Source organism: Gorilla gorilla, chromosome 1, assembly GCF_029281585.2.
Source record: "Gorilla gorilla gorilla isolate KB3781 chromosome 1, NHGRI_mGorGor1-v2.1_pri, whole genome shotgun sequence".
In the NCBI taxonomy this organism is placed as follows: Eukaryota; Metazoa; Chordata; class Mammalia; order Primates; family Hominidae; genus Gorilla; species Gorilla gorilla.
Window position 1 is genome coordinate 40,450,927 of NC_073224.2, and position 72,089 is coordinate 40,523,015.

At 43.7% G+C, this 72,089-nt stretch overlaps 1 protein-coding gene and 2 pseudogenes across 1 annotated transcript; 2 read left to right on the forward strand and 1 right to left on the reverse strand.

Moving 5' to 3' along the window:
- Positions 1-1,536: 1,536 nt before the first annotated feature.
- LOC134758333 (uncharacterized) lies at positions 1,537-25,727 on the forward strand. Its single transcript, XM_063705357.1, has 4 exons — positions 1,537-1,687; positions 3,513-3,610; positions 17,744-17,873; positions 25,345-25,727. Exons 1-4 carry the CDS (start codon positions 1,672-1,674, stop codon positions 25,458-25,460), a joined length of 360 nt encoding a protein of 119 aa, XP_063561427.1. The 5' UTR covers positions 1,537-1,671; the 3' UTR covers positions 25,461-25,727.
- LOC101143659 (nuclear ubiquitous casein and cyclin-dependent kinase substrate 1-like) lies at positions 17,964-19,547 on the reverse strand (annotated as a pseudogene).
- A 12,870-nt stretch (positions 25,728-38,597) lies between the features above and the next one.
- Positions 38,598-39,117, forward strand: LOC101140320 (small ribosomal subunit protein uS13-like; annotated as a pseudogene).
- Positions 39,118-72,089: the final 32,972 nt, after the last annotated feature.

Sequence of the window (72,089 nt, forward strand, 5' to 3'; positions counted from 1 at the left end):
CAAGAACATGGGAGTTAAAATGAAATGTAGATCGTATGTGGAATGTGGAGCCCCTTGTTAAAAAGCAGACAGAAAAATAGTGCATAAAATACCAGCTCAGCAGGTTTGTCGATCTTTATCTCTGGAGCGAACATGAATATACATAGAGAAATATTTGCATTTTGCAGCTGTACCAAAGCATCTGTCAGTAGATCCATTATCATTTTCTTGTGTATATATTTTCATATCCACATAGAAACATTTGAGTAGGTAAAAATATATGCTCTGTGTGTTCAAATATACTAAAATATTTACTTAATGGTTAGCATTAAAAGTTCCTAGTAATTGTTTTTCTAACCCCACAGCTTCCTACTAGCTAAGGGCACATTTCTTAGTTCTTCCTTTTTTTCTCTAAAATCCTGAAAATAAGATCCAATATAGCCAGGTGCAGTGGCTCATGCCTGTAATCCCAGCACTTTGGGAGGGTGAGGCGGACGGATCACCTGAGGTCAGGGGTTTGAGACTAGCCTGGCCAACATGGTGAAACTCCATTTCTACTAAAACTGCAAAAATTAGCCAGGCATGGCGGGTGCCTGTAATTCCAGCTACATGGGAGGCTGAGGCAGGAGAATCGCTTGAACCCGGGAGGCAGAGGTTGCAGTTAGCCGAGATCACGCCACTGCATTCCAGCCTGGGTGACAGAGTGAGACTCTGTCTCAAAAAAAAAAAAAAAAAAATCCAATATAGCTAAGAGAAGACACATAGCTATTATAAATAGAGATATGTGATCACCTACCCATCCAAGTTTTAAAAATAGTCTTAAGTGCTATTCCCTCGAAGATATGTAGAATTTGCTTTAAAAATAAATATGGGTTGGGCATGATGGCTCACATCCGTAATCCCAGAACTTTGAGAGGCTGAGGTGGAAGGATGGCTTGAGGTCAGGAGTTCAAGACCAGCCTGGGCAACATAGTAAGACCCGCCCCCCACCCCATCTCTCCAAAAACATTTTTAAAAAATTGACCAGGCACGCTAGTACATGCCTGTAGTTTCAGCTCCTTGGGAGACTGAGGCAGGCAGATTGCTTGAGCCTGGGAGTTCGAGGCTTCAGTGAGTTATGATGGCACCACTGCACCCAGCCTGGGCAACAGAATGAGACTCCATCTCCAAAAATAATAAATAAATAAATAAATATTCTTTTTTATAGTGCAATGATCTGTGATTTTATAAATGTGTGGGTGCAATTGTGTCTCTTTATGATTCCTAATATAGTTTATTTTGTTTCTTTATCAGTCTTATTAAAGATTGGGTAATCAAACTGGATTTTTTTCTTAAAACTAACTTTCATTTGTATTTATTTACTCTATTTTATGACTTTGGTTTCTATTTCAGCCTTTTCTGCCCTTATTTTTACTGATGCCTCCTTCTGTTATGGGTCAAATTGTGCCCCCTGCCCAAAGATAGGTTTAAGTTTCAATCTCCAGTACTTCAGAATGTGACTTTATTTGGCAACAGGGTCATTGCACATGCAATTAGCTAAGCTCAGATGAGGTCATAGTGGAGTAGGGTGGGCCTCTAATCCAACAAGACTGGTGTCCTTAAAAGAAGAGGGAAATATGGACACAGACATAGACACAGAGGAAGATGATGTGAAGACACACAGGGAAAACATCATGTAAAGACAGCCTTGGAATGGTGCACCTACAAGGCGAGGAACATCTGAAGCTGCCAGAAGTTGTGAGAGAGGCATGGAGTAATTCCTTTCCTAGCACCTTCAGAGGGAGCGTGGCCCTGCCTATACTGATAACGATGGTTCAACTTACAATTTTGCAACTATACAATGCTTTAAAAGCAATTCAGTAGAAACTATACTTCAAGTAACCATGCAACCATTCAATTTTTCACTTTCAGTACAGTATTCAATAAATTACATGAGATATTGAAAAATAGGCTTGTATTAGATGGTTTTGTCCAATGGTAGGCTAATGTATGTGTTCTGAGCACATTTAATTTAGGCTAGGCTAAGCTGTGATGTTTGGTAAGTTAGGTGTATTCAATGCATTTTTTTTTTTTTTTTTTTTTTGAGGTGGCGTTTCACTCGTGTCTCCCAGGCTGGAGTGCAATGGCACAATCTCGGCTCACTGCAACCTCCGCCTCCTGGGTTCATGTGATTCTCATGCCTCAGCCTCCTGAGTAGCTGGGACCACAGGCATATGCCACCACATCCAGCTGATTTTTGTATTTTTAGTAGAGATGGAGTTTCAACATGTTGACCAGGCTGGTCTCTGGTCTTGAACTCCTGACCTCTGGTGATGTGCCCACTTTGTCCTCCCAAAGTGTTGGGATTACAGGTGTTAGCCACCACGCCTGGCCTGATTTGGGGTTTTAAAAAATTCATTCTCACTTGGGAGGCCAAGGTGGGTGAATCACTTGAGGTCAGGAGTTTGAGACCAGCCTGACCAACATAGTGAAACCCCGTCTGTACTGAAAATACAAAAATTAGCCAGGTGTGGTGGCGTGTGCCTGTAATCTCAGCTACTTGGGAGGCTGAGGCAGAAGAATCACTTGCTCCTGATGGACTGGAGGTTGCAGTGAGCCTAGATCATGCCATTGCACTCCAACCTGTGTGACAGAGCGAGACTCTGTCTGGAAAAAAAAAATCATTCTGATAATCTCTTTTCGAAAGTCAATGTTTAACACGTTTATGGTTGCTGAGGCTAATGATAATGTTTCAAATTATTTTTAATTTTCTTATTTTTTCATCTTATGTTTATCATTCTTTGCTTATTTTTTCCTTTTTCCTTCCTTCTCTTGTGTTGAAAACATTTTCTATAGTCATTTTTTCTTCTGCTGTTACTTTAGGAGCCAGACATGGTACCTTACTTATTTTAGTAGTTGTCCTCATAGTGTTAACTTGCATACTTAACAATTCCATATTCTAAGAACATCTAAATTATGAAATATTCCTCTTCTTTTTCCTTTCTAGAGTAGGAGAAGCCTGCCTTGCCTCTGGCTTCAAGTAGTGATAATTCAATTAATATTCAATCAATATTCAATTAATATTTCAATTAATATTTTTTGGGGGGACAGAGTCTCACTCTGTTGCCAGGCTTGAGGGCAGTGGCGTGATCTTGAGTTTAAACAATTCTCCTGCCTCAGCCTCTTGAGTAGCTGAGATTACAGGCGTGCGCCACCACGCCCAACTAATTTTTGTATTTTCAGTAGAGACGGTGTTTTGCCATGTTGGCAAGGCTGGTCTCGAACTCCTGGCCTCAAGTGATCTGCCTGCCTTGGCCTCCCAAAGTGCTGAGATTACAGGCATGAGCCACTGTGCCCAGCCACAGTTAATTTTTTTATCTACTTTTTTTTTTTATGAAATAGTAAACATTTTTCAAAAATAAAAAAGATGTGGAAAATATCATTTCTTAGCCCCTGGATTCTGGAATTTTCTAATGATTATTTTTACCAAGTAAATAAGCCCAGGAGTAAATGAAATGTGGTTTACTGCTTGTGCTTCCTGGAATTTCTTGCAGCCAACACAGAATCACAGCATCTCAGAGTTGGAAGGAATTCTTCATATGACCACATTGATTTTTTTTTTTTCCTGTTGGTCGGCATCAGATTTGTGAAGGTTAGTGACTAAAAGGCTAAGACTTTAGAGAGTCCAGTGGCAAAGGTAGAAGTCCACTTCAAAGGAAGTTCAGACACCCAGCTGGTTCCTCTGAGGATAATTTATTTTCATGAAAACTTTCTGATGAGACCAGAGAGCAGAGAAGGCCATTTCCCTTTTCAGCTTATTACAAATGGAGTCATATTGTCAGTGGCATGCTGTTACATGTTTACAACCAGCTCTCCAAAAACAAAACAAAACAAACAAACAAACAAAAAAACCATAGAAGTGGTTGCTAACTTCCATAGTGGAAATACTCCCACCATGGCTACCAATGTGTCATCACTAAACACAGAATTGGGAAAAGATGCCCACATAGATTCTCTGCACTGATGGGAGTCAGTTTCAGCACACTACTACAACAATACCAAATACAGTAGATACATTCCCAACCTCAACTTAACCTCTCAGAAGCATTAGGCATAGTTGCTTGCACCGTTATTGAAACACTCTCCCCTTGGTCTTTTTGTCACCATGCTGTCCTCTCCTTTCTCCTATGTCCAGGCTAATCCAAGTCTCACAGCTAACCCTATCTCCTCTCCTCCGCCTCTATGTATTAGAGACCACTTGGCACTCCTTATGGACCCTGTTTCTTTCTTCTCTCTACACTTTCCCCCAAGTAATCTTATTCAGTCCTGTAGCTTTATTTTTATTTCATTTTATGTTATTTTATTTTTCGAGACAGTCTCACTCTGTCACCCAGGCTGGAGTGCAGTGGTGTGATCTTGGCTCACTGCAACCTCCACCTCCTGGGTTCAAGCGATTCTCCTGCCTCAGCCTCCCGAGTAGCTGGGATTACAGGCACGAGCCACCATGCCCAGCTAATTTTTGTATTTTTAGTAGAGACGGAGTTTTTCCGTGTTGGCTAGGCTGGTCTTGAACTTCTGACCACAAGTAATCCGCCCATCTCCGCCTCCCAAAGTGTTGGGATTACAGGAGTGAGTCACTGTGCCCGGCCCAGTTCTGTGGGTTTAAATATTACCAAAATGCTGTTAACACCCACATTTTAATCTCCAGTCCAGGCCTTTTTTTCTGACCTCCAGGCTTGTGTAGCCAACTGCCTACTCACATATCTCAGAGGCAACTCAAATTTAACTTGTCCAAACCTGAACTCTTGATCTTCCTCCTCCCATCTTCCTTATCTAAATATATGTTACTACCATCTGTTCACTTGCTAAAGCCACAAACCTAGGAGTCATCTTTTCAAATGCCCTCTCCTTTGCTTATAACCGCCAGCCCATTACCAAATACTACTGATTCCACTTTCAAAATATTTCTCAAGTCTTTTCCTATTTCTCCATCTCCAAGTCCTTATTCCCTCTCAAATGGACTACTGCAACTCAATTGCTATGCACCATCCCACCCTCTTTTCCTGCCCCTCCCTCTTATGCTCACTATGGTGGCCAGAGAGATCTTTGAAACATAGTTTAAGCCTTGATAAGGATCCTTATATGGTTAGTGACTAAAAGGATCAGACTTCTGAGAGTCCTGTGGCAACGGCAAAAGCCTACTTCAAAGGAAGTTCAGATACCCACCTGGTTCCTCTGAAGAGAATTTCTTTTCGTGAAAAATGTTCTGAAAACTTTCTGGTGGGACCAGAGAGTGGAGAAGCCCATTTCCCTCCTCTCATATAAGGAGAAGTCCTTATATGGACTGCAAGCATCTGCATGATCAGATTTAAGTTTAAATCTCCAACCTCATCTCCTACCACGCTCCTCACTTACTACACTCTAGCCACATTAAGTTGTTTTCAGTTCTTAACCATGCAAACACCATCTTATCTTGGATCTTTCACGTATGCAGTTCATTTTCCTGAAATGCTGCGTGTGCCCCACCCTATAACCTTCCACCTAAACCTCGCCTTTCTGACACTTACTCATCCTGATGCTCTCGGCTCATCATTTTTTCAAAGAGGCCTTTCTTGGTCTCCCAATCAAAATCCAGTCCTCTCTTGTAGTCTCTCATGGTTTTCCATTTATTTTCCTCATAGCGCTTAATATGGCTTATAATTCTAAGTACTGATTGTGCTTGTTTAAAGTCTATCTTCCTCCCTTAGACTACAGGCTCCATGGCTGCAAGGATCATGTCTGTTATATTCATTGTATACCCAAGGCCTATCTTACAATAAGTGCTCAATAAACATTTGCTGAATGAAGTAATACATAAACAAATGAATGAAACTTCAGATTTTCACATAAGTCCTTTTAGGTTATACATTTGGGACATGTATAAAGGGGAGGTTGGAGTGGCTGTTGGCATCGAAGCTTTAGAATGCTGTGATAGAAAAAAAATTATAGTTCCTTTAATGAGAGGACTGTTATAGCACTATAAAGTGGAATGATTTGTTCTGAAAAGGAATCCTAGAAAACAAACCAAAGAAAACATGAACTTTTCTGAGGACTAGAATTCAAAACAAATGATCACGTAATAATATAATCACCAAGTAGATTCATTTTATGAAAAGAAGTGCTGAAGGAGAACTCTAGCATAGAAGTCAGACAATATGCTCTGGAGTTAGAGTTCATTCTGTCACTTAAATAGCTGTGTGAACTTGAACAAATTCCTTAGTCTCTCATTTCCTTCCTCTCTAAATCAGGGACATTAATATCACTGATTTCTTGGGGTTTTTGTGAGATAATGCATCAAAAACACATTTTACCCCTGAAGTCTCTCTACCTTTAGTTAATTTCTCTGAGCTCCAGTATTTTCATTTATAAAACAATGGATTTGTGCTTGACTTCTCTTAAGAGCCTCCAGTGCAAAGACCCTTTTTATTCTATGTAGTTGGATGCTCTCAAAGCCATCCCTACTCTCAGTTAACTAGATGAAGGGCACTGCACTGTAAGGGTCCCCTGTGGTACACCTGGGCAGGAACAGGGTGTATTGGGCACTGTTTTGTAAGGAGACTGCTTGTCCGGTGTGCCCTTACCCAGTACAATGAGTTTTAGAATCAACTTTTAAAAAGGTTTTAAAAATATGTATGGATTTTTTTTCTTTTCAAGAATAGTACATACTAGTAAGTATACTCCATTAGGGCAGGGGCTATACCATCTCCCTTTTCTCTTTCATTTAGTTAATTTTCTTAAATAGACTTTATTTTTTAGAGCAGTTTAGGTTCATAGCAAAAATGAGTGGAGGCCAGGCGCGGTGGCTCACGCTTGTAATCCCAGCACTTTAGGAGGCCGGAGCAGGTGGATTGCTGGACACTAGGAATTTGAGACTAGCCTAGGCAACATAGCAAGATCTTGTCTCTACTAAACATCAAAAAAATTAGCTGGGCATGGTGGCACTTGCCTGTAATCCCAGCTACTTGGGAGGCTGAGGTTGGAGGATCACTTGAGCCCAGGAGGTCGAGGCTGCAATGAGCTGTGATTGAGCCACTGCACTTCAGCCTGAGTGACAGAGTGAGATCCTATCTCAAAAAAAAAAAAAATACTGGCATAGACGCAGAGTTCCCATATATCTTCTATCCCTGCACATGCATAGCCTTCCCTACTATCAACATCTTCCACCAGATTGGTACATTTCTTACAACTGATGAATCTACATTGACACATCACTATGACACAAAGTCCAGAGTTTACATTAGGGTGCACTCTTGGTATCTTACGTTCTATGGGTTTGAAAAAAATGTATGATGACATCCACCATTATAGTGTCATACAGAGCAGTTTCACTGCCCTAAAAATCCTCCGCTTTCTGTGTCTTATCCCTCCCTCCCCGACAATGATCAATGATTTTTTACTGTCCCCATAGTTTTGCCTTTTCCAAAATGTCATGTCATTAGAATTATACAGCCTATAGCCATTCAGATTGGCTTCTTTCACTTAGTAACATGCACTTAACTTTCCTCCATGTCTTTTCCTGGTTTGTTAGCTCATTTCCTTCTAGTACTGAGTAATACCCCATTGTCCGGATGTACCAGTTTATTTATCCATTCACCTACCAAATGACATTTGGTTGCCTCTGAATTTTGGCAACTATGAATAAATCAACACCTGTGTGCAGGTTTTGTGTGGACATAATTTTTTTAACTCACTTGGGTAAATACCAAGGAGTGTGAGTGCTGGACTGTACGTGAAGAATATGTTGTGTTTTGTAAGAAACTGCCAAACTGTCTTCCAAAGTGGCTGAAACATTTTGCATTCCCACCAGCAGAGTGAGCCTTTCTGTTGCTCCACATCCTCATCAACATTTGGTGTTGTCAGTGTTCTGGGTTTTGGCCATTCTAATAGGTGTGTAGTGGTGCCTCTTTGTTTAAATTTGCATTTCCCTGATGAGGTATAATGTTGAGCATCTTTTCATATGCTTATTTGTCATCTGTGTATCTTCTATGGTGAGGTGCCTGTTAAGATCTTTGGTTCATGGCCGGGTGCGGTGGCTCACGCCTGTAATCCCAGCACTTTGGGAGGCTGGGGCGGGAGGATCATGAAGTCAGGAGATCCAGACCATCCTGGCTAACACGGTGAAACCCTGTCTCTACTAAAAATACAAAAAAAAAAAAAAAAATTAGCCGGACGTGGTGGCGGGCTCCTGTAGTCCCAGCTGTTTGGGAGGCTGAGGCAGGAGAATGGTGTGAACCTGGGAGGCGGAGCTTGCAGTGAGCCAAGATTGCGCCACTGCACTCCAGCCTGGGTGACAGAGCGAGACTCTGTCTCAAAAAAAAAAAAAAGATCTTTGGTTCTTTTTTTTTTTTTTTTTGAGACGGAGTTTTGCTCTTGTTGCCCAGGATGGAATGCAATTGCATGATCTTGGCTCACTTCAACCTCCACCTCCCGGGTTCAAGCGATTCTCCTGCCTCAGCCTCCTGAGTAGCTGGGATTATAGGCATGTGCCACCATGCCCAGGTAATTTTTTTTTTTTTTTTTTAGTAGAGGCAGGGTTTCACCATGCTGGTGAGGCTGGTCTCAAACTCCTGACCTCCGGTGATCCACCTGCCTTGGCCTCCCAAATTGCTGGGATTACAGGCGTGAGCCACCGCACCCAGGCCTTTGGCTCATTTTTTGATGGGGTTTAGCATTTTCTTATTTTAAAAACATCAATTGTTTAATTTAATCTTTTTTGCTATATTCAGAGTTTTGCACCCATCGACCCCCCACAATCAATTTCATAATTTTTTTATCTCCAAAAGGAAACCCATACTCATCAGAAGAAACTCATCATTCTCCCCTCTCCCAGCCCCAGGCAACCATTAATCTACAGTTGACCCTGGAGCAACATGAGGCTTGAGGGCACTGACCCCTTGTGAAGCCACAAATCTATGTATAACTTTGGACTGCCCCCAAATTTAACTACTAATAGCCTACTGTTGACTGGAAGGCTTACTGATAACAAACAATCGATTAACATATACATATTATATACTATATTCTTACAGTAATTAGAGAAAATAAAATTTTATTAAGAAAATCATAAGGAAGATAAAATATATTTACGATTCATTAAGTGGAAGTGAATCAAAATAAAGGGATCATCATGGCAAGTGGGAGGCAGAACTAGATTGCAGCTCTGACTTGGATGGACAGAGCAGCATGCAGAGGCTAGCGTCGTGAATTTTAGCTCCAGAACAACTGCAGGAATAAACCAGGAATCCCAAGAGGACCCACAGACCCTCTGAAGGAAGTGGACTGCTCCTGCAGGACCCAGGAGACACCCCAAATATTGTGTGTCCAAAGTGTGGAAGTGGGAAAGGGAGATCTTCCACCCCTGAGGCACATACCCCCTCTGGGGAAACTGAAGGTCTTGTTTGCGGGAGAAGTTTCTGACCTTACCTGAAGCTGAGTCAATTTAGAGAGTCATGCAAAATACAGAGGTAGAGGAAGCAGCAGGAAAGGCCCTGGGAGCTTGCTGGGTCCCCAAGCAGCACATTCCTGCCTGGCACCACAGGGATCTTTGGGAGGGTGGCCAGAGGTGGGGGGAAAACACCGCAGGGAGAAGAAAGTCTCCAGCTGAACTTTGTAACAATTTGAAGCAGGTGAGAAGCCTCCTGGCCAGAACTTTGGGTGGGGATGGGGGGCGTGAATCTAGCGTGCAGACTCCACAGGTAGGGGAAGAACTAAAGACTTTTTCTTTCACAGCCAGGAGGCGGGTAGCCTGGGGCAAGTTCTCAGCCCTGCTTGCCCACTGCCTAGAAACAGACTTGGTGCTGTTAGCGGGGACACAGTAGGAGTGAGACCAGCCCTTCAGATTGTGTGGGAGCTGGGTGAGGCCTGTGACTGCCAGCTTTCCCTCACTTCCCTATCAACCTGCATGATTCAGAAGAGGCAGCCATAATCCTCCCAGGCACACAACTCCAGTGACCTGGGAACCTCACCCCCATCTCCCACAGCAGTCACAGCAAGACCCGCCCAAGGAGAGTCTGAACTCAGACACGCCTAGCCCCTTCCCCGACCTGATGGTCCTTCTCTACCCACCCTGGTAGCTGAAAACAAAGGGCATATACACTTGGGAGTTCTAGGGCCCTACCCACAACCAGTTCCTCTCCATACTACCACAGCTGATGCTCTCTGGAAAGCACCACCTCCTGGCAGGAGGCCAACCAGCACAATAACAGCGCATTAAACCACCAAAGCTAAGAACTCTTACAGAGTCCATTTCATTCCCTGGCACCCTCCACCTCCACCAGAACAGGCGCTGGTATCCACAGCTGAGAGACCCATAGATGGTTCACATTACAGCACTCTGTGCAGACAAACTCCAGTACCAGCCCAAAGCCTGGTAGACTTGCTGGGTGGCTAGACCCAGAAAAGAGATAACAATCACTGCAGCTCTGATCTCAGGAAGTCACATCCATAGGAAAAGGGGGAGAGTACTACATCAAGGGAACGCCTCATGGGACAAAAGAATCTGAACGGGCCGGGCGCGGTGGCTCACGCCTGTAATCCCAGCACTTTGGGAGGCCGAGGTGGGCGGATCACAAGGTCAGGAGATCAAGACTATCTTGGCTAACATGGTGAAACCTCGTCTCTACTAAAAAATACAAAAAATTAGCTGGGCGTGGTGGTGGGCACCTGTAGTCCCAGCTACTCGGGAGGCTGAGGCAGGAGAATGGCGTGAACCTGGGAGGCGGAGCTTGCAGTGAGCAGAGATCGCACCACTGTACTCCAGCCTGGGAGACAGGGCGAGACTCCATCTCAAAAAAAAAAAAAGAATCTGAACGACAGCCTTCAGCCCTAGCCCTTCCCTCTGACAGAGCCTACCCAAATGAGAAGGAACCGGAAAACCAACTCTGGTAATATGACAAGATATTACCTAAATGCCCCACTTAAATGATACAGAACTGCAGAATGGATAAGAACTCACCAAACATCTGCTGCCTTCAAGAGACTCGCCTAACCCATAAAGACTCACATAAAGTAAAGAGGTGGAAAAAGGCATTTCATGCAAATGGACACCAAAAGTGAGCAGGGGTAGCTGTTCTTATATAAGACAAAACAAACTTTAAAGCAACAGCAGTTAAAAAAGACAAAGAGGGACATTATACAATGGTAAAAGGCCTTGTCCAACAGGAAAATATCACAATCCTAAAAATATATGCACCTAACACTGGAGCTCCCAAATTTATAAAACTGTTACTACTAGACATAAGAAATGAGATAGACAGCAACACAATAATAGTGGGGGACTTCAATACTCCACTGACAGCACTAGACAGGTCATCAAGACAGAAAGTCAACAAAGAAACAATGGATTTAAACTATACCTTGGAACAAATGGACTTCACAGATATATAGGAACATTTCATCCAACAACCACAGAACACACATTCTATTCAACAGCACATGGAACTTTCTCCAAGATACATCATATGATAGGCCACAAAATGAGCCTCAATAAATTTAAGAAAATTGAAATTATATCAAGCATTCTCTCAGACCACAGTGGAATAAAACTGGAAACCAATTTCAAAATGAACCTTCGAAACCATGCAAATACATGGAAATTAAATAAGCTGCTCCTGAATGAGCACTGGGTCAAAAACGAAATCAAGAGGGAAATTTTAAAAAGTCTTTGAACTGAATGACAAAAATGACACAACCTATCAAAACCCCTGGGATACAGCAAAGGTGGTGCTAAGAGGAAACTTCATAGCCCTAAACACTTATATCAAAAAGACTGAAAGAGCACAAACTGACATTCTAAGGTCATACCTCAAGGAACTAGAGAAACAAGAACAAAGCAAACCCAAACCCAGCAGAAGAAAGGAAATAACCAAGATCAGAGCAGAACCTAATGAAATTGAAACAAACAAAATGCAAACAAACAAACAAAAAAATGAAACAAAAAGCTGGTTCTTTGAAAAGATAAATAACATTGGTAGACCATAGCAAGATTAACCAAGAAAAGAAGAGAGAAAATCCAAATAACCTCAATAAGAAATGAAATGGAAGATATTACAGCTGACACCACTTAAATACAAAAGATCATTCAAGGCTACTATGAACACCTTTATGCACATAAACTAGAAAACCTAGAAGAGGCTGGACGCGGTGGCTCACATCTGTAATCCCAGCACTTTGGGAGGCTGAGGTGGGTGGATCACGAGGTCAGGAGTTCAAGACCAGCCTGGCTAATATGGTAAAACCCCATCTCTACTAAAAATACAAAAGTTAGCCAGGCGTAGTGGTACATGCCTGTAGTCCCAGCTACGCAGGAGGCTGAGGCAGGAGAATCGCTTGAACCCAGGAGGTGGAAGTTGCAGTGAGCTGAGATTGTGCCACTGCACTCCAGTCTGGGTGACAGAATGAGACTCCATCTCGAAAAAAAAAAAAAAAAGAAAGAAAGAAAGAAAGAAAGAAAATAAAAAGAATAAGAAATCCTAGAAGAGGTGGATGAATTTCTGGAAAAATACAACCCTCCTAGCTTAAATCAGGAAGAATTAGATACCCTGAACAGACCAATAACAGGCAGCAAGACTGAAATGGTAATTTAAAAATTACCAACAAAAAAAAGCCCAGGACCAGATGGATTTTCAATAGAATTCTACCAGACATTCAAAGAGGAATTGGTACCAGTCCTTTTGACACTATTCCACAAGATAGGGAAAGAAGGAACCCTCCCTAATTCATTCTATGCAGCCAGCATCACCCTAATTCCAAAACCAAGAAAGGACACAACCAAAAAAGAAAACTACAGACTGATACCCCTGATGAACATAGATGCTAGAATCCTTAACAAAATACTAGCTAATTGAATCCAGCAACATATCAAAAAGGTAATCCACCATGACCAAGTGGGTTTTATACCAGGGATGCAGGGCAGGGGTGGTTTAACATATGCAAGTCAATAAATGTGATATACCACATAAACAGAATTAAAAACAAAAATCACATGATCATCTCAATAGGTAGAGAAGAAGCATTCGACAAAATCCAAGCATCCCTTTATGATTAAAACTCTCAGCAAAATTGACGTACAAGGGACATACCTAAATTTAATAAAAGCTATCTATGACAAACCCACAGCCAACATAATACTGAATGGGGAAAAGTTGAAAGCATTCCTCTGGGAACTGGAAAAAGACAAGGATGCCCACTTTCACCACTCCTCTTCAACGTAGTACTGGAAGTCCTAGCCAGAGCAATCAGACAAGAAAGAAATAAAGGGCATCCAAATCACTAAAGAGAGGAAGTCAAACTGTCACTGTTTGCTGACGCTATGATCACTTAACTCGGAAACCCTAAAGACTCCTTCAGAAAGCTCCTAGAACTGATAAAAGAATTCAACAAAGTTTCTGGATTGAAGATTAATGTACACAAATCAGTAGCTCTTCTATACACCAACAGTGACCAAACAGAGAATCAAATCAAGAACTCAACACCCTTTATAATAGCTGTGAAAAAATTAAAATACTTAGAAATATACCTAATCAAGGATGCAAAAGACCTCTGCAAGAAAAACTACAAAACACTGCTGAAAGAAATCATAGATGTCACAAACAAATACAAACACATCCCATGCTCATGGATGGGTATAATCAATATTGTGAAAATGACCATATTGCCAAAAGCAGTCTACAAATGCAACACAATCCCTATCAAAATACCACCACCATTCTTCATAGAATTAGAAAAAACAACTCTAAAATTCATATGGAACCAAAAAAGAACCTGCATAGCTAAAGCAAGACTAAACAAAAAGAACAAATCTAGAGGCATCATACTACCTGATTTCAAACTATACTGTAAGGCCATAATCACCAAAACAGCATGCTACTAGTATAAAAATAGGCACACAGATCAATGGAACAGAATAGAGAACCCAGAAATAAACCCAAAAACCTACAGCCAACTGATCTTTGACAAAGCAAACAAAAACATAAAGTGAGGAGGCCAGGCGTGGTGGCTCACGCCTGTAATCCCAGAACTTTGGGAGGCCAAGGTGGGTGGATCATGAGGTCAGGAGATCGAGACTATCCTGGCTAACACGGTGAAACCCTCTCTCTACTAAATATACAAAAAATTATCCGGGAGTCGTGGCGGGCGCCTGTAGTCCCAGCTACTCAGGAGGCTGAGGCAGGAGAATGGCGTGAACCTGGGAGGTGGAGCTTGCAGTGAGCTGAGATCGCGCCACTGCACTCCAGCCTGGGTGACAGAGCGAGACTCCATCTCAAAACAAACAAAAACAACAACAACAACAACAAAAACCACCACCACCAAAAACAACAAAAAACATAAAGGACACCCTTTTCAACAAATGGTGCTGGGATAATTGGCTAGCCACATGTAGGAGAATGAAACTGGATCCTCATCTCTCAGCTTATACAAAAATCAACTCAAGATGGATTAAGGACTTAAATCTAAGACCTGAAACTATAAAAATTCTAGAAGATAACATTGGAAAAACTCTTCTAGATATTGGTTTAGGCAAGGACTTGATGACCAAGAACCCAAAAGCAAATGCAATAAAAACAAAGATAAATAGCTGAGACCTAATTAAACTAAAGAGGTTTTGTATGGCAAAAGGAACAGCCAGCAGAGTAAACAGACAACCCACAGAGTGGGAGAAAATCTTCACAATCTGTACATCTGACAAAGGACTAATATCCAGAATCTACAATGAACTCAATGAAATCAGCAAGAAAAAAATAATCCCATGAAAAAGTGGGCTAAGGACATGAATAGATAATTCTCAAAAGAAGATATATAAATGGCCAACAAACATATGAAAAAATGCTCAACATCACTAATGATCAGGGAAATGCAAATTAAAACCACAATGCAATACCACCTTACTCCTGCAAGAATGGCCATAATCAAAAAAATAAAAAAACAGTAGATGTTGGTGTGGATGCGGTGATCAGACAACACTTCTACTCTGCTGGTGGGAATGAAAACTAGTACAGCCACTATGGAAAACAGTGTGGAGATTCCTTAAAGAACTAAAAGTAGAACTACCGCTTGATCCAGCAGTCCCACTACTGGATATCTACCCAGAGGAAAAGGATTCATTACACGAAAAAGATACTTGTACATGCATGTTTATAGCAGCACAATTCGCAATTGCAAAATCATGGAACCAACCCAAATGCCCATCAATTGAGTGGATAAAGAAACTGTAATATATATATATACAATGGAATACTACTCAGCCATAAAAAGGAATGAATTAACAGCATTCACAGTGACCTGGATGAGCTTGGAGACTATTAGTCTAAGTGAAGTAACTCAGAAATGGAAAACCAAACACCGTATGTTTTCACTGATATGTGGGAACTAAGATATGAGGACGCAAAGGCATAAGAATAATACAATAGACTTTGGGGACTTGTGGGGAAGGGTGGGATGGGGAAGAGGGATAAAAGACTACAAATAGGGTGCAGTGTATACTGCTTGGGTGATGGGTGCACCAAAATCTCACAAATCACCAGTAAAGAACTTGCTCATGTAACCAAACACCACCTGTACCCCAATAGCCTATGGAAAAAAAATAAACAAAATGCAAGTGAATAATCATAAAGGTATTCATCCTCATTGTCTTCTCACTGAGAAGGCTGAGGAGGAAAAGAAAGAGGAGGGGTTGAGTTTTATTGTCCCAGGGTGATAGAGGCAGAAGAAAATCCACATATAGGTGGATTCATGTAGTTCAAATCTATGTTGTTCAAGAGTCAACTGTTCTTTCTGTCTCTATGAATCTGTCTATTCTGGGCATTTCATATAAATAGAATAATGCCATATGTTGTCTTTTGTGACTGGCTTCTTTCACTTAGCATAATGTTTTCAAGGTTCATACATATTGTAACATGAATCAGAACTTTTTTATTGCTGAACAGTATTCCATTGTATAGAATCAGCCTGTTGTGGGGCTTCTTAGCGTCCATAATCACGTGAGCCAATCTTCATAATAAATCCCCTCTCATCTACCTATCTATCTACCCTATTTTCATTCATTCATTCATTCATTCATTCATCTAACAGCTTTTTAACTAGACTTTCCTCTTATCTGCTAATCTTCACTCACCTTCAACCTCACTTTAAAAAGAACCTCGTTATCAGTTCCTAAGACTTTGGGAGTTCTTCAGTGTAAGTTGGACTCTTCGCAGCTTCCCAACCACTGCTATACAATTTAACACCCTCAGGTCTTCTAATTCAGTTGTCACTTGTCTGAGTGCTTTCCACCATCCAAAATTTTGTTTTTGCTTTCTCCTCTCCTCTTTGTCCCTGTGGTTTATGTCTTTTTTGTGTTTCAAAATCTGTTTAATTACTCTTTAGAATAACTTGAGAATAAGAGTTAATGCATGCATTTTACCTGCATCTTTAACTAAAATTTCTAGTATCAATCTCTAATAATAAGAGATGGCTTTAACCTGATTTTATAAAATCAATACAAATAGTGTAAAATTACTGTGCCAACATCACAGAAAACCATAAACAGTTAACTTAGACAGATACATGCATACATGAAGCTATAAATGATACACAGTGTGGCTCTGGTTTTCATTTTAGGCAAGCATGATGGACAGAAATCTCTCTTGGTCCTTCTTGATCCTTCCATTGCCATTGGTTCATTGTCATCTACTGATCTTTTTCTGTCACACACATTGCCTATATCCCACACCTTCCTCTATCAGTAAGTCCTCTTTCTGGTATTAAGAATTTTATATAGGCATACTTCAGAGATATTTCAGGTTCGGTTCCAGACCACTGCAATGAGGCTAATATCGCAATAAAGTGATTCATATGAACGTTTTTGTTCCCCAGTGCATATAAAAGTTATGTTTATACTATACTGCAGTCTATTAAGTGTGCAATAGCATTATGTCTAAAAAATGTACATACTTTAAAAACACTTTATTGCTAAAAAATGTTAATGATAGGCTGGGTGCGGTGGCTCATGCCTGTAATCCCAGCACTTTGGGAGGCCTAGGCAGGCAGATCACGAGGTCAGGAGATTCGAGACCATCCTGTCTAACACGGTGAAAGCCGGTCTGTGCTAAAAATACAAAAAATTAGCCGGGTGTGGTGGCACTCACCTATAGTCCCAGCTACTTGGAGGCCAAGGGAGGGGAATCGCTTGAACCTGGGAGGCGGAGGTTGCAGTGAGATGAGATTGTGCCACTGCACTCCAGCCTGGGCGACAGAGTGAGACTCTCTCTCAAAAAGAAAAATTGCTAATGATAATCAAGTCTTCAACAAGTTATAATCTTGCTGGTGAAGGGTCTTGACATTGATGGCTGCTGATTGATCAGGGTGGTTGTTGCTGGGGGTTAGCATGTATATTCGTTGGGGTTCTTCAAAGAGATAGAACCAATAGGGTAGATAGATAGGTAGATGAGAGGGTGTTTATTAGGAAGATTGACTCATGTGATTATGGACGCTAAGAAGCCCCACAGCAGGCTGACTGCAAGCTGGAGACTCTGAGATACTGGTAGCATGGCTCAGTCCAAGTCTAAAGACCTCAGAACCAGGGAAGCGGGTGGTGTAACTCTCAGTGTGAAGACAGAGGACTGAGAACAGGGGAAGCCATTGGTTTTAGTCCTGGAGTCCAAAGACTGGAAAGCCTGAAGTTGTTGTCCAAGGATAGGAGAGGAAGAGTGTATTCATGCTCCAACAGACAGCACAACATAACTGCCTTTTTCTGTTTTGTTTTCTCCAGGCCCCTGGAGGATTGGATGGTGCCTGCCTATACGGAGGGCGGATCTTCCCCTCCTCATCCACTCAGACTCACATGCAAGTCTCCTCTAGAAACACCCTTGCAGACACACCCCAAAATAACACTTTTAGAGGTTTGTATGTTTCCTTAAACTAGTCAAGTTGACACTTGAAATTAACCATCATCACAGGGTGGCTGTGACCATTTCTTTTTTTTAACCAGTTCAGAATTCATCTTTATCTTCTACCTGCCTCATCAGTGTAAGTTTAAAGTCATGTTTTTTTAGACATTTATACTTGTGTACATAGACAAATAAACTCATATTGGATGACAACTGATTTTTTTAAAGTCCAGGTAGAGAAAGAAGCAATCATTTTGAACTAAAATCTGTCTACGTTTTTTTAGTTACTATTCAACTTGCTATTGTTTAGCAAGAAGCAAAGTTTCCATAGTGTTCATCTCAAATCTTACTGCTTTACAACTGTGGTACACCTTCCATTAAAAATAAAAAGATGAAGCCATCAATCCAGTGATTAATTTGACATAGCTTTCATTGGGAAAGGGCAGCTGGGGGTGGGTGGGGGCATTGGCAAAGAGACCAATAGACAAAAAGGTAACTTAAACAATTAAACATACAATGGTTTTATTTTTAAAAGAGAGAGAGAGAGAAGTGTTACTTTCAACAATTGGAAAAAAGCACTGAAAGCCCATGGGTCAAGCCGTAGACAAAACCATGTTCTATCTTAAGTAGGTTCTTTTCTTCCTCCCTCTCTTTTCTTCTTTTCTTTTTCTTTTTCTTTTTTTTTCCTTCTCTTCTCTCCTCCTCTCCTCCTTTCCTCCTCTTCTCTCCTTTTCTTAAAAGCTCTCCCCAAACCATCAACGCTTTTAAGCCTCCCCAGATGCCTTCATCACCAGATTTCTTGGGTGGGGGCTTGTAGATGTTTTCTTTTCTGGCGGGCTTTCTGGTGGGCTTTCTGGTACCTCATCTTCCTTGGGAGAAGTAATCTTTTCCTTTGATGGCTTTGAAGCTGTGGGGCGACCCACATTCCCTTTGCCTTTCACTGGACTTGGCGTCACTGTAGCCTTTAGCCTGGGTTTGGACATTTTCTTTTCTTTTCTCTCAGGTTTGGACTTCTTAACCATCTTTTTGTTTTTCTTTTTTGAATTGCCATAGTCACTATTGTCATCATCTTCCATCAGGAAATCTTCATTGCTGCTGGAATTCTCCTGGAAGGGTGCCTCATCCTCTTCTTGTTCTTCCTCATGCCCACATCTTCCATGAGCTCTGTTTGGAAGCTGCTTTAGATGCTGCCTGCTGTGCTGGCATACATTTTTATGATCTTCATTTTCATCTTCATTATCCTCTGCTCAGTGAAAATCATCCTTCTTTGTCTTCAGATCTTTTTCTTCTGAGTCCTCACTATCTTCCTGTGAATTATTTCCAGATTGCCTTATTTTTAGCTTCTAGGGGAGATGATGAAATTTTCTTAGTGATAGGGCCCGAATCTCTTCCATAATCTTCATTTGCATCACCAGATTCCTGAAACTGTGAGTAATCAACAAACCTTCCTAGTTCTGAAGAGTCGTGACATGTTCTCTGTCGAAACAAGACAGAGTCGAGAAGCCAAAGACCAGGACACCCTCAACCCCGTGCACTTGGCGGCCACCCACCACTCCTAACTTCAGCCGAACCCTGAGCTGCCGGCTTCTCAAACTCTGCTGCTTTTTGGTTTAGAGGAGCCCCCCGCTCCCCCTTCTCTTCAAAATGCAACCATTTCTTAAAGTAAGACAATGAAGTTTGCTGCATCGATTGACTCTTCTTTTCATGAAAGATTTCTCTGTAGCATGCAAAGCTATTTGATGGCATTTTACTCACAGTAGAACTTCTTTCAAAATTGAAGTCAATCTCTCAAACCCTGCTGCTGCTTTAACAACTAAGTTTATGTAATATTTTAAATCTTTTGTTGTCATTTCAATAATATTCACAGTGTCTTCATCAGGAGTAGTTTCCACCTCAAGAAACCACTTTCTCTGCTCATCCATAAGAGGCAACTCCTCATCCATTAAACTTTTATCATGAGATTGCAGCAATTCAGTCACATCTTCAGGCTCCACTGCTAATTCTAGTTCTCTTACACTTTCTACCACATCTGCAGTGACTTCCTCCACTGAAGTCTTAAAGTCCTCAAAGTCATCTATGAGGGTTGGAATCAACTTCTTCCAAACTCCTGTTAACATGGATATGTTCTCCCATGAATCATGAATGTTCTCAATGGCATCTGGAATGGTGAATCCTTTCCAGAAGGTTTTCAACTGACTATGCCCAGATCTATGAGAGAAATCACTATCTATGGCCACTATAGCCTTACAAAATGTATTTATTGGCTGGGCGCAATGGCTCATGCCTGTAATCCCAGCACTGTGGGAGGCCGAGGTGGGTGGATCACCTGAGGTCAGGAGTTCGAGACCAGCCTGGCCAACAAGGTGAAACCCTGTCTCTACTAAAAATACAAAAATTAGTCAGGCGTGGTGGTGGGTGCCTGTAATCCCAGCTACTTGGGAGACTGAGGCAGGAGAATTGCTTGAACCCGGGAGGCGGAGGTTGTAGCGAGCCAAGATCGTGCCATTGTACTCCAGCCTGGGCAACAAGAGCGAAACTCCATCTCAAAAAAAAAAAAAAAGTATTTTTTAAACAATAAGACTTGAAAGCCAAAATTACACCTTGATGCATGAGCTGCAGGATGGATGTTGTGTTTGTATGAAAACATTAATCTCCTGTATAGCTCCATCAGAGTTCTTGGATGATCAGGTGCATTATCAATGAACAGGTAAATTTTGAAAGGAATCTTTTTTTCTGAGCAGTAGTTCTCAATGGTGGGCTTAAACTGTTCGGTAAACCATGCTGTGAAGAGATGTTCTATCATCCTGGCTCTGCTGTTCCATTTGTAGACCACAGGCAGAGTAGATTTCACATAATTCTTCAGGGCCCTGGAACTTGCAGGATGGCAAATGAGCATTGGCTTCAACTTAAAGTCACTGGCTGCATTAGCCTCTAGCAAAAAATTCAGACTGTCCTTTGAAGCTTTGAAGCCAGGCATTGACTTTGCTCTAGCTACGAAAGTTCTAGATGGCATTATCTTCCAATAGAAAAGGTTTCATCTATGTAGAAAATCTGTTGTTCATTATCTCAGCTAGATCTTCTGTGTCACTTGCTGCAGCTTCTCCATCAGTACTTGCTGCTTCACCTGGCACTTTCATGTGATTAAGACAGTTTTTTCCTTAAACCTGATGAACCAACATCTGCTAGCTTCAAACATTTTTCTGCAGCTTCCTCACCTCTCTCAGCCTTCAGAGAACTGAGGTGCATTAGGGCCTTGCTCTGGATTGGGTTTTGGCCTAAGGAAATGTTATGGCTGGTTTGATCTACCCAGACCACTAAAACTTTCTCTATTTCAGCAACAAGACTGTTTCATTTTCTTATTCATGTGTCCCATGGAGAGGTGCTTTTAATTTCCTTCAAGAACTTTTCCTTTGCATTCACAGCTTTCCTAGCTGTTGGGAACAAGAGGACTAGCTTTCGGCCTATCTCAGCTTTCAACGTGCCTTCCTTACTAAGCATAATCATTGCTAGTTTTTTATTTAAAGTGGGAGATGTGCCTGTAATCCCAGCACTTTGGGAAGCTGAGGCAGGCAGATTGCTTGAGCCCAGGAGTTCGAGACCAGCCTGGGCAACATGGCAAAACCCTGTCTCTACCAAAAAATATAAATATTAGCCAGGCATGGTGGTGCTTGCCCATAATCCCAGCTACTCAGGAGCCTGAGTTGGGAGGATTTCTTAAGCCCTGGAGGCGGAGGTTGCAGTGAGCTGAGATGGCACCACTGTACTCCAGCCTAGGTGATAGAGCAAGACCCTGGCTCAAAATATAAATTACATAAAGTGAGCAGGGCGTGGTGACTCACGCTTATAATCCCAGTACTTTGGGAGGCTGAGGCAGGTGGATCACCTGAGGTCAGGAGTTCAAGACCAGCCTGGCCAACATGGTGAAACCCTGTCTCTACTAAAAATACAAAAATTAGGCAGGTGTGGTGGCTCATGCCTGTAATCCCAGCTACTCAGGAGGCTGAGGCAGGAGAATCACTTGAACCGGGAGGCAGAAGTTGCAGGGAGCCAAGATGGCGCCACTGCACTCCAGCCTGGGCAACAGAGTGAGGCTCCGTCTCAAAAGAAATTAAATAAATAAATAAAGTGAGAGATGTGCAACTCTTTCACTTGAACACTTAAGAGGCCACTGTAGGGTTATTAACTGACCTAATTTTAATACTGTTGTATCTCAGGGAATAGGGAGGACCCTGAGGAGAGGGAGAGAAATGGGGGAACAGCCAGTCAGTGGGAAGAGCCGGTTGGTGGAGCAATCAGAGCACACACATTTATTGATCAAGTTCACCTTCTTATGTGGGTGCTGCCCATGACTCCCCAAAACAATTACAACAGTAACATTGGAGATCACTGATCACAGATCAGTATAACAGAAATAATAATGATGAAAAAGTTTGAAATATTGTGAGAATTACTGAAACGTGACACAGAGACCATGATATGAGCACATGCTGTTAGAAAGATGTCAAAGATAGGCTGGGGCATGGTGGCTCATACCTGTCACCCCAGCACTTTGGGAGGCCAAGGTAAGAGAATCACTTGAGCCCAGGAGTTCAAGACAGTCTGGGCAACATAGTGACAGCCTCATCTCTTAAAAAAAAAAAAAAAGTTAAACCAGGTATGCCTTTAATTGCAGAGCATTCCCAATCACTCAGCCCACCACTGCTCCTTTAAGAAGGCTCTTTGTGATGTTCTGTGGTTCTAGCCCTGCACATTCCCAGTTTCCTCTTGCATGATTCTACCTTCCACTGAAACAGAGCAAGATCTGCTTAAGATCCTATAAAAATGACTTTGGCATGTGCCCTTTGCCTGGGAACAGCTTTTTCAGTGGCTGCTGCTGCTGTGTAATATGTTAGGTTACATGGACTACCGTTTTTTGTTAAAGAGAACGACTTCCAAGTTCAGTAGGTGCTTCTTGAAAATATAGTTCCCTGTGATGCAATAATAATTGATTCTGTTATTTCCTAATTCTTGTTCTTATGTATGTGACATATGACATGTAACTGAGACACAGTTCCTATATTTTATATTTGTTGTTTGTTCCACAATCTTTTCATAGATGGGATTAGGTTGAACATTACCCTGTTCTATCTGAATTATATGTAATATGCTATAAATTTGAATAATCCATGGTAAGATGATTTTAAGCTTAACTCTGCCCCAGCAGATGATAATTATTTTATTAGAGCATTCTGTATCTAGTCACTCCGCATAGTGTTGACTCTTGGTTTGAAGTCACACCTCATGCCTGTGGTTCAGCATGCATCTTTGGGCCTCAATGTCTTAGAAAAACTTAGCTTAGTGGACTGGATTTACAGACCTGGGGAGGACATGGAAATTTCAAGTTTCTCATCCAGAATCTTCTTCCAACTTGCTGTGTGGCCTTCCACGCGTCATTTCATACTCGCTCGATCATTTCTTCATTTCAGCATGGAAACAGAGCCCATTAGCTTCTCAAAGGCATTGTAAGAAAGGGGAGAGCAGTGGTCAAAAAGGAAACAAACTGAAAAATATCAAGATCCCCTCAATAGTTCTGACCTCTAGTGAAAAAAGGAACAAGGCGGTACCGGAAAACCCAGCATGTATATAGCCAAAACCAAAGACTTGTTGTTATAAAGAAAAGGGAACAATGTCTGATTTTAACATTCACATATTCCAAACCACAGTCTTCCAGATCTCTCTCCCGCAGCCAAGGCTGATGGTAGCAGCCAGGTCTAGAGGAAAGTTTCCAGAAAGCAGATTTTGGCAAAGGTTGCCTTTAAACCTGCAGAGAATACAATTCCAGTTTTTGGGTTTTTTTTTCTTAAGCACATTTTCATTCCTTTTTGCCACAGAATTTCATGGACTATGTTTATCTTTCCTTTTCAGGTCATGGTATATAGACTTTTCACAGTCAGACGTGAGGAGTAGACATATTTCTTGAGTGTTTTTTTCTTTCTTTCCTTAACAAAATTCTTTCAACTTGGAGGTGGAGCCAAATTCTAAGATTATATTTTCAGAGAATCATTTTTCTTATGTGATCATTAAATTACTTCAGAGAAAGAATGAGATATTAAAGTCCACTCTCTGACTGCTTTGAGAAGAGGCTCACATGTGCCAGGTGAAAGGAATAATTATTGATTTTAATTATATTCCCTGGACAAATGGCCCCTGTGGCCCAGAGTCCTGGCACCCGGAGATGGCAGTGAGCCCTGGGTCTGTTTAGGATAGTTTTGTAAACAACAACAACAACAAAAAAGCCGCTGCAAGTGCACTGGTTTTAGAGGAATGTCCAAGAAAATTGCCCTCCTTCTCCTCACAACACGTCATTACAGAAAAATAGAAGTCCCTGCATTCCAATCTGATTTTTATTTAACTCTGCAAGCCTGTAAATTTTGCCATGAGGTAAGGGGCTGATTCAGAGCTCCAGAATCCTTTTGGTGCCACCGACACTATTTCAAAATGGATATGCTTTTGGGTTTCTTAGTGTTATTCTGCTAGGGTCATGGAATAAATGGGGCTCTGTCTGAGGAGAACTCCCAGTCCTGGTAAACAAGAACCAGGATGCCTGGTGGTCAAAGTAGCTGCCTTGCGTTTTAAAGGTTAGGAGTTCAAATCTTGTGGGTTTGAGCTTGGGTTAAAGTATCCACGTATCTAGGTTGAAGAAGCAATAACGTTGCACAACGGAATCTGGCTTACCCATATCTAATTTCTGGCTACAATTAATTAAATACATACTTCCTATGGAATTCTTTACCTTGTAGATCGTGGACAAAGGGTCCACATTCCAGAGGGCACAGGAAAGCTTTACTTTCCAAGCTTCCTGGGCTGTACAGTGTATATAGACTTGAATTCTACCACATAGGCATGCAGTTCATATTTGTCACATTCCTTAAATTCTGATAGACCCATAGCCCTAGGCCTCCTTTCTCCTCTTAATTTTTTTTTCTCCTGATTTCCCAGGGAGATAATAATTTACAGGTTTTCTTTTTAATTTTTTTATTTTTATTTTTAAAAACAGAGTCTTGCTCTGTCATCCAGGCTGGAGTGCAGGGGCGCCATCTTGGTTCACTGCAACCTCCACCTCCCTGGTTCAAGCTATTCTCCTGCCTCAGCCTCCCAAGTAGCTGGGATTACAGGCATGTCCACCTAATTTTTGTATTTTTAGTAGAGACAGGGTTTCACCATGTTGGCCAGGCTGGTCTTCAACTCCTGGCCTCAAGTGATATGCCCACCTTGGCCTCCCAAAGTACTGGGATTATAGAGATGAGCCACCGTGCTCAGCCTAATTTACAGTTTTAAAGACATATTTTTTGCACAGATGACCCATTGGAAATAGGCCCCATTGATAGAAAATATAACCTGTATTAGGGCCTGTAATTGTAGTGGTCTAATCTTTGTAATGCTTTGTTTTTCTATAGCATTTCAATGTTTATGAAACATATATATGATCTCTTTTTACCCTTAGTGTCTTCGAAGAAGGTAAATATTGTTCCCATTTTGTGGATAAGAAAAATGAGAACCAGAGTGATTAAGGGCTTGTTCAAAAGTACTCAACCAGTTAATGTCAGAGCTGGTACTTGAACTCAGGCCTCTACAACTCTAAATGTTTTCAATGATAGTAGAATTGCCTCTAATGTCAAAACACTGTAGAATCATATTGATGTTTCAGATTATATTGCCAGTCGTACTTCGTTGAGCTATGCTTGGTAATGCCACTGCCATCTTGGAAAGAAAATAGATGCTGAAGTTCCCCATAGATGCTGAACACTCAGAAAGTGCCAATAGTTGCATCGATTTGATTGTATCTGCTACCTCATTCCCTCTGAAACACCTGCAAATAAAGGAAAATAACTAACCCATTGTGCCCCCATCTAAGAATGCCTGAAATCAGAAATATCCCAGCATTGTGACCTGAAGTTGCCTCAGCAGGAAGTTCTGTTTTTTAAATTAGGACTCTAGCCATTTTTTTTTTTCCAGTAGCTCTTATTGCCAGTGGGGCTTTGAGCAAACAGTTCCCAGGAAAGCTGTCTATACCTACATGATATGAAGACAATGATGATACCTGCTTCCTGTCTACCTGGCAAGTGTGTTGGGAAAAGCAATAAGATAATGTCTGTCATGTGCTTTGAATGCCTAGAAAGAAAGATGGGGTTTATGAGCAAGGGTGTAATTATATTGAGTCAGCCATGATATCATTGTCTATATTATACATATGTGGTTGTTGCCTAAGACACTGCTGAGTATAATTTGGCTCTCATACTTGATGTTTTAAGGACATGATGATGTTACAATAAGTTAGCAGAAGAGCCTAAGTTGGGAAAGGAAGGTATCCTTTTCTTTCAAAAATTCCTGTATGACTGAAATTTATTTTAGGCTATCTTCTCCAGCTGGTCCTGCAATTAGGACGGCCTCCAATGTTCACAAAGCACTCCTTCCATTTCTTCATCAGTCAAGTGATTCCTCCTCTAGCTGGTCCAGGATTTATGGCAGGAGGGTGACCTGGAGAAGAGAGAAAATGTGTCCAACTCTACCGAGGGACCACTACAATTTAAAAGCCCAAATAGAGGATTTCTATGACCATGCTTCTAGCAAACCCATGCCTGTCAGGCCAGTTCCCATAGAGCAATGTCCTGTCCCACACCTAACAGGACCAGAGCAGATGACTTGCCCCCAACCACCATTTGAATTTGTTTAAAAGAATAATTCTAGGCCGGGAGCGGTGGCTCATGCCTGTAACTCCAGCACTTTGGGAGGCCGAGGCAGGTGGATCACCTGACGTCAGGAGTTCGAGACCAGCCTGGCCAACATGGTGAAACCCCATCTCTACTAAAAATTCAAAAATTAGCTGGGCATGGTGGTGGGCACCTGTAATCCCAGCTACTCGGGAGGCTGAGGCAGGAGAATTGCTTGAACCTGGGAGGGGGAGGTTGCAGTGAGCCAAGATCATGCCACTGCACTCCAGCTTGGATGACAGAGCGAGACTCCATCTCAAAACAAAAACAAAAATAAAAACCAAAACCAAACAAACAAACAAAAAATAATTCTAAAACCACAACTCATAACCATTCAAGCACCTTTTGGAATGCCAGGCACTGCCTAGGGCACTAGAGATACAGATGTTAAAACATTATTCCTGGGCCAGGTGCTGTGGCTCTTTCCTGTAATCCCAGCACTTTGGGAGGCCAAGGCAAGAGGATCTCTTGAGTCCAGGAGTTCAAGACCAGCCTGGGCAACATAGGGAGACCCTGTCTCTATAAAAAATTAAAAAATTAGCCAGGCATGGTGGTGTGCGCCTGTCGTCCCAGCTGCTTGGGTAGCAGGGCTGAGGTGGGAGGATTGCTTGAGCCCGGGAGGTCAAGGCTGGAGTAAGCCATGTTCATGCCACTGCACTCCAGCCTGGGTGACAGAACGAGACCCCATCTCAGAAAACAAACAAACAAACAACCCAACAACAATAAAAACTTATTCCTTAGGGAAATAGCTGTCCAAGGAGGAGACACTTGGAAAGGACTAGCACCCAGTAAAGTGCCTGAGACACAGTAGGACCAGAAGCACACTCACTGAATGAATGGCCAATAATGTATTACAAGGTGATGAGGACCATAATAACAAAAGCGCAAGGTGCCATGGGAGCATGTTAGTGGCCACCTAACTAAGAGTGGTAAGAGGAGGAAGGAGAGTGCCTGGAAGACCATGTGAAACGGCTTCACATAGGAAAGAGTGGGCAAGCCCTTGGTTTGTGATGACAACAGCACAGAGTGTCAGGCTTTTTATTCTATTCTAGTTCACTTAAAAAACAAACAAACCAACAAACAAACAACATGCAAGTCTCAGCCCACTAAAGGTTTCAAGCCACAGTGTGAAAGTTCTATATTATTAGAAAGGATTTTCTCTTCTTCACACCTGTCGGCCTAGGAGCCAAGGACTAGACAACAGAATTAAAATGTTTGCTCAGGAGTTCCTAAATTTCTGCCACTGAGCACAATCATTTCCACCCCATCTTAACATTATTTATTTCAGTCATGAGCAAACATCGGTATTAGTTTCCTATGGCTGCTGTAAAACATTGCCATAAATGTGGAAACCTAAAACAAATATATTCTTTCATGGTTCTGGGGGCCAGAAGCCTGAAGTCAGTTTCACGGAGCTGAAATCAAGGTGCCGGCAGGGCTGAGCCCCTCCCAAGGCTCTAGGGGAGAATTCGCTCTTTTCCTTTTCTCCGAGCTTCTGGTGGCTGCTCCTTTCTTCGGCTTGTGGCCACATCACTCCAGTGTCTGAGTCCCTGGCCATGTTGCCTTCTACTCTTCTGCCTGTGTTGAATCTTCCTCTTCCTCTCTCTTATTTAGGGCTCACTGGCAATCCCTCTGTCGAAAGATCTATAATTTAATCACACCTGCAACATTCTTTTCTTGCCATATAACTTTCACAGGTTCCAGTGATTAGGAGGTAAACATCTTTAGGAGTTGAGGGGGCGTTATTCAGTCTACCACAACATCTCTGTCTGAATCACTGAGTCTCCAGTACAAACCTGTTGAATATCTCAGTTGAGTTTCTCTTTGCTTTCATTCAAGAAGGCAGAATAACTCCTCTCCTCTTTCTTTACGGGAGAAGAACATGGGCGAGAGGATGGGAGGTAACTTTTGCTGAGCCCCTACATTTGCATGCACTCTTCATAGCAAGATTGTGCGTAGCTATTATCACCATTTTCCAGATGACAAAGTCGAGGCTCAGTGGGGCCGAGTGACTCGCCCAGGTTCTCCCAGGGAGAAGAGTCAGAATTTGACTATGGATCTGTCTGATTTCAAAGCCCATGTCCTTTCTGTTATATCAACATTCCTCAAATTTCAGGAATGCACCAGCACCTCATAAAGGAAAAAAAAAAAAAAATCTACAAGCTCCAGTTTGAGAAAAAAACTAATTTAAGGAACTAAGTTTTATCCTATAAAAACATAAATTTTACTTACTTATTTCTTTATTTTTTATGAGACAGGGTTTTGCTCTGTCACCCAGACTGGAGTGCAGGGGCACCATCATAGCTCACTGCAGCCTTGAACTCCTGGGCTCAAGCAATCCTCCGGGCTCAGCCTCCTGAGTAGCTGGGACTGCAGGGAGCACACCACCATGCCCAGCTAATTTTTTAAAACAAATTCTTGCAGAGACAGGGTCTCACTGTGTTGCCCAGGCTGGTGTCAAACTCCTGGGATCAAGGAATCCTCCCACCTCAGCCTCCCAAAGTGCTGGGACTTGTAGGCATGAGCCACCACACCTGGCCTGAAACATACATTTTAAAATGCTCAAATTGTCCCCAAATCCCAGTGACTGACAAACCTGTGTGAGAAACGCTGCAAGACGCTGCAGTCCCCCTCATTTCTGAGGACTCTGTTTTCAAGGATCTTTTTTTTTTTTTTTTTTTTTGGAGACAGGGTCTCGCTTTGTCACCCAGGCTGGAGCACAGTGGCATGGTCATGGCTCCGTGTAGCCTCAAACTTCTTGTCTCAAGCAATCCTCTCTCCTCAGCCTCCCAAAGCACTGGGATTACCAGCATCAGCCACCGTGCCCGGCCTCAAGGCTCTTAAAACTAAGACCCAGGATGGCCACATTTCAACCATGTTGCACCACTGCTTAGGAAATGCTTCAGTGAAACAAAGCATTTGCCACTAATAAGACTTTAACACCAGCAATCTGTTAATATTATAGATGTAAGTTAAATATTTCCACCACAGAGATGCTTCATCAACTTCAGTCAGATTAAAGTAATGGCCGTGGCATTTTCTGACCTTAATCTGAATGAAAGTTTACCTGGATGTCCCACGCAAGCCTTGTAGGTGAAAAATGTTACCCTTGTTCTGGCGTATTCTAACCACCTGGAATAACACTGAAGCCTAATGCTTATTGAGCAGTCACTTGGTTACAGTTATTATGTGCTAAGCACTTTACATGATTTAATGTATTTAATATTCATGAAAACTTTATGAGGCAGGTCATATCCTTATTGCCCTTTACAAGTGATAAACAGAGGCACAGAAAGGTTAGGTAATTTCTCCAAAGTCCTACTGCTAGTAAGAGGTGTAGAGCTAGGATTAAAGACAGTCATCTAGTTACAGACACCATCTTTTTTTTTTTTTTTTTTTAAAGACAGGGTCTCGCTTTGTTGCCTAGGCTAGATTCAAACTCCCAGGCTCAAACAATCCTCCCACCTCAGCCTCCCAAGTAGCTTGGACTGTAGGCGTGCAGCACTGTGCCCAGCCAGACACCATGTTTTAATATAACTGACAACAAAGATGTTTATTCTGTGTCCAGACTCATCTCTTGGGCCCAGGCCTGAGACCTCAAGTGTCGCACAGAGCTCCAGCCCTGTCTGCCTCCAACCTCCCTGGCCTATAGCAGTTTTGCTATATCAGGCTCTTTTGTGAGGGCTTATGCTTCGCTTTCACTGTCTATTCACCCTGGGACACAGCAAAAGGTGAAATGCACTATCCCTATACTGGATACTAGAAATTCCAATCTACTTCCTACCTCCTGTTCCAATCTACCACCGTAGAGGCGGTGAAGAGAAAAATGGAATATCCCCCCCACCATGCCTCTCTGTCTTCACTCTATTCCCTTAGTCTACCTTTTTGTGACCTTTTTCCTTCAAAGATTTCCCTGGAAAAATGCTGGGGTTACAGGAGAGACACCATGTGGTTTGTCTCAAATTTCCTAGGAATGGATAGGCTTCCAATTTCAAGAGATCCTTTGAGTCCTTAATCATTTCTTCCTTCATCATGACTCAGATATTCTTGCACACTGATCACTAACTTTGTCTATGTCAGTGAAATTTGGTTCTAGTTGAGATTCAGTTCCAGGTGACTGAGTACTTGCACATAGCTGCACTCTCTAAGGTGTAGTACATTCTCATGTTCCTAAAGATTTGCTCTTCTCTTTCTAGCATGTGTTCCCAGGAAGAATACGATCCACTGTGTAAGAATGCATTCTACAATGCATTCTACCAAAGACTTGTGCTTGGTTTGTTGTCTTGGTTGCATTTCTGGGAGGCATATTCCTGATCCTCGTCCAACTGAAGAATCTAAGTACCCAAGCTTGGAAACCCTTTCTCTAAGAATATACAGTAGTCCCCCACTTATCTGAAAGGGATATATTCCAAGACTGCCAATGGATGCCCGAAGCCACAGATAGAACCAAGCCTCACATATACTATGTTTTTTTGATCGATAATCAAGATGGCTAAATGATTTTGTGCAGATAAAAAGGTAGGATTTGCATCCTGGGCAGGAATGGAGTAGGACAGCCTGAGATTTCATCATGCTACTCAGAATAGCACAAAATTTAAAACTTACGAATTGTTCATTTCTAGAGTTTTCCATTTAATCTTTTTGGGTTTTTCATTTGTTTGTTTGTTGAGACAGGGTCTTGCTCTGTTGCCCAGGCTGGAGTGCAGTGGTGTGATCATGGATCACTACAGCCTTGAACTCCCAGGCTCAAGTGTTTCTCTCGCCTCAGCCTCCTGAGTAGCTGAGACTACAGGCATGCACCACCACAACTGGCTATTTTTAATTTTTATTTGTAGAGACGGGGTCTCACTATATTGCCTAGGCTGGTCTTGAACTCCTGAGCTCAAGCAATGCTCCTGCCTCTACCTCTCAAAGTGCTGGGATTATAGGTGTGAGGCACCATGCCCTGCCATTTAATATTTTTGGACTGCGGTTGACCAGAGGTAACTGTAACTGTGGAAAGTGAAACCGTCAATAAGGGGGGACTATGGTATAGACAGTCCTCAAAAGGCCCCAGTCAATGATGAAAGCTGTGCAGATGTCCTGACAACCAAGAAGCAACTCACTGTAGAATATGATAATAATATAAAGATTACATAAGGTCAACTTTGTGGGGTTCTCAAATTATACCTCACTTACTCTGAGGTGAGCGGATCCATATTAGTTCTACTGTTCTTTTTTGTTTAAGAAGCAGTCTTACTCTGTTGCCCAGGCTGGAATGCAGGGGCGTGATCTCAGTTCACTGCAACCTCCACTGTGAAACCTCTGGGTTCAAATAATTCTTCTGTTTCAGCCTCCCAAGTAGCTGGGATTACAGGCATCCACCACCATGCCTGGCTATTTTTTTTTGTATTTTTTAGTAGAGATGGGGTTTCACCATATTGGCCAGGCTGGTCTTGAACTCCTGACCTCAAGTTATCCACCCGTCTTGGCCTCCCAAAGTGCTAGGATTACAGGCATGAGCCACTGCGCCTGGCCTCACATTTCTTAATCATTGATTTCCAGTTCTACCTGAAAGACTCCAAACTCTGAAGTAGTTAACCCCACAAGTTTTCTCCTACGTAGTCCAGATTAGGGTCTGTGTCTGGCATCTAAGAATCCCACAGCACCAACAGCCACCCTGACTCTCTCCTTGGATTTCATCTTTTAGTCTCTGGACTCAGCCCCAACATTTGGACATTTGCAAGCAGAAAGATATGTTCCCGAATAAGGAAGTCAATAAAAAAATCCGTGTTTACACTTTTCACTCCTTTCTCATTCCCTGCACTTACAGGGCCCTTCTCTAAGATAATATCAATCTATTTAATCTGCTTCCCTAAACTGTAAAGTCCTTCAGAGAAAAAACAATCCATCAAGTGCTCTGTTTCCCCTTCACTTCCCCTGGTCAGGGTCCATCAGACAATCCGTGTGGCTGACAGAGTGAGTGAGAAACCCCAGCCCTTCCGGCCAGGTAGGCATACTTCCTCTGCCCCCAGGTTCCTTAAAAAATGGTCATTCTTATTTTGTTATTTAGCGCAGTTTTTATCCAGAGAGGTCAGTTCTTCCGAGGGGCAGACTTTCAACCAACTGATCAAGAAATCTGGCAGAACCTTTCCCATCTCAGGATTCCCGGTAGAAAGAAAACCATGCTGCACGTGGCTCTGGGAGAGGAGACCACTTCTGAGCGTGGTTGGCTGCTTTATCCCCTGCGCCTCCGAGATCCTGGCAGCAGCTTTACAGAATCCCTAAATGTTATGCTTATTGGTCATTCTGGCTTCTCAGACTTTAAACATCCTTTCCCTTTGGAAAGAAGCATCCAAAAGAAGGGAGGCAAGACTCCATTTCCTACTTCAGAAGCCAAAGAGGGCAGAGAGTTTCTGTCTTTGGCGCAGCAGCTAGGGAACCAGCATATTACCCTGGGTTCAGCTGATCAGCGGCCCCAGTAGGACAGGAAGCCTGCGGAGAGGCAGAACGTTTTGGCGGTGGCTGTGCTGGAGTTGAGTGTCCAGCAGCGCAGCAATGAGTGTTCAGGGATGCCAGAGCCCAGCAGCATGATGACAAGTGCCCAGCATTGACAACACCAATGGCAGCATGCCAAGTAGACTATCTTTGTGCCTTGCCACCTTGATTTTTTTTTTTAAACAGTCTCACTTTGTCACCTAAGCTGGAGTGCAGTGGTGTGATCATGGCTCACTACAGCCTCGACCTGGGGCTTAAACGATCCTCCTGCCTCAGCCACCTAAGTAGCTGGGACTACAGGCACACGCCATCATGCCTGGCCAATTTTTAATTTTTTTTTTTAATTGATGAGGACTCTCTATGTTGCCAGGCTGGTCTTCATTCCTGAGCTCCTGCCTTGGCCTCCCACAGTGCTAGGTCATGAGGCCTCCCTAGATTTTTATCCAATTTCATCACCTGGCTCTCCAGCCTTGCACTGATTCTTTGAACCATATGATACATTTCCAATAAATCCACTTTCCAACTGAGATTTCCATTGGTGGCAACCAAGAATTCTGTCTGATAGACCATCTGTTTCTTCTTGAACACACAATCCAGGAACAACTGAGTTTGGTGGACTTGATGAGGCCATTTCCTGCACTCTTACCGATCCTCCCACTATGTGCTAGTTGCTTTACTTTCTCTTAAAACTGAAGAAGCTGTGTGTGCTCCAGAAACAGCCATGCAGGACCTCAGTAGATGTGTGCCATAGAACCACAAGCAAGCTCAGATAAATGACTAGGAAGCGGGAAGATGCATCTGATGGCTTCTCTGCATGAAGACCAAATAAAAGGAACCTTGTACATGGACTCTTTTTAAAAATTAAAATTTATTTTGTTTCTTGCATCTAATATAGAAATAATTCATATTCATTGTGGAAGATCTGTGGGAAAAAAAAATAGAAAGAAAAAAAGACTCACCTGTCATCTACCAAACACCAAGAGACACAATTGAAATGATGACGTGTTTCTAATGTTTTTTTCTATAAAGATCTTTTCATAGCTATGTTCATCCCGAAAATCCTGAAAAGAGCAGCAACATTTCCAGTACATTATTGATATGCACACACATACAGTATATACACATTGTATTAGACTGTTCTGGCATTGCTATAAAGAAATACCTGAGATTGAGTAATTTATAAAGAAAAGAAGGTTTAATTAGCCACAGTTCTGCAGGCTGTAAAGGAAGCATGATGTTGGCATCTGCTCGAGTTCTGGAGAGGCTTCAGGAAACTAACAATCATGGCAGAAGGTGAAGAGGAAGCAGGCACTTCACATGGCCAGAGCAGGAGCAAGAGAGAGAGGGGGGAGGTGCTACACACCTTTAAATGACGAGATCTCATAAAGAAGTCACTCACTATTGCAAGGACAGTACCAAGGGGATGGTACTAAATCATTCATGAGAAATCTGCCCCCATGATTTAAACACTTCCCACCAGGTCCACCTCCCATATGGGGAATTACAACTGAACATGAGATTTGGGTGGGGACACAGATCCAAACCATATCAGATATAAAGTATGTATATATGAAAATGTAATGGGAATGTTTATCATATGTTATATATATTCCTCCACTTTATATATAATATAAATATTGAGATATAAACATGAATATAAATTATATATGTAAATATAAATTATAATTATAGGCTGGGCATGGTTGCTCACGCCTGTAATCCCAGCATTTTGGGAGGCTGAGGCAGGCAGATCACTTGAGGCCAGGAGTCTGAGACCAGCCTGGGCAGCATGGTGAAATCCCATCTCTACCAAAAACACAGAAAATTAGCTGGGTGTGGTGGCAAGAAACTGTAGTCCCAGCTACTCAGGAGGCTGAGGCAGAAGGATTGCCTGAACCCCAGAGGTGGAGGTTACAGTGAACAGAGGTCCTGCCAGTGCACTCCAGCCTGGGTGATGGAGCGAGACTCCATCTCAAAAAATAAATAAATAAATAAATGAACAAATAAATAAACAAATAAAATTATAATTATACATATTATGTTTATATTATATAATATAATACATAATATAATTATATGTAATATAATATAGAATTATATTATATATTATAATTATGTTAATGTTAGAATATAAATATAAATTATAAACATTTATATAATATCATATATAATATTTATATTATTATCACTATAAATATATTTATATTTATGTTATATAATATTATATACTATAATATAAAGATTCATATAATATATAACATATATTATAAATATTCATATTATATACTATAACATAAATACATATATTTATCCCCAGTACTAAATATAAGACAGTGAACTCTATTTTTCAGCAGGAAACATTTCTCAAAGTGTCACATAGAACACTTATTCCTCCATTTGTTAATATCTGCTATACACATAATATAAAAAGATGTTTTCTTGATCAGATAAGTTTGGGAAATGCTGAGCTAAAGTCAAACATGTTTCTTTATTGCATGAATTTTCAGAGCTTTTAACACAGCAGAGTGCAAACATGCATTTCCCAACCCCTGTGTGACCACAGGACTCCCTTTTAAAGCACATTTCTCAGGATTAGTGTTCTAAGGAGCACTGACCCAGAAAGCTTAGAACTTCCTATCATGTTCCTTCTTCTTCCACCTACTTCATTATTGAAGAAACAGCTCAGAGTTGGTGGGAGGAAAAGAAGAATGTATTTCAGACACGCAAAAGCAAAATTTGGAAAAGAAATAACAGAATGGGACCTTGGAAGTGATTTTCCTTTGTGGATGTGTTTATCTGTAAGGACATGTTTGAGGGTATGAGGTTCATAGACAAATGCCACAATTCACACCCGAGAGAACTGAGGATAGAGCCATGCTGAATTCTAAGGGGGCAATCTTGTCTTGAGAAATATTGCTGCATAAGTGGGTCTACCCCTGCTTAAGTAAAATATCCAGTTAATTTACTAGAACGCTGCATTGTCTGACTACAAGCAATTAATTTAATGTTACTCAATATCATTTTATTATTTGCCTCCCAAAAAAGACAGTTCTATATAACACATTTTCTAAATGATGCAAATAAGGATAAATGAGAAAATAAGGTAACACAAGAGGCATCATTGAAGATGATGAGCATGTTCTTACTGGAACAAAGCTTGGGTTGACACAGGAAATCTCCATAAGAAATCCCATTTTTGCCCCATGACTTTCCCAACTGACCTAAAGTCTGGTCAATCTCCAAGTGGAGTCTGCGCAGAATCTGAATTCATCCACAGATTAAGAATGAAAACATGCCTCTTCCATTAAACCAACAAGTGTGAATGCCAAACTGAAATTTGACATATACAGAAATTGAGGGAAACTGGAAGTAAAAAAAGAAACCTGAAATGGGTGATGTCTCCTAACAAACACCTTATTCACCGCCGGCTCTGCAAACTTGCTTTGTGCCAAAACCCATCCACGAGACTCCACAATACTCCTGACCCTGGTAGCTGTCATTTTTGGGATACGCTAAGCGTCTAGGAAAGTCTGGGAAATACCAGAGTTCAGAAGCACCTTCTTTCTGTGAAGGAGCCTAAAGGATATTCCAAGGCAACTTTCTAATTTTTTGGTTGAAATTTTCTTCCTGCTTCTGTTTGGTGAGCTGCTCAGCTGACTCCCATGCCTGAGCTTCACAGTGCCAGCTCCCGCTGACCCTTGAGAGGGAAATGGAACCTGAGATTGTCAAAGCTGGAGGGGACCTGAATGATCATCCCCTCTAGCCCAACCTCCTCTGTTTACAGATCTGAAGGCGGGGAGCCTGAAACCCACCCAGCACCCTGGGAGTAAATGTGCTTTCCTCCCTTCTTCTATTTCTGTGCGATTTTCCCATGGCATCCGGCCAGAGCATCTACACCAGTAATGTCTAGAGGATTTATGAGGCCAAGCGATCCTTTGGGTTTCTACGCAGACCTAAACAGGAAACCCACACAAGGAAATGCCCTTTCTGCTTGCAGGCCAAATTCCCAGGATGCCTTCGCCAGAGTGCCCTGGCTGGAACAAAACAAAGGCCTGGCACAAGAAATGCCCTTAGATCCAAAGGCAGAGGTGCCCTCCCCACCTCTCCCCACCTCTCCCCACCTCTCCCCACCTCTCCCCATCCCCTCCCTAGTCCAGGAGGCCCTCTATTAGTTTAATGAGAACGAAACTTCCTTCTCTCAGAACTCAGCTTCACTTAATCCACTGGATGAGATGCTGGAGGGGGTACCCCTGGATCTCCAGGTGGATTTCAGGGTATTACTTCTCCTTACCTGTGCAAAGTCAACCTGGGCAAGTCCTCCAGGTTAATTAACTGGACACCCTACTCACACCCCTCTTATTCTTTCTCCATGTTTAGCCCCTAGAAGATGCCTTAGAGATGAAAAAAAAAACACATGCATTTCCTAATGAAGAGGCAGCCAGATGCAGCCAGGGTCCCTCTGAGCCCTGACTGCACAGTGTGACAGTCACTCAACCCAACACAGCTCTCTTGCCTTTGCTGCAACCTCAACACCCTGCGTCCTGCCAAATCTCCTCTTCCCATTTCATCAGTCCATCTACGCTGGTGTCCAGCCATTCCAGCCCACCATGGCATTTAAAAATCTTTCCAGCTCTCTGTGGAAGATCTGAGACTTAAGAAAGAGACTGTTGCTCAGGGCTGGACAGGAAGGAAGTATGCATTCCTGGCTCCCAGAACAGAACAGCAATGTGGGTGACCCTTCGTCCCCTCCCCAAGGCGTCCCCTTGGGCCGACACAAAAATAGATTCTATCCTCCTTGGTTCGTCTCCACCTCCCTCGGGAAAGAAGACACAGGCTTCTAGTGAGTCAACAGTATTATCGGGGCTTGACTGTCTTTCAGGAATGACCAGATGTTGGGAAGAGGATAATGTGTCATTTCCTTTAACAAATAGTCCGGGCATCTGTGCATTTCCTTTTGAGCCAGCTCTTCAGGAGACTGTGCCGCAGTGACAGGGAAGGACGAATCACCCTGGCTTCTACTCTCACGGATACTAGGGGGCTCCTTGAACCCTTTGGATTCCAGCCCTCCATTAAGAAAATATTTCTGTCCTTTGTTTGCATGAGTGACACCACGAGAAGACAGCATAGGGAGTGGTTACAAGCAAAGAATTTAGAGACAAAATAAATGCTCTAAGGGAAAAAGACAAGTAGCCAAGGAACGCTGGGAGAGGGCTTGGAGGAAGCAAATTGTTCATCCATTCCCCCAAATCAGTGGTTCTCAGTAGAAAACCAACATGAGTAACATTTGCCTGGGGACTTGTCTACCACCCCAGCCCTACTGAAACTCCAGGGGTGAAGCCCAGCAATCTCCTTTGACAAGCCTTCCAGGAGATTCTGATGTGAGCTCAAGATTGAGAACTACTGATCCAGATAGATCTTAGCTGGTCCTAGGGCTTCCCAGAAAGCATTTTTAAAAAAGCAGAGATTCTCCTCCACAGGAGGCCTACATGCTGCCGCCTCTGTGGCCACCATGTCTCTAGTGATCCCTGAAGAGTTCCAGCATATTTTGCGAGTACTCAACACCAGCATCGGTGGGCGGCGGAAAAAAAGCCTTTGCCATCACTGCCATTTAGGCTGTGGGTCGAAGATATGCTCATGCGGTGTTGAGGAAAGCAGACTTTGACCACACCAAGAGGGCAGGAGAACTCACTGAGGATGAGGCAGAACGTGTGATCACCATTATGCATGATCCATGCCAGTACAAGATCCCAGACTGGTTCTTGAACAGACAGAAGGATGTAAAGTTTGGAAAATACAGCCAGATCCCAGCCAATGGACAACAAGTTCTGTGATGACCTGGAGCGACTGAAGAAGTTTCAGGCCCATAGAGGGCTGCGCCACCTCTGGGGCCTTCGTGTCTGAGGCCAGCACAGCAAGACCACTGGCTGCCATGGCTGTACTATGGGTGTGTCCAAGAAGGAATAAGTCTGTAGGCCTTGTCTGTTAATAAATAGTTTATATACCAAAAAAAAAAAAAAAAAAAAAAAAAATGCAGAGATAGTGTGGGATGATTACCTGAGAAAATGCTTTAGCTCCCTTGCAGGGGTGGAAGGAAGGGACAGGACTTGTAAATGAGGCTATGCTGGCAAGAGAAAGATCCTACAAATAGAAATGAACTGATAGCAAATAAAACAATCCAAGATGCATCTTATCTCTCTGCTCATACTGCATTAATTTGCAGCACTTCTAGAATACGGCTCAATGACGTAAGGGTATATTCACAGCATATTTTTCAGTTTAAATAAAATGCTCAATGTGGGCCCAATTATGTAAAATGTACGTGCATATCAATCCATATTTAGAAAAAATATTAGAAGATTATATATCAAAATGTGATCATCTCTGGGTGGTAGAATACGAATAACCTTTACTTCATCCTTTATGATGTTTTGTTTTTTCCCCAATGTTTCCATAATAAATAGGTATTTTTTAATAACAAAACAACTGTAATAAAGTGACAAGCTCGTTGGGTCAAAATAGTCATTTAAAAAAATCTGTATAGCCCTCTCCAGAGGCTACCTCTCCAAGAATTTATGTCACACTGATAATTAGCACCACCTGTTACACTTGTGCTAAAATGGGCACAAAGAACGTTGGATTCAGAACTTACAAAGAGATTGTTAAACTCATCAGCTCCAGTTGAAACCAGCACAGCAGGGAGAGCTGCAGAAAAATGTCAGTCAGAGCCCACCCTGGGGCTCCGGGGCCTCGCTGGGGCTGGCCCAGGGCCCTCATGTGCTTCCAGCATGTGAATCTGGGTTGCTGGGTGTCCTCAGCAGCCTGCAGGGATCCACTGTCCTTCTGCATAGCTTTGTTCGGGAGCCCCAGCACCCTCTCAGTTTTTACACCCTGATTTCCTACCAGGGAGAGGCCCTGGGCAAAAACAAAACAAAATGAAAACACTGAAAGGGCTCTCAAAGCCTAGAAAGGAAGAAAGGACAATGGAACGTGATGTAAGGGTCGCTAAACAGCCAGTGACTCAGCGCTTCTGCACCATCAACACCAGCTGCAGCCTGCAGCGGTGGCCGTGGCAGCTCACAGAACACACACACACACACACACACACACACACACACAGAGTACAAACATTACACTGCCTGGAGAATGGCAAAAATTCTGACTCTTAGACTGTGCTACAGCCAAGAAGACACAGAATCAAAGACTTCTGGAGCTTCAAGGAGCCTGGAAGAATATATAAGTATGTTAGATCTTAATCCAGTTTTCCATTAATATCTTTTATCAAGATCCCTAAGGAGGGCTGGGCATGGTGGCTCATGCCTGTAATCCCAGCACTTTGGGAGCCCAAGGTGGGAGGATCATTTGATGCCAGGAGTTTGAGATCAGCCTGGACAACATAGTGAGACCCCATCTCTACAAAAAACTAAAAATTAAAAATTAAAAAAAAAAAATCCCTGAGGAGCTGGACTTGTCACTGGGGTCAGATTCTCCAAACTGGACCCACTGTCTGCCTGCAAGCATGGATATAACTCATTCTAATTTCTTGTGAAACATCACACGATGAAATTTGGTTAGTGTGGTAGATTCTAGTGTGGGCTTCTGGAGGAGACTTTAGGGGAAAATTCTCACCCTTCATGAGTCATGTGAGGGGCTGGCAGAAGATTCTGCACAAATCACAAATGGGAGTGGGGGTCGGGCATGGTGGCTCACACCTATAATCCAGCACTTTGGGAGGCTGAGATGAGCAGATCATTTGAGTCCAGAAGTTCAAGACCAGCCTGGACAACATGGCAAAACCCTGTCTCTACAAAAAATACAAAAACTAGCTGAGTGTGGTGGTGCAGGCCTATAGTTCCAGCTACTCAAGAGGCTGAGGCAGGAGGATCACCTAAACCTGGGGTGGTCAAGGCTGCAGTGAGCAGTAACTGTGCCACTGCATTCCAGCCTGGGCAACAGAGTGAGACCCTGTCTCAAAACGCAACCAAACAACAACAATGACAACAAAAACCAAGTAGGAGTAGGAATCTGTCCCACAAAGTTTCGACATGGGCAATAACTCTGTCTGCAAATGTATCACCTTATTAAAAGATATATTTTTAAATTCAGCCTTTACCTCAATCCAAGTCTGTTGAAGCAACTCCTCCCACAGAATGAGTTGGGCTCACCCAATCTTCCCAGATTGCTCTGCTCCCACTGGGCCCACAGCAAGGAACCCTGCAGATTAGGTTGGTCTTAGGAGGCCTGACGCTCACAATTAACCACCAAATCCATTTGTTGGACCAGCCCTGCTCATGGGATGTGATCAAAAAGCAACTTTATTTTTGTTACCCACTGCTCCTTCAAAATTTATTCCATGAGGAAAGCTCTTTCCTGACATTAGATAAAAATTATGAGGACTCCAGAATTTTTCTGCTCACTCTAAGGTATAAGATCATTCTATGGGCATTTTAAATCACAAAATACAGTCTCATTCGAGCAATTGTCTGAGTCTGGCATGGTGGAGCACACCTATAATCTCAGCGATTTGGGAGGCTGAGGAGAGAGGATCACTAGAGACCAGGAGTTCAAGACTAGCCTGGGTAACAAAGTGAGACCCCTTTTCTAAAAAAAAAGTTTAAAAACAGCAGGGCATGGTGGTGCATGCCTGAGGCGGGAGGATTGCTTGAGCCCAGGAGTTCAAGGTTGCAGTGAGCTATGATCATGCCAGTGCACTCCAGCCTGGGTAACAAAGCGAGAAAAAGGAAAGGGAAGTGAAGGGGAGGGGAGAGGACGGGAGGGGGAGCGGGGAAAGAGAGAGAGGAGAGGGGGAAAGAGAGAGAGGAGAGAGGAGAGAGGAGAGAGAGAGAGAGAGAGGAGAGAGGAGAGAGGAGAGAGAGAGAGAGAGACAGAGAGAGAGAGAGAGAGACAGAGAGAGAGAGAGAGACAGAGAGAGAGAAAAAAAGAAAGGCTTTAGCTGCCATCTTGCATCGCCACGTGTGTGCGCCTAGTCTCAGCTGGTCCACACAAGACCCCCTGAGCACCAAGCCTAGTCCCCCGCTTGGCCCCTTATCCACTCTGACAAGATGAAAGAAACAATCATGAACCAGGAAAAACTCCAAAGAACAATGATCCACTTTAACAACCCTGAAGTTCAGGCATCTCTGGCAGTGAACACTTTCACCATTACAGGCCATGCTGAGACAAAGCAGCTGACAGAAATGCTACGCAGCGTCTTAAACCAGCTTGCTGCAGTCAGTCTGACTAGTTTAAGGAGACTGGCTGAAGCTCTGCCCAAACAATCTGTGGATGGAAAAGCACCACTTGCTACTGGAGAGGATGATGATGATGATGAAGTTCCAGGTATCGTGGAGAATTTTGATGAGGCTTCCAAGAATGAGGCAAACTGAATTGAGTCAACTTCTGAAGATAAAACTTGAAGAAGTTACTGGGAGCTGCCATTTTATATTATGACTGCTTTTCAAGAATTTTTTGTTTATGAATCTGATAAAATCTAGATCTCTAATATTTTTAAGCCCAAGCCCCTTGGACACTGCAGCTCTTTTCAGTTTGTGCTTATACACAATTCATTCTTTACAGTTAATTAGGCCGAAGAAGCCTGGGAATAAAGTTTGAAACAAAGGTTAATAAAGTTCTTTGCCTAGAGGAAAAAAAAAAAGAAAGGAAGGAAGGCTAGATTAGGGGCTAGGTGTGGTAGCTTACGCCTGCAATCTCAGCACTTTGGGAGGCTGAGGTGGGAGGATCACTTGAGCCCAGGAGCTTGAGACCAGCCAGGGCAACATGGCGAAAGCCTATCTCTATTAAAAATACAAAATATTAACTGGGCATGGTGGTGAGCACCTGTAGTCCCAGCTACTCGGGAGGCTGAGGTGGGAGAATCACTTAAGCCCAGGAGGTCGAGGCTGCAAATGACCCATGATTGCACCACTGCATGCCAGTGGAGGTGACAGAGCAAGAACCTGTCAAAAAAAAAAAAAAAAAAAAAAAAAGGAAAAGAAAAGAAATTCAATGTCTGGGCCAAGAATCCAGAATATTAACACTTTAATATTCATTTAAAGAAGAGGCTTTCCAGCACTTCACATGCCCATCCTGTAGGAAAGAGCAGAGCTCAGGAGACACAGTTCTTACCAGGCTCTCCCTGTTAGAATTGTCCCGTCCATCTCAGCTCCCCAGGCTTGGATTGAATTTAGAATGTCTCCCAGCCTGCTCTCTCTGCCATGAGGCTTCCATCTGTTGGTCCCAGCTCTCTGTGGAAGTGTAATTCTTTCCTAAATGCAGCTCTGTTTTCTCCTCCACCTACCTCCTCTGCCAAGGCTGCTTTCACAGGAGTTCCCCAAATGCAGATCCCAGAGTATTTACACATCGAAATAAGCAAATGCTACAAGTTAGAGTTTTCTCCTCTCCCTTCCCCAGCCAACTCTGGTTACTAACATTTACCAGCATAGCACTGCATGCAGTTATAAATGTAGTAAATCATACTGCTATATATTTCTATATCCAGATCCTTCATATGGCATGGCTGGAAGATAAGGTTCCCAGTCAGAGCCACGATAGAAAGAGGGTGGATGGGTGGAGACTTCGTTTCACCTAGGAATTTCCCCACGGGTAGTCAGCAAAAGCATGCTGAAGGAAAAGACAACAGACTTCCCAGGGCCTGGAGGAAGCACCTGTTTTCTAGGAAAAGTAATTTTCTTTTTTCTTTTTCTTTTTTAAAATATATTTTTAGTAGAGATGGGGTTTCACCATTTTGGCCAGGCTGGTCTCAAACTCCTGACCTCAGGTGATCTGCCCGCTTCAGCCTCCTGAACTGCTGGGATTATAGGTATGGGCCACCGCACCTGGCCTCAGGAAAAGTAATTTTCTTTATTTTTTTTTTTGAGACGGAGTTTGCTCTTGTTGCCCAGGCTGGAGTGCAGTGGCACAGTCTTGGCTCACTGCAACCTCTGCATCCCAGGTTCAAACAATTCTCCTGCCTCAGCCTCCCAAGTAGCTGGGATTACAGGTGCCCGCCACCACGCCCAGCTAATTTTTCTATTTTTAGTAGAGACGGGGTTTCACTATATTGGCCAGGCTGGTCGCGAACTCCTGACCTCAGGAGATCCACCCACCTTGGCCTCCCAGAGTGCTGGGATTATAGGCGTGAGCCACCGTGACCAGCCAGTAAAAGTAATTTTCTAACAGGTGAAGGAGATGAGTGGGTCTGTGTTCCTCAGAATGGGGACACAGGCTGGGTGGCTAGAGAGTGGCCCACTGAGACAGGGCTGCCCCCAATAGGCAGTCTAGGTCCTTGCTCATCTGGCTGGCAACTCTCCCTGCAGTAGTGGGGATGTACCCAGACTAGAAGGATTGGTGAGAGCCCCAGACTCGGGATGTGGAGGGCTGGTTTCTGACTGTGACAGTTATGATGGTCCCCGGAGAGGGTAGGGGAAGAGGGAGAAGCCTGTGAGTTAACAGTGAAACACCCTGTAGCAATGGCCCAATGAATGAGGGATTGGCAGTGCCAAGTTCCTAAAGGAGCATTAACTGTGCTGGGGGCATGGATGCAGGCTCCCACAGAGGTGGAATGAACTGCCCTGGCAAGTCTAGGACCCGTGGAGCCCCACTGAGACTCCATCACCTTAATTCCAAAAACAGGAAAATTGTTGTAAATCAAATCCGCTCTGTTTTCTCTATTTCTCCAGATTTGTTTTCTTCTTGGACTCATTATCTTTATGGAAACTAGGTCGAATTGGATTCTTTTCTATTTCTATCAGCCATGTATAGCCCCATTAGCTTTCTAATACTGTTAGAGAGTCTTTGAATTATGTTAAAAATGAAGCCAAATTTGCCATTCTTAAAAACGTTTAAGCTTCCATGCAAGTTCCCTTGACCTGGTTTTCTTTTGTCCCCTTGGGACACAGAATTCCTGTTAATGATACCTTATGACACTGCAGAAGACAGGAAGACATTGATGTCAAAGGGCAGCTGACCCTTGAAACCGACAGACTGGAGAAGAGCCATTTTTCCCTTTCCCAGGTCACAAATGATGTGGGAGAGAAGTTGCCAAACACTGCCCTTGCGTGTTTTTTAAACATCAATTTAGGAAAGTATAGACACAAGGAAGAGAAAATTCAATACTAATTCAAAGAAATGTATTTAATTTGAATGTTGGATAAACAATAGCTATGTCATGAGGTAATAATAAATTATATATTTCGACATCCAAATTTCGAAAACTTAGCCAGGTGTGAGGATGTGTGCCCATTGTCCCAGCTACTCCAAGGCTGAGGTGGGAGGATCGCTTGAGCCCAGGAGTTTGAGGCTGCAGTAAGCTGTGATCACACCACTGCACTCCAGCCTGAGTGACAGAGCAAGACTCTGTTGAAAGAAGGAAACAGAGAGCGAGAGAAGGAGGAGAAAGAAAAGAAAGAAAAGAAAGGAAGAAAGAGAGAAGAAAGAAAAGAAAGAAAGGAAAGAAAGGAAAGAAAGAAAGAAAGAAAGAAAGAAAGAAAGAAAGAAAGAAAGAAAGAAAAAAAGAAAGAAAGAAAGAGGAGGGGAGGGGAGGGGGGAGGGGAGAAAAAGAGAAGCCAAAAGCTGTGCTAAGGAGTCTCAGAACAACACCCCCAACCCATCCAAGCATTCTTAGGCTTAAATGATAATTATCCCAGATCTGGAGGTAACAGGGCAACCTGAAACCAATGCTCCTGTTTATAACATTCACCCCCAATCTGACTTGCCACAGTCTTAGGACTAAGGTCCTAGACTCAAATCTACGGTGTTGGGGTTGACAAAGACCATCTGATGGTTCTATTAAACCAACTTAGACCTTTCTGATCTTATTTAAAATGGGGGACGAGACCGTGCCTCTACCCCTAAATCGTTATGTCTATTACTGTGCTACCATCTAATGGCGAAGTGTATTAAAACACAAATGAAACCTAGTCCAAGGAACCCTGACTACCGTTAAATTTTTTTTCCTATGGCCAATAGTTATATCTCTCTATCTCTCCAGATAAGGCACCAAATTTTCTCCATCATTCATAAAAAGTGCCCTCAGATTAAGATTTCTGATAGGGAAAAAGTAATAAAGTCTAATTTACGCAGAAAAAAATTATGTAACATTAGGGAGGACAGAGGGATTTTTCTAAAACACTCTGAAAGTGTACAACATAAGACAAAACATTATTTTAAGATAGATATTGTTTAACTTTCTCATATATGAGAAGTTACTAATGGCAGAAATATTAACCCAGTATAGTATGTGCATAATGCATTACCATCTTACAGAGAGGATAAAAATGAAGCCATCACCCTCTACAGAGACTATTTACCACCCTAAAAATAAAGTCTCATAGCAAAAATAAAGTTTGACTGTTACGTGATAAAAAAGATAGCGGATTACCAACATTTTTCCCTCTGCTCCTGCTGGCTAAGATTTCAGATTCCTATTACAACTTATTTGGGAATTTTCCTCCCAGGGCTAAATGTTAGAAGTGGGGATCATTTTGGGAAATGTAGTAGGCAATGAAAACAAAGAATTCTCCTCCCCACCCCTAGGCTCTTCCTTTTCTCTAAAAGGGCACAGGACATATATATTGGGGATTTTCTACTTCCTGAGCAGTTGCATTAATGTCACCAATAACTCAAACTTTAAATCACATCAGGAGACAGCCAGGTCCCCAAGAACTCCTGGGACACAGCCAGCTGGTCCACAGTGCATCGAGGCTTGCTGCAGAGCCCCCAGAGAGTGGTCCTGTATGGGCTGGGAGGGTGGCATGGACAGGTGACAACCAGACACTCAATCAGTTGGTAGGGCACAGCTGCCATGGGAACAGAGAGTGAGATGGGTAGGCAGAATTAGGACACCCCAAAACATGGCTTCGAATACCAGTTGTGCTGTGAAATTTTGAGACACGTATTAGTACACTTAAAAAAAATCTAGAGATGCAAATTTCAAGTTGATTTCCAACCAGGGCGTGGACAGGGTCACTATAAGAGCAGAGAATATAGCTTCTGGGTTGGGATACACACTGATGTGCCCCTTCCCAAACAGTGCCTCTCTTTCCCACAACTATTGGAGCATGGGGTAATGGAAATCATGTACTGCTAAGTTATAAGCATATGTAAAATCACAAAACTGGGCCAGGCACAGTGGCTGGTGCCTGTAATTTCAGCACTTTGGGAGGCTGAGGTGGGAGGATTGCTTGAGCCCAAGGGTTTGAGACCAGTCGCTACTCAGGCAGCTGAGGCAGGAGGATCCCTTGAGCCCAGGAATTCTAGGCTGCAGTGAGTTATGATCAAGCCACTGCACTCCAGCCTGGGTGACAGACAGCAAACTTTTCTTCGAAAAAAAAAAAAAAAAACAACTCACAGAACTGTACAAAACACCACATCTGTTCCCCTCTTGACCTTTATTTTCACCCCAGCCCACAGGTAAGATACAACCACCAGTCCTGTCTCCTAAATCAGTGGTTCTTAAACTGTTGTTCCCAATTAGCAGCATCAGCGTCCCCTGGGAGCTTGTTAGAAATGCAAAGCCTGAGCCAGGTGCGGTGGCTCACACCTGTAATCCCAGCACTTTGGTAGGCCGAGGTGCATGCATCACCTAAGGTCAGGAGTTCGAGACCAGCCTGACCAACATGGTGAAACCCTGTCTCTACTAAAAATACAAAAATTAGCTGGGCGTGGTGGCACAGCTTGTAATCCCAGCTACTTGGGAGCTGAGGGAGGAGAATTGCTTGAACCTGGAAGGCAGGGGTTGCAGTGAGCTGAAATCGTGCCACTACACTCCAGCCTGGGCAACAAGGGTGAAACTCCACCTCAAAAAAAAAAAAAAAAAGAAAAGAAAAGAAAAAAGAAATGCAAAGCCTCAGGCCTCATCCCATTATTACTGAATCAGAAACTCTGGGGGTGGGTTCCACAAATTTGCATTTTAACAAGTTCTCTGGGTGATTCTGATACACACACGAGCTTGAGAACTGCTGTTCCAAATGCAGATGCTGAAAGCGCATACAAGGATGCAGTTTGTTGGCTAAAAGATGGCAAACAAGGGTGTAACCAAGTCTAGCTAAAACGTGAAGCTCTGGAATCAACACCTTCCTCCTGTACCTTCAACTCCCTCAAATGTCATATGATGTGGCGTTTTGGTCCAGACCACCCCAGCAGCTTTAGTGGGGTCAGCCCACCTCAAGAGCCTGGTTATTTTCTCTGGGAACTGAAGCAAAGTTGTTGGAACAAAGCTAGTAATCCGAGGTAGAGTTAAATAGAGAAGTCCTTGGGGACCCTATATCTCCCTATTTTGTTTTCTAATCTTTAGGATCAGTGGTTCATTTCCTAATCCAGCAAGAATGGTTGGCAAGTCTGGGCTGTTAGGTGGGAGAAACACCGCCCTGGAACACTGAGATCTCGTTGTACCCAAAGGAAACAGCGTGGTCCTGCTAACAGCTTGGGAACTGAGATAGCAACAGAACCACCAACAGAACCCCGTGAAAAGAGGACAAAAAGCCATTTACTGTATGGTTGTTCTTTTCTGATAAATATAAAAGTTACAGAAAAGTCTAAATAATACTGTAATTAAAACCTATATTCCCACCACCTTGATTAATAACTGTTAACACTGTGTCAAATTAAACAGCAGTTTTGCAAAGCTGTGAAAAACTGCATCTGGCAGTGAGCTGGGAAACAAAGAGGAAAACAGCTAGAATAGGGAGAAATGAGCTAAGTATTTCTGAAATAATTTTTTAACAAAGAATGTCCCCGTTCTTTTATCAGAAAACATTTCAAATATGAAGTTTCCACAGAGCCACTAATAATAGTTTGTAAATTTGCGTAGCTGGAGGCTGGAGAGTTGAAATTTACAAGTAGTGAAGAGCAGAAAAATAGCTGTAGAGGAAGCCAGCTCGTTTCCTTGGGGAAAACAGAATATGCTTTAGGACAACCCCCTACCCCCTGAAGAGAGCAGGAAAGAAATCGGGCTGGTTCAACAGAAATCCGGCTGCAGATCAAGAAAGTGTGAGGCTTTCCCATCGCTGTTTATGGAGTTGAGGCCAAACGCTGGAAGACCCACAAGAAAGAACTGTTACCCAGGGCATTCCCTCGCTGGCTGACCTTGGACTATCTGCTTGGTGTTACCCATCAAAGCAGAGGGGCAGTAAGAACATGCACTGAAGTAAGAATCATGAGCTATTAGTGCTCCTACCCAGGGTGGGGAAAACGTGGAAGTGTGGAGGCTGGAGGGCTGCTTTCCAGAGGACAAGGTCACAGGGAGCTGAGCTGGCCAAGGAGCAGGCAGGAAGGGCTGTCATCTTTGCTCTGATTCAATCAGTTTTACAGTCACCATGGCAGCCCCTGTGGCAACATCCAGAACTTCTGAAATGATATCTCCTGCAGCTCTGAGGGTGTGTCTTCTGTTCTTTGACAAGTGCATTCCATTGCTGAAGGGGAACAAAATTTAAAATATTTATCCTGGCTGGGCGCGGTGGCTCACGCCTGTAATCCCAGCACTTTGGGAGGCCGAGGCAGGCGGATCACGAGGTCAGGAGATCAAGACCATCCTGGCTAACACAGTGAAACCCCGTCTCTACTAAAAATACAAAAAATTAGCCGGGCGTGGTGGTGGGCGCCTGTTGTCCCAGCTACTCGGGAGGCTGAGGCAGGAGAATGGCGTGAACCCGGGAGGCAGAGCTTGCAGTGAGCCAAGATTGCGCCACTGCACTCCAGCCTGGGCAAAAAAGCGAGACTCCGCCTCAAAAAAGAAAAGAAAAGAAAAGAAATATACATATATATATATTTATACTTCCCTCTTAACCCTGCTGGAAAACCTCTTCCTTGCTTAGACAAACCCATTTCCCCTGCAGGCAGGACAAACATGGAAAGGGACAGAGAAGTTTTTTTTGTTTGCTGTTTTTTGCTGTATAAGAGGGCTAGAGGAGGGGAAGTCTAGACCAGACATCCCCTGGGTATCTCTTGTTTGTGTACATATTGGTAAATTTAATATATTCATTGGAGAATTTAATAAAGTGAAGCATAGAGTTCAGCTGGGCAGCCTCAGCTAAACTTCCCACATTCCCACGCTCCAGGTGCAAAGCTATGTTGTCTATCAACCAGCACCTGCCCTTTCAAAGAAATGCTATGTGTCATCACAGTCACAGGCTTTATGAGGACCAAGGGCACCAAGCCTCCAACTGATGTGCTTCCTCCCAGATCCTTTGGAACCCAATTGATGCAATGAGAGTCTGTTTGCCATAGCCAGAGGAAACTGTGGAGGATGGCTGCAGAAACATTCAGGCCCATTAAAAACTAATAACAAGAAATGGATTTTTCACCTGGTTTCCTATATAAAAAACAAAAACAAAAACAAAATTGCGGGAAAAAGAGAATGTAAAATACTTGTATGTGTGGCTGTGTATGCATTGCTCTTACCTCTATTAGAAATTCATTCTTTCAGCCAATAAACATTTTTGACACTTACTATGTACAAAGCTCTGTGCTAGATTCTGTTAACAAACATGAGTAAGGTGTAGTTCCTGGCTTTCAAGGGCTCATGATGTGGAGGAGAAAATCACACATAAAAACTAAAAAATCATATTATAAGTTCTATCATTAAGGCTCATTCATCTGGTCAACAAAGATTTATTGTACACAATGTGCCAGCCTCAAGTATGAACAAATAATTTTGAGAGCACAGAGGCCAAATATAACTACCATTCTCCTTTCAATCATGAAAGGTGTGATAAAAGAACTCCCATGAATATGCTCTTTAAGGAGGGGGTCCCTATCTTTTTGTACACCGGTCGTACCTGGTGTGTGCCTGGCAAACGTTCAATAAATACTGCTCGTTAAATAATGGATTTTTTGTCCTGTTATTCATTAAGCATTTTCAACCCCATCTTTCTTTGCCATCTACTCCCTAATTCCATAAGCACTTACGGAACATCTACACATATGCTGGGAGCAAGGGCTATAGAAACAAGAAGCTGTTCAGTGAGGGAAACAGGAGTGAAACTAAACTGAGCCTCAAAGAATGTGTAAGAATAAAACAAATTGTGGCCAGGTGCAGTGGCTCATGCCTGTAATCTCAGTACTCTGGGAGGCCAAGGCGGGAGGATTGCTTAAGCCCAAGAGTTCAAGGCCAGCCCGGACAACATAGGAAGACTCCGTCTCTACAAAAAAAATTTTAAAAATAAAATAAAACAAGTTGTGTGTTTCTGAGGGATGACATTTCATGGAGGGAGGACGGTTTAAGAAAGACATAGAAGAGAGGTGCAGTGTGGGCATGTAGGGATCTCCAAACAGTTCAATGTCTTGAGCTTTGCATTTTCAAAAACTTGATCTTGTCAGATCTAACCTTGAGCTAACCAAACTTTTGAGGGAAAGTGTATCAACTAGAATGCCGATTCCTCAAGTCATTACTCTGTCAGTGGGCTAGGTGTTCATATGGGCATTGGAATCTGTGTATGTCCAAAAGGATGCTTGAGTGGGCATGACCTTGGGGCAAGTTGCAAAGCTAGTGATCTTGTCATCGACGTAGGATAGCCGGCTGCATCTGTCTTTATCACCACCTTCCCTCTCCCTCTCCCTCAGTCATAAACAAGCTTCCAGGATGCTGCACTCTTTTCCTACTTCCTCAGCTCACACACTCCTCACCCCTTTGCAATCTGGATTCTACCCCACCTCTCCCCTGAAGCTGCCCCCACCTAGGTCATAAACGCTCTCTCTGTCGCTAAATATAGGATTCCTGTTAGTCCTTCTTTCTTGATGTGTCTGTAGCTTCTGACCCTAAGATGAGCTCTCCTTCATCCATTTCGATGCTACCACTCCTTTCTGTTTTCCCTCTGATGTCACAGGTCCTCTTGCATCTTCCTTTTACTCTGCCAACCCTACAACTAGTAGTTTCCTCCACTGTTCTCTCTCTCGGTGAGATCATGACTTTAGTTGTCACCTATACAGTCTAAAGATTCCCAAATTACGACCGGTGGCTCTAATGGCTTTTTCAAGAAATTGTGGTAAAATACACACAACATGAAGTTTACCACCTGCTCTGGTTTGAATATTTGTCCCCTCCAAAATTCATGTCAGAATTTATTCCCCAGTATGGCGGTATTGAGAAGCGGGGCTTTAAGAGGTGATTAGTCTCAGTTATCACTCCAGCTAGGTGGCAATGCCTTGTGATGCCAGGGCAAGGCTATTCAGGAGGCTATACGTGCTCTGAATCAGCATTCAATATATGGTGCTGTTTCTCCGAGGGCCAAGATTCAAGGGTCCAGGAATCAAGGGGTGGAAATAGAAATAGCACCACTTGCCATTACCCCTAGTGACCCACTAGCAAAATTTTTGTTTCCTGTTCCTGCAATTTTATGCTCTGCTGGCCTAGAGGTCTTAGTTCTGGAGGGAGGAACGCTTCCATTAAGAAACACACAATGATTCAATTGAACTGGAAGCTAAGACTACCACCCAGCCTCTTTGGGCTCTTTATGCCTCTGAGTCAATAGGCCAAGAAGGGAGTTACTGTGTTGGTTGGGATGACTGATCCAGACTTCCAAAGGGGAAATTGGACCTCCACTCCACAATGGAGGTAAGGAAGAGTATGTCTGGAATATAGGAGGCCTCTTAGGGCATCTCTTAGTATTACCACACCCTGTGATTAAGGTCAACGGAAAACTACAACAGTGCAATCCAGGCAGGACTATGAATGACCCAGATCCTTCAGGTATGAAGGTTTGTGTCACTCCACCCAGTAACAAACCTCGACCAGCTGAAGTGCTTGCTGAAGGCAAATGGAATACAGAATGGGTAGTAGAAGAAGGTAGTGATCAATACCAGCTATGACCACATGACCAGTTATGGAAATGAGGACTGTAACTGACATGAGTATATCCTCCTCATTTTGTTATATGTTTGTGTATATGTACACGTTTTAAGCAAATATCTTTTTTTCTTTCTTCTCTTACTCCCTTATTATGTAACATAAGATGTATTCGCTTTATATAGGTATTTAAGTTAATTTTACGTCATAGTGTTTACCTGGAGAACAGTAAACATCACTCAAGAGCTTCATCTCCTCTTCTGGGGAAGGCATTAGTATGAGATAAATATGTCATGTTAGAATTAGGATCTTGTTATTGTTTTTATTTGGGGATTAAGTATGGTTTAAGGAGATGCAATGCATATGGGTGCCACAATGACAAGGAGTGAATTTGTGATGGTAGTTTTATGTGTCAATTAGATGTGCAGATAGGTGATAAAACATTATTTCTGGATGTGTCTGCGAGGGTGTTTCTGGAAGAGATTAGCTCATCAGTAGACTGAGTAAAGAAGGTCTGCGCTCATCCATGTAGGTGGGCATCATCCCTTGAGGTCCTAAATAGAACAGAAGGGTGGAAGGAGGGCAAATTTGCTCTCTCTATTTGAGCTGTGACATCCATATTCTCCTACCCTCGGACATTGGCACTCCTGGTTTTCAGGCCTTTGGACTCAGATTGAACTACACCACCAGTTTCCTGGTTCTCCAGCTTGCAAACAGCAGACTGTGAGACTGATTAGCCTCCTCACATGAGGCAATTTCTATAATTACAAAAAAAATACAGGGCTGGGCACAGTGGCTCACACCTGTAATACTGCATTTTGGGAGGCCAAGGTAGGTGGACTGCATGACCCCAGGAGTTCAAGACCAACCTGGACAACATGACGAAACTCCATCTCCACCAAAAAAAAAAAAAAAAAAAAAAAAAAGTAGCTGGGCATGGTGGCACATGCCTGTAGTCCCAGCTACTCAGGAGGCTTAGGTTGGGGGATTGCTTGAGCCCAAGAGGTGGAGGTTGCAGTGAGTCGAGATCACACCACTGCACAACTGCACTTCAGCTTGGGTGACAGAGCAAGACTTTGTCTCAATAAATACACACACATGCACACACACAGACTATAAGTTCTGCTTCTTTCTGCTTCTTTGGGGAATCCTGACTAATACAACAGGTCAAGAAATACCTCAGGCAATAGAGGCAACAAGCAAAGATGCAGGTGTGTGATACAGAATGATGCATCAGAGAACTGCAGGTTATGCAAGGTGGCTGGAGCACTTGAACTACAAGGCAAGGAGTGGTCAAGGACAAGGCCAGGTAATGTCTGCCAACAGACTCAGAGGACGGACACTATCGGGCAGTCCTGACCAGGAGACCAAAGTATGGATCTATTACACAAGACCAGTTAGAGGTGATACATGGAAACCAGGAATCAAAATTAAGGAGGAAATGACTGATAACAGGTAAACGTATTATCCTTCCAGAGTATGTGCGATGGAATGTTTGTTGAAAACATGTTTGTTGAAAAAAAAATTAATCAAATATGTAATATACACTAAAATATGAGCATAAACCTAGATTAATACAGCTATGAAATTAAATTATGGCACTTCAGGTATGAGTCAGGTTGAGGGAGATATACGTGTCGTCAGTGTACTGAAGTTCCTGAAACTGGGAACCACTAGTTCTTCCTACTCTTTAATGAGCAAGAGGTCAGAAAGTAGAAGGAGTAGAAGCAGGAGGGGTGAGGAAGAAAAGAGACTGGGCAATTTACAAAAGAAAGAAGATTAATGGACTCACAGTTCCACACGGCTGGGGAGGCCTCACAATCATGAGGGAAGGTGAAATGCAGGTCTCACATGGTGGCAGACAAGAGAAGAGAGCTTCTGTAGGGAAACTTCCCTTTATAAAACCATCAGATCTCGTGAGATTTATTCACTATGACGAGAATAGCACCGGAAAGATCCACCCCCATGATTCACTTATCTTCCACTGGGTCTCTCCCATAACACGTGGGAATTATGGGAGCTACAATTCAAGATGAGATTTGGGTGGGGACACAGCCAAACCATATCACCAACATTAGGTGAGATGACTCTGGATTCTGATTTCCGCTCCTCATGGCAATGTGTCCCCTTACCCGCCCTTCAGCTTTCTGTGTTCCTCACTCGGTCCTTGTTCTCTATTCTTTCATCTGCCCCCAGCCTTCGGTTTGCTCTTTCCTCACTCAGAGAGCTGTATTTCCTTGGTAAATTCCAGTCTTTTTTTTTTTTAGACGGAGTCTCACTTTCGCCCAGGCTGGAGTGCAGTGGTGCGATCTCGGCTCACTGCAACCCGTGACTCCCGGGTTTAAGCTATTCTCTTGCCCCAGCCTCCCGAGTAGCTGGGATTACAGGCGCCCGGCTAATTTTTGTATTTTTAATAAAAAGTTGGTTTCACCATGTTGGCCAGGCTGGTCTCAAACTCCTGACCTCAAGTGATCTGCCCACCTCGGCCTCCCAAAGTGTTAGGATTACAGGCGTGAGCCACCGCGCCCAGCCGGTAAATCCCAGTCCTTTACCTACATCCTCCAGAGGTATTTTGAGCCTGTTGCCCCTGGCCTTTCAGAACCGGTCTCCCCCTCCCTGGCCATGCCCGTCTCTTTCTCATATTCTAACCCAGCTTTCCCACGTCTAAACCTATTTTTTGATTCCTGGTGAGGCATCCTCTGGGCTCCCCCCAACCTCCCCGGGACTTGACTGGGAAGGGCTCCCTTAGGCTCTCTGTCTCTTTGGTGCCTGGGCTGCAGCCACAGAGCAGGGAGAAAGGCCCCGGTGGCCCTGTCGGCTCCGCGCCGCGCCCTGCGAAAGGCCGGCCATGGGACATGGAAGCTCCTGCAGAACTGTCGCCGCCGAAAAGAAAGAGGCCCTCGCCGCAAAATGACTCAGTCAGTTCAGGCCTCGGCCCCAAGAGAAGTTCCCTGGTCATGTCACACCCTCCACTGAAGCAGTTACAAAAGGCTGGGGAAAGAGCTGTTTTCTGGGAATTTGGAATGTGGGAAAAATTTCCCCAGGGAGTCAAAGTCGCCCGCGGCAGGAAGCGGGGTTCCGGCCACTGGACGGCTGGTTTTCCTGCTCTGCCACCTCCCGGGGGATGTGAGACCTGCAGGCCTTCTCCCGGGTGGAGGAGAGCAGCTGTTCATGCACCGAGGATGGATTCATTTACTGTGCACCTAGAACAGAGAGGACTAGACAACGTCCCCGACCATAATGAGGCTACACTCGGGACGGGAGGTGTCTGTAACGGGTCATTGTTGTACATGCGAAAGAGAGATGTGTGCAAGTCAGAATCCTGGGAATCCTCCGCCTCCAATCCATTATCAAGTCCTCTCAATTCCAAATCCAGCACGCCCCTTAGATCCATCCACTTCCCTTTCTCCAGGTCCAAACCACTCTTCTGTCTCCTCTCTGAATGCTTTCTCCTCCCTCAATCCATTCTCCACTTAGCAGCCTGCTTAAATCCGTTTAGCTTAAATCCCCACCACAGTCCCAGCCCCGCCAGGTCCAGCAGGCCCTTCATCCAGAGCCCTTCTCCCCGACCCTCTCTCACATCAGCACCCAGGTCTTTCCGTACTCCAAACACCACAAGCTCTTCTCGCCTTCGGGACTTTGCTTCTTCACAGCTCCTTCTACCAAGCATACTCTTCCTTATCTCCCCCTCTATTCATTTCATTCTATTGACCCTTGGATAGCGGCTCAGCATCAGTTCTTCAGGGAAAGCTTCCCTGACCTGCAGGTAACAGATCCTCCAGTCATCTATTCTAAAACTTATCATGCTCTTCCCTCATAGCAAACATCACAGTTTAATTACATCTGTGTGCATTCATTTAATTAATGTCTCCTTCCCCCGAAGCTGTAGATGCAATATCACTAGTACCTAGCATGGTACCTGACATATGGTAGATGCTGAATAAATATTTGTGGAATAAATTTGAAAGGACCTGTGGACTTCTTACAAGCAAGAGGGGAACAATCTGGTTTGCTGAGTGGGTGTAGAAGTAAAGTTTCCACCACAGAAGTAGAACAGGACAGGGATTTCCCAGCCACTTTTATGGGATGCTTTAACCACAGTGGCATCTCCTCTTGAGACTTCCTGGACTGTATCACTGGAAGTCCAACTCTGTTCCATCCTTGGACCCTGGGGGCAAGGGGCTATCACTGCTAGAGGGAGGGGAAGCTAATGGCCCAGTGAGCTGAATGAAGCAGAGAATGGGGAAAGATAGTGGAGGGAGATCATTCAAATCAGAAAGCCATTGGATTGATGACCTCTGAAATCTTGACGCCCCCAGGTACTTTCTCCAGGTTCCTGAGCGGATGATGCTGTCTGTACAATGGGGAAGATCAGACACCTACTTGAGTGTCATATCCTGAGACTCAGCCTGGTTGGATTCGTTCATTCAGTAACCTTTACATTAAAGTTCCTGTCCTCTAAGAGGTTATACATGCTCTTGACCCCCAGAGGGCACCCTGGAGACTCTTCTAGCAGCCTGTTAAGCACCATTACTGGTCAGCTTCCAGGGTCAGGGGAACTTGATGTAAAAGCAGCTGGGGTTGTTACCGGTGTTGGGTATCCGAGTTACTGGCGACAGATTCATACAGGTTTGCAGCAACTTCAATTCTTGCCTCCTCAGAAGAAAGAATTTGACTGACGGGCAGAAGGCAGAAGGAGAGACTGAGGCAAGTTTTAGAGCAGGAGTGAAAGTTTATTAAAAAGCTCTAGAGCAAAGGCCAGGAGTGGTGGCTCACGCCTGTAATCCCAGCACTTTGGGAGGCCAAGGTGGGTAGATCGCCTGAGGTCAGGGGTTTGAGACCAGCCTGGCCAACATGGTGAAACCCTGTCTCTACTAAAAATACAAAAATTAGCTGGGCATGGTTGTGGGTGCCTGTAATTCCAGCTACTCAGGAGGCTGAAACAGGAGAATCGCTTGAACCCGGGAGGCAGAGGTTGCAGTGAGCTGAGATCGTGCCACTGCACTCCAGCCTGGGTGACAGAGGGAGACTCTGGCTCAAAAAAAAAAAACAACTCTAAAGCAGAAACAAAAAGAAGGAAAGTACACTTGGAAGAGGGCCAAGTGGGCAATCTGAAAGACAAGTGTGTGGTTTAGACCTTTTGACTTAGGGTTTTATACGTTCGCATGCTTCTGGCGTCTTGTGTCCCTTCTCCACTGATTCCTCCCTTGGGGTGGGCTGTCCGCAGGCACAGTGGCCTGCTAGCACTTGGGAGGAGAGCATGTACAGTGTGTTTACTGGAGTTGTCTGCATGCTCACTTGAAGCATTCTTCCCTTCCCTTACCAGTGGAATGTCTCTAGGAGAACATATACCAGTTAAACTCTGCCATTTTTGCCTCAGTTCACATGCATGAGCCCACTCGTACAACTCCCGAGATCTTATCGGGAAGCTGCTGATTACCAGCTCCAGGCGTTTCTATATATTGGGAAACTGCCTTTCTCTGGCACCAGCTGCAACCAGTTATTATTTTAACGAGACAGTGTGACAACTGCCTGATCATCATCTGATGGTCACCTGATATTCCTGGTGGGGTCGATGGGGGAGTTCTCATCTGCCGGGCTCATGCCTGACTAGCTACCTACTGTAACGGGGTCAAAGCCATATTATTATGGAGCAGGCCAGGCAGGATATGTGGGAGAGCTTACCTGTGTGGTCTCTGCAGCAGCGAGGTGAGCTGATGGAACATACAGCAACATAGGTACTTGTAGTGGCCATTTTTTTAATTGCTCAGCCTCCATTTCCCTTTTATTGGATACAGCACCCCAATTTCTGATTTGTGGACTTAACCCTCTCTCCTTGTGTGGACTCTTGGTAGGACAGTAAATCAAGGGGCTTTTGCTCATAGCCAAGAGATGGGCACATGACCTAGGCTGGAGCACTCAGACTGTCTCCTGAGACAGGATCTTGCATCATCAGAAATGAACACTTGGACGACACTTGTCTCCTCAGCAACTCTCAGACAAAATAGCTGGCCCGTTTCTGTTGGTTCCAGTTCTATTTCAAGACTGGCTCTCCAGCCTGTCTCCTCTGTGAGCTACCTGATAACCTTTCAACAAGTTATCCTTTTGTTTGATTAGCTGAAGTTGGTTTCTGTTGCTTGCAACCAAGGAACCTGATAAATTATCATCTGGTTCATAATTTCCATTTCATGAACCTCAGATGGTGAGCAATACTACAAAGACTTGGATAGCAGCTGCTAAAAGAGGAGGTGGCTGGAAGCATCTGAAATGTAGTCCAGAATAGTCCTGGGAGGCTAAACAGGTAAGCACTAATTGGTGAGGATATGGGAAATAGCTGGAAGAATTAAGTGCACCAACTTGCTGAAATTTGCTCTTACCAGTAGGAATGAGCCAGGGATATATAAGCAAGGAATGTCAGAGGTGAAGCGTAGAAAATTCATATTCCATGGAAATTTAGGACTGAAGATTGTGCAATGATCCTCAGATTACCCAAGGCACAGATGTCAGAGGTGATGTCACAATACAAGAAAGCAAGTGAGAAAAATGCCCCTTTCTAAAAGGGCTCTCTGACCTCTGCTGCAGCCGGATTCTGAGAAAAATAGGCACTGGGGAGGCCCCTTCCTCTGCTGAAGTCTTCTGTTCTCAACAATGTGAGGCTGGGCTTGGTCAAGATGCGTTGGGATGACTGCAGAGGTGGTGGGTACTTGGTAGTGCCGGAGATGGGAGTCTGAAGTGTGGTGAGAAGTCTGGACATGGCTCGAGGACATGGCTGCCCCTCAGTAGGAAGCTGAGGCAGTGGATGACAATGCTAAGCTCTTGACATGTTCCTCTATGAGCAGCTGGTTGGGGAAGAGCTTGTGAGTCACACCTCTTCTGCAGAGGATATGTGTTGGCTGTGTCCATCTTCACCTGAGCAGTCCTGGATCATGCTGGAGGCTTGCTCTGATAGACCGAGGCTTGCTCCACAGCCTCCCCATGTTCTGAATCCACAGTGCTTTGATCTAAAGGCAGAACCCTGCCCTTCCTTTCCCCCAGCCTGCCCTCAGAGCTCCAGAAGACCGAGGAGCCCTCCACTGTGGCTGCAGCCTGGTGGCTGGGGTCAGGAAAAATGCGGCTGGCATTTGGCCCATCCTATCCTCTTCAGTCAGCAGGTGGAGGGGAGCTGAGGGTTGTGTAGCAGGGGCCCGGATAAGGCATACTACAGGGATCTTAGTTGTAAGCAACAGAAACTAATTATAGTAATTTAGAATGGAAAACAAGTACACCAAAAAGACATTGGGTACCTCACAGAATTGCTAGAAGGACTGGAAAAACAAGATCTGGAGGAGACACAAACAGAAACAAAGACCCAGCCCACTGCAGGAAGGGTTCAGTGCAGACATCATTGCTTGTATGCTAGACAGCAGACATCACAGCCACCCTGCCAATGCTTGCAGCACTGGAAGTGGGATGTTGCTGTAATCCTTTTACAATCTGACAGGATCCCCTTGCTTGTTTGTTTCACTGACTTCCATTTCTGACTTTGGTGCAGTGCTTCTGATTGGCTGGGAAAAAAGAAGGAAAGATGTCAGTAGAACTCCCCTCTACCTTCATTTAATCTTATTCTTTAACTTACCTTCTTTTGTCATCAGAATTCTCCCCCTACTTTTTTTTTTTTAAGAGACAGGGTCATGCTCTTCCACCCAAGCTAGAGTGCAGTGGTGCAATCATAGCTCACTGCAGCCTTGCACTCCTGGACTCACATGATCCTCCTGCCTCAGCCTCCCCAGAGGCTAGAAGTATAGGCAAGTCATTACACCCCGCTAATTTTTTGTAGAGATGAGCATCTTATTACACTGCTGAGGCGGGTCTGGAACTCCTGGCCTCAAGTGATCCTCCCCACTTGGCCTCCCAAAGCACTGGGATTACAGGTGTAACCCACTGCACCTGGCCTTTACATATTTTATTTATTTTATTTTATATATATGTTTTGAGATAGGTCTTGCTCTGTCACCTAGGCTGTAGTGCAATTGTGCAATCACAACCCACAGCAGCCTCAACCTTCTGGGCTTAAGCAATCTCCCACCTTAGCCTCTGGAGTAGCTTGGACTACAGGCATGGGCTACCATACACAATCCTCCCACCTCAGTCTCTGGAGTAGCTGGGACTACAGGCATGGGCCACTACACCCAGTTAATTTCTGTATTTTTTTGTAGAGATAAGTCTCGCTATATTGCGTAGGCTGGTCTCTAACTCCTGGGCTCAAGTGATCCTCCATTTAAGACTCCCGAAGTGCTGGGATTACAGGCATAAACCACCACACCCAGCCTACCATATGTATTTTTAAAAGAAGAACCCTTAGCTAGGCACAGTGGCTCATGCCTGTAATCCCAGAACTTTGGGAGGTCGAGGTGGGAGAACTGATTGAGCCCAGGAGTTCAAGACCAGCCTGGTGAACATGGTGAAACCCTGTCTCAACAAAAAATTAGCCAGGTGTGGTGGTGCACACCTATGGTCCCAGCTACTCAAGAGGCTGAAGTGGGAGGATCGTTTGAGTGCAGGAGGTGGAGGCTGCCATAAGCCATGATGGTGCCACTGCACTTCAGCCTGGGTGACAGAGCAAGACCATGTCTCAAAAATAATAATAATAGGCCAGCATGGTAGCTCACACCTGTAATCCCAGCACTTTGGGAGGCCAAGGTGGGCAAATCACTTGAGGTCAGGAGTTCAAGACTAGCCTGGCCAACAAGGTGAAACCCCATCTCTACTAAAAATACAAAAATTAGCCAGGTGTGGTGGTATGCACCTGTAACCCCAGCTACTCGGGAGGCTGAGGCAGGAGAATCACTTGAACTCGGGAGGCAGAGGTTGCAGTGAGCTGAGATAGTGCCATTGCACACAAGCCTGGGCAACAGAGTGAGACTCCGTCTCAAAAAAATATATATACACATATATATGTGTGTGTCTCGGTATGTGTATGTGTGTGTGTGTATGTGTGTGTGTGTGTGTGTGTGTGTGTGTATATATATATATAAAGAACTCTTAGCTACCATCCTGTAGCAGATGCGGTGGTGCCTTGCCCAGATCCCCATACCCAGCTGCTGTGAGTGTGAGCCACTAACACATCACGGCTGCTCTCCTTTTCCTGTGTTTCAGGAGAATTGCTCTTGGCTGAGAAGAGCTGCCCTGCTGGGAAGTTATGGAAATTATGAGCCCATTTCCCCCAGGAAGAGTGGGGGCAGCTCCAGCCAATGACTGGCTGATACCGGGGTACAAAAGCTGGCCCGTTGTCTCCAGGTAGGTTGGGGTCCAGAGCCCTCCGCTGCACTTCCCTTCCTCCCTCACAGGTCTTTCCTGAGAACAGCGCTACAGTGATCAGAAGCAGCTGTGCTCCCTGGTCTCGGGCTCTGCTTCTAGACAACCAGGTCTCAGGCACAGCTTTGCTGTCAGGATCATCATCGTACTCTCTCTGCCTTCTATTCTGAGCCTGATCATCTAATGTGTCTCATCTTCTGCTTCCTGGGCAGACAGGCAGAGAGAAGCTGGAGTCTTGTGACTGGTGCCAGGGAGACAGGTTTTAACCCAATAATCGTGCAAATGAATGCAGGGGTGTGAGTGTGATCACCTTGTGAAGGACAGGTGTGTGCTGCTGTGTAAGGGGGTTTGACCTAGTTAGGAGGTCAGGGAAAGCTTCTCCGCGAAATCGATGAGCTGGTGTTCAGAAAATGAGTAAAAATACAAAGCGGGGAGAGTAGAGCATTTGCGGCAGAGGAACCACACACGGGAGGGAATATGCAGAGGGTAAGAGACCATGCGATGCCAGTGTAATTGGGGCAGAGAAATCAAAGGCTGGCAGCACTCATAGGCTGCAGGGCTGGGCAGGGACCAGAACAGGCAGCCTTGGCTTTGTAAGGAATCTGGTCTGTATTGTAAAACAAAAGGAAGCAATGGAAAGTTTTATGCCCACGGGAGAAGGATAAAGTGACAAGTTTGCGTTTTGAGAGATTTCTCTGGCTGCAATGTGGAGAATGGATTTGAAAGGGGCCCATGGGGTAAGCCAGGGAGAAGGCTTTTGTAGAGCTCAGGGGAAAGTAGAGAAAGAGCTTGGCTGGGGTGGTATGGAGGGGGTGGCAGTGGAGGGAGGGGGCAGATTTGGGAGATCTTTAGGGGGAACACTGACAAGATTTGATGATGGATTTTATGCGAGGGCTAGGGGAAGAGAGGGAGTTGTCAAGGGTGACATCTGAATTTTTGGTTCTCCTAACTGCAGGGATTGTAGGAAATGCTGGGAGACACCAGGGCAGGCTGTGCCCCAGACCTCGGCATTCCTCTAGAGCCGGGACAGTCTTCTCTAGTGTTACCTACGTGTGCTCGCTCAGCATGTGTGGCTGACCGTCTGATATGTTTTGCAACCGACCAGTTGTCTTGGATGACAACAGATTTCCCTCCAAGATTGGCTCTGTATATTTGGTTTGAATCAGGGTGAGATGATGAAAGGGTGAGGGGGGAAGGAGAGGGAAGAGCTGTGTAAGGAAGTGCAGGGGGGTGGCAGATGGGGGTGACATCCTGGGAAGAACAGGGTAGCAGTGTCCCTCTTGTATTTGGAATAAGTTCCACCTCTGCCTGTCCTGGTTTATCCTCTTCTTGCTACCATCTGGCTTACATAAATATTCTGAATTGTGACTCTGAAATACTCAAATGCCATTTGTCACCTGGAGGAAATAATTTCCTTCACGCTAAAGAAGTTCTTTATAGAGAAAAAAATGGCCTGAAAGTCTAGTGATGCAACTACCCTAGTTCAACTATGGCTAGAAAGCACCTGTCTACAGGAATAACAAATATGACTCGCCTCACCAACATGCATGTATCCCTTTTATTTATTTGTTTGTTTTTCAGACAGGGTCTCACCCTGTTGCCCAGGCTGGAGTGCAGTGGTGAAATCTCGGGTCACTGTAGCCTCTGCCTCTGGGGCTCAAGCAATTCTCATGCCTCAGCCTCCTGAGTAGCTGGGACTACAGGCCCGCACCACCACGCCTGGCTAATTTTTGTATTTTTTGGTTGAGATGGGGTTTCACCATGTTGGCCAGGCTGGTCTCGAACTCCTGACTTCAAGTGATCCACCTGCTTCAGCCTCCCAAAGTGCTGGGATTACAGGTGTGAGCTGCCGCACCCAGCCCCTTTTATTTTTTGATGAATTTTCTGAGCCCCAACTTTTTATTTCTTTCATTTTAGGCAATGGTGCAATCATTCCACTGCAGCCTCCAACTCCTAGGATCAAGTGATTCTCCCACTTCAGCCTCCAAAGTAGCTGGGACTACAGGCACGCACCAATGCACCCAGATAATTTTTATTTTGTGTAGATACTGGGGTTTCGCTATGTTGCCCAGGCTGGTCTTAAATTCTTGGCCTTGAGCCGCCCCACCTAATCCCATCAAGCTTGATTTTATTAGCAGAAATCCAGTGTTTTCCTTTTCGGGCCATCCTCCTTCAGAATTTCCAAGAACGCTTTATCCAGCTCTTCCATTGCAGCGGCCTCGCCTCTAATGGACCTCAAAGCTCCCATCTTCTCTCTAGTCCCTTCTCTTGAGAACATCCAGAGTGATCCGACCAAGTCATACCCTTGCTTAAAACCTTTCAGGGCTTTCATTGTTCTTAAAGCAAAGAGTGAACTCCTAACCACACCTTAGAGGCTGGTGTGAGGTGGCCCCTGCCCATTTTTCCAATCTGTGCTCTCCTCCTTCTTCATCTGTGTTCTATCAAGTGGTCTTCTTTCATCTCCTCAACCACACTAAGCCATTTAAAGCCTCAGGGCCTCTGGCCGGGCATGGCGGCTCGTGACTGTAATTCCTGCACTTTGGGAGGCTGCGGTGGGTGGGTCACCTGAGGTGGAGTTCCAGACCAGCCTGGCCAACATGATGGAACCCTGTCTCTACCAAAATTACAAAAATTAGTCGGGGGTGGTAGTGGGCACCTGTAATCCCAGCTACTCAGGAGCTGAGGCAGGAGAATCACTTGAACCCAAGAGGTGGAAATTGCAGTGAGCGTGCCACTGTGCTCCAGCCTGGGCAACAAGAGCGAAACTCTGAAACTCTGTCTCAAAAAAACAAAAAAAAGACTCAGGTCCTCATTCCCTCAGTCTTGCATTCTCCTGCCCCCATTCTTTGCCTCATGATTTAGATCTCAGTCTCCAGGGAGGACCTCACCGATTACTCCATCCAAAATGTGTCTGCCTCTGCCTGCACACCACCACCTCTATGACCTTCATTATTCCCAGCACCCAGCCCCATACAAAGGAGACAGGAAACTTACTGTATTTTCTTGTCCCCTCTCTGCCCACATTTGCAATCAGGTCAACTGACTGGACTCCTCTTTCACTCAGGTGAGTCTCCCTCTAGTATTTTTAGTGTTCTTAAATGCCAGTGGACCTTGGTTGGAATCATCCCAATTCATTAGACAATTCAAAATAGAATAGGGTTGGGGTTGGAGATCTCTGCTTTTCCTCCTTGAGGGTCCCTCCATGCCCTACCTCATGGCAGCACTGAAGGCAAGGTCTCAAATACAAGTCTGTTCTAATTTACCTACAGAGCTCCTTCTTATTCTTTTTTTTCAGACAGCGTCTTGCTATGTCACCCAGGCTGGAGTGCAGTGGCTATTCACAGGCACGATCATAGCTCACTGTAGCTGTGATCTCTCTGGCCCAAGTGATCCTCCTGTCTCAGCCTCCAGAATAGCTGGGACCACAGGCATGAGCCAACTCCTTATTATTCTTTCTTTCTTTAATTTTTTTCTGAGATGGAGCCTTGCTCTGTTGCCCAGGCTGGAGTGCAGTAGTGTGATCCTGGCTCACTGCAACCTCCACCTCCTGGGGTCAAGCAATTCTGCCTCAGCCTCCCAAGTAGCTGGGATTACAGGTGTGCACCATGCCTGGCTATTTTTTTTTTTTTGAGATGGAGTTTCGCTCTTGTTCAAGTGATTCTCCTGCCTCAACCTCCCAAGTAGCTGGGATTACAGGCGCCCGCCACTGTCACCAGCTAATTTTTGTATTTTTAGTAGAGATGGGGTTTCACCATGTTGGCCAGGCTAGTATCAAACTCCTGACCTCGTGGTCCACCTGCCTTGGCCTCCCAAAGTGCTGGGATTACAGGTGTGAGCCAAGGTGCCTGGCCAATTCCTTATTACTCTAAAGCAATTTCTTTCTTTCCTCAATTTCTAATTATCTCTCTTACCTGAATGATGTGTAAGAACTTGGTTTTAATGTTGAGTGATTTTTGCAAGTGACTAAGTGGGGTGGGGTGAAGATTTGGCTGGGGTTTCAGCAGGAGATAGTGATGGTGACTTTGATGGTTTTGTACCATCAACTTTTTTGAAAATGTTGTCAAAGGAAAATCAAACCTCAGTATCTTCTCTTGATGAAAGGATCTGTAATAAGCTGTATTCTTATCAATAATTCCAAAGACTTGGCATGTGTGTCAATGCATTTGTTTAATTCTGTTTATAATTTACATGTAATCTTCATTTCCTCCATAATTGTTAGACAAAAATCTTTGAAGATATATCTCCAGCATTTTGTACAAGTTATTTCATTATGTTTTTTTCTTTCAGAACTAACATATAATAAGTTTGTTTACAGCCAATAAACATTTGTTTGAGGACAAAGATTAGCCATTTCCAGCATGTGTAATAATTTCCATCCTTATTTTAATTGTTTTTCCACCAAAACTGGCCTTTACAAATTTTATAGTTATTTAAAAAATAATAAATGCAGTTACCACAAAATATTCAAAAGTTCCAAAAAATTGGCCAGGCACAGTGGCTCGTGCTTGTAATCCCAGGACTTTGGGAGGCTGAGGTGGGTGGATCACCTGAGGTCAGGAGTTCTAGACCAGACTGGCCAACACAGTGAAACCCCATCTCTACTAAAACTACAAAAATTAGCTGGGCGTGGTGGCAGGTGCCTGTAATCCCAGCTACTTGGGAGGCTGAGGCTGGAGAATTGCTTGAACCTGGAAGGTGGAGGTTGCAGTGAGCTGAGATCACACCACTGCACTCCAGCCTGGACAACAGAGTGAGAATCCGTCTCAAAAAAAAAGAAAAAAAAAAGAGTTACAAAAACTTAGAACCCCTGCTCTAAAGTGTCCTGGGCTTAGCTAAGAATTTTTGCCAGGTAAAAAACAACCACCTTAAGGACAGTTAATGCTAGAGGCTGTCACTCTTACTTGGTGTTTGCTCAGACCTTTTTCTGAAAATTAATGTCTGTGGGTAGAGCTGGGGAAACTGTAAATGTACGAGTTATCTGAGAAAGATTAGGAGGCAGATAGCACAAACATGGAAAGTAGACTGAAGAGCCAAGGACCCAGGATATTGCAGCTCCCACAATGACAAGCTTTTGGAGCTTCTGTCAATCACAGAGGACAGAGCCCGATGGTGGAGTGTCTGACCCTTAGTGGCATCTCTGTTGTACCACATTATGCAGCCCCTGATCCAGTGCATGGCATAAATAGTTGAGCCCTTTTCTTCATGCAGCTCTCTCTCCAACTGAATGCTATTTGTTCATTTATTCAACAAGAATGTATTGAGGCTGGGTGCAGGGGCTCACACCTGTAGTCCCAGCACTTTGGGAGGCTGAGGCTGGAGGATCCCTTGAGTCCAGGAGTTTAAGACCAGCCTGAGCAACATAGCAAGACCCCATCTCTAATTTTTTTTTTTTTAATCAGCCAGATGTGGTGGTATGCCTGTAGTCTCAGCTACTTAGGATCCTGAGGCAGGAGGATTGCTCAAGCCCAGGAGTTTGAGGCTGCAGTGAGTTGTGAGCATGCCTGTTGAATAGCCACTGCATTCCAGCCTGGGTGACATATCAAGACCATGTCTCTAAAAAAAAAAAACAAAAAAGAATTTATTGAGCACCAACTATGTGCCAGAAAATATGCTAAATGCAAGTAAGGAATGTGAAAGCGTGGATATTATAGTCTAGTGGGAAGAAAGAAAATTAACAAGGAAACAGACAAACAATTAAAAACAAGATAATTACCCATCTTGTTAAGCACTATAAAGAAAGAGATGGTGAGCTGGGGAAGGTGAACAGGAGTGCTTTAGAAAGAGCCATTAGGGGCCAGGAATGGTGGCTCACACTTGTAATCCCAGCACTTTGGGAGGCCGAAGCAGGTGGATCACTTGAGCCCAGGAGTTCGGGACCAGCCTGGACAACGTGGCAAAACCTCATCTCTACAAAAACAAATTTAGCCGGGTGGGGTGGCACACACCAGTGGTCCCAGCTACTTGGGAAGCTGAAGTGGGAGGATCACTTGAGCTTAGAAGGTCATGGCTACAGACAGCCATGATCATGCCACTGCATTCCAGCCTGGGTGATGGGGTGAGACCCTATCTCAAAAAAAGAAAAGAAAGAGCCATTTGGCTGGCAACCAAGGCTGTCTCTGAGTAGGTGGCATGTAAGTGCTACCTAATGAGGAAGATGAGATCATAGGTGAGAAGGGCCAGGCCTCATTAAACTCCAGGAGGAGAGCATTCCAGGCAGAAGAAAAAAAGATTTAATGCCCAGGAGACAGGAAAGGGTTTTCTATTAACAAAAATTAGAGTAGTACAGCTGAAGAACAGTGGTGAGGAGGGGAGTTGTGTAGATAAGATTGGTAAATTAGTTGGAGACAGATCATGAAGGCCTTTATATTGATCATGGTTTAGCTGAAAGAAAGAAATACTCCCAGTTATTTTATTTTAGTTTTTTTGAGACAGGGTCTCACTCTGGCCCAGGCTGGAGTGCAGTGATGTGAACAGGGTCTCACTGCAGCTCGCCCTTCTGTGCTTAACCAATCCTCCTTCCTCAGCCTCCTGAGTACCTGGGACTACAGGTATGCACCACCACACCTGGCTATTTTTTTCATATTTTTTGTGGAGATGGGGTTTTGCCATGTTGCCCAGCTTGGTCTCAAAATTCTGGGCTCAAGTGATCCACCTGTCTCGGCCTCCCAAAGTGCTAGGATTACAGGTTTGAGCCACTGCGCCCAGCCCTTATTGTGTTTTTTAAATGTATTTTTAGTGACAGAGTCTCACTCTGTTGCCCAGGCTGGAGTGCAGAGGCACAGTCATAGTTCACTGCAGCCTCAGATTCCTGAGCTCAAGTGATCTTCCCACCTCAGCCTCCCACATAGCTGGGACTAGAGATATGTGCCACCATGCCGGGATGATTTTTTAATTTTTGTAGTAATGAGGGTCTCTCCATGTTGCCCAGGCTAGTCTTGAACTCCTGGCCTCAAACGATCCTCCCACACTGGCCTCCAAAAATGTTGAGATTACAGATGTGAGCCACTGCACCTGGCCACTGGTTAGTTTTAGTAGGAGCTTCATATGATTAGATTTATCTTTTGAGAATATCACTCCAGCTACTATGTATAATAGAAAGTAGAGAAGGGCAGGGGCAGAATTGAGAAGACCAGTCAGGAGGCTCCAGCAGTGACTCAAATGAAACATGATGATGGCTTGAACTAGAGGGTTGGAGATGCAGGGGAGTGGCAAGCCTGGAGATGTAGAACTGACAGGACTTGCCTATAGATTAGCTGTGGAGCCTGCAGGAAAGGGAGGAATGAAGGACACACCTGGGTTTGTGGGTGAATTGGATGCTAATGTCATTTATGGAGATAGGAAGTCTTGGAAGAGGAATTAAGAGAAGGGAATAAAGAATTCCATTTTGGACCACATTACATTTCAATATGCTCATCAGATAACCCCGGGAGCTATCATCAGGTAGTTTGATATGAGTTGGATTTCAAAGCTAAGGAAATGGCTGGGCCCCAGCACTGGAATTACTGAGATTACTAGGAAGATAAAGTATAGAAGAGATCCTGGAACCCAGAGCTGATGACAATATCTAATCCAGGCAGAATACTAGAGGAACCCCCTGGACTTGCTTTGTGGAATATTTTTGTTGTAAAACTGCAGGTGTTACATAGGCTCTTCCAGTTGCAGATAATAGACGTTCATTCAGATTGATTCAAATAATCAGTGTTTTGTCATCACGCTCATGAAAATAAAGATGAGAAATTTAGCCCACAGCCTAACCTCGTGAGAACCCGGGGACAGCCAAAGAGCTGTATTAACTTAATGTAGTTTTGAAGAAATTTCGGTGGGTTGATGCTAAGCTGCAATTGCTTCTTATAACACTGCTTGGCTTAGGTCGTAGAACATAGTACTAGAGCAGAGTTAACTGTGAAGAAACATAACTGTGAGGTCCAGGTATGTATGAATCTGAGAGTCTGCCTTAATCAAAAGAACAAAGCTGGGTGCAGTGGTAGGCACCTGTAGTCCCAGCTACGCAGGAAGCTGAGGTGGGAGGATCCCTTGAACCCAGAAGTTCAAGGCCAGCCTGGGCAACATACTGAGACCCTGTCTGAAAAATAACAAAAAACAACTCTAGATTAAGTAGGGAAATAATTTGACTACATATATTTCAGGCTATTCTGGTAAATATTATTTTTGCAATCAAACTTTTGATACGTAGTCTTAGAGGTTATACTTTCCAAGTAATATCTGAATTGCCTGGCATATAGTTGTTCAGTAAATATTTCTTGAATGAATGAGAGTTATTTTATGTTACTGATTAAGTACATACCTTTGTGCTTTAATTAGAGGTAGGCCACTTGACTAAATTCAAGTCCAATGCACAAAGAAGGGCCAAGGGAGTGTTCATAGGCAAAACACATATTTTAGAAAATAGTGCTAAGTCTGTTCAGCATGGAACAAACAGATGATTGAAGTCCAAATTTCTGTCATGAGACTTGGTAATGATGACTTTTGTTTAGATTTTAAAAATATGAGCATTAATAAATGCTTAAGCAAACACTATAGAGTCTCAGTAAAATAGCCATAGAACATCTAAACAAAACCAATTGGCTATATATGTCCAGGTGAATTTCTAGATTCTATTCTGTTCCATTGATCTCTATATTTTATACAGGTCTGATATCTTTTATGACTTAATCTAGATTTATAGTAAATAATAAAATGTTGTAGTGTATGTCCTCTAACACATTTCTTTTTCAACTTTTGATTATTCTAAAACTTTGCATTTCCTTATAAATTTTAGTATCAGCCTATCTGTGGTTTTTTTTTTTTTTTCGAGATGGAGTCTTGCTCTGTCACCCAGATTGGAGTGTAGTGGCACAACCTCAGCTCACTGCAACCTCCACCTCCCAGTTCAAGTGATTCTCCTGCCTCAGCCTCCTGAGTAGCTGGAAACAGGTGGCTGCCACCACACAGCTTTTTTTTTTTTTTTTTTTTTCAGTAGAGTCAGGGTTTTACCATGTTGGCCAGGCTGGTCTCGAACTCCTGACCTCAAGTGATCTGCCCACCTCATCCTCCCAAAGTGCTGGGATTACAGGTGTGAGCCACTGTGCCTGACCCTGTCTGTTGGGATTTTAATTAGGATTCCACTGAATCTATGGAGTAATTTGGGAGGTAACTGACATTTTTAAATATATTGAATCTTCCAATCCATAGACAAATTATATCTCACTATTATTTAGATCTCCTTTAATTTATCTTAGCAATGTTTTGTTATAGAGATCAGCTCGTATTTTGTTAAATTTATCTGGTGGTGTACTGGTGAACCTGCTCTTTGGGGTGACGGTGGTTAGAAAGCCCTAATTTGCGCTATTTGCCAATTTCTGTGATGTAGATACACTATGATCAATTTCAGGCTATCAATGTAATGTCATTAATGAGTTTAGAAGAGATGACAATAAATTGTTGTGTGAGCCAGTTCCAATACACATTGGATATATTCCTAAATATTTCATGGTTTTGGGCGCTATTTTAAATACCTAGTATTGTAAGTGTTATGTTTTGAGTGATTGGCTTTTACTGTCTTTTCTTTTCTTTTTTTGAGATAGGATTTTGCTCCGTTGCCCAGGCTGGAGTACAGTGGCACAACCACAGCTCACTGCAGCCTTAACATCCTGGGCTGATCCTCCTGCCTCAGCCTCCTGAGTAGCTGAGACTATAGGCATGTGCCACAATACCCGGCTAATTTTTGATTTTTTTTTTTTTTTTTTTGTAGATATCAGTTCTCACTATGTTGCTCAGGCTGGTACTATCTTCCTTTAAAGAGTATAAAACTTTGTTTTGTTAGGCACTTAAGTTACTTGTAGAACAAGTTGATCCTCTTGAGTCTCTTTAAAACTTTGTTTTGGGTGTGCATGATGGCTCACGCCTTACCTATGGGTAAGACACAGAGTT

Coding starts and splice junctions, on each gene's coding strand:
- LOC134758333 (XM_063705357.1), top strand. Junction 3,611..17,743: donor TCGGCATCAGATTTGTGAAG/GTTAGTGACTAA, acceptor TGTTTTCTCCAG/GCCCCTGGAGGATTGGATGG. Junction 17,874..25,344: donor CCAAAATAACACTTTTAGAG/GTTTGTATGTTT, acceptor TTTTACCCTTAG/TGTCTTCGAAGAAGGTAAAT.